Source organism: Bubalus kerabau, chromosome 19, assembly GCF_029407905.1.
Source record: "Bubalus kerabau isolate K-KA32 ecotype Philippines breed swamp buffalo chromosome 19, PCC_UOA_SB_1v2, whole genome shotgun sequence".
NCBI classification, from domain to species: domain Eukaryota; kingdom Metazoa; phylum Chordata; class Mammalia; order Artiodactyla; family Bovidae; genus Bubalus; species Bubalus kerabau.
This window is the reverse complement of record NC_073642.1, coordinates 15,360,662-15,432,750: the sequence shown is the minus strand read 5'-3', so window position 1 is coordinate 15,432,750 and position 72,089 is coordinate 15,360,662. Positions and strand designations below refer to the sequence as shown.

Genomic DNA, 72,089 nt, shown 5'->3' with positions numbered 1-72,089 from the left:
GCAGCATGACACTCAGATCCACATGGACCAGTGGACCAGTGCCCATCAGGAGAAAAAAACAGCAGTGAAGGGAAAGTATAAACCACAACCATTATTGAAATTTCCATGGAAAAAGCAAAGCAAGGTCGAGTAAATATTTTAAGATGGGTTGGTTTGGGAATTTCCTGGTAGTCCAGTGGTCGGGAATCTGCTTTCCAACTTGGGGGACCCAGGTTTGATCCCCAGCTGGGGAACTAGGATCCCACATGCCACGGGACAACTAAACCCACTGGCCTCAACAAGAGAGGACAGCATGCTGCAACTAACATCTAATGTAGATAAGTAAATATAAAAGATTGGTTAGTTTGAATAATTCCAGTGAGCTCTGGGGCATAAGGGATGCTGCTGGTTATCTGGCTTTGGGTGATTTAGCACAGCAGAATATGGACTTATTTTGTGATAGTTAGTTGGGGATATGGACTCAAGATCAGTTGGTGTGAATACAACAGGTGTATTCAAGGGCAAGTCATGTACACGATCTCTAGAATTAACTAGCCCTAAGCAGCAGGAGGGGGCAGCTTCTTTCTAGCCAGCAAGCCCCTACTCCATCAAGATGTCAACACATCATAAAATGGTATGGATGTAAACACAACCATAAAAACACATGGTTAACACATTATCAAGTTATCTCACCATATCCTGGAGTTTACCCAAGTTCATGTCCATTGAACTGGTGATACCATCCAACCATCTCATCCTCTGTTGCCCTCTTCTCCTTCTGCCTTCAATCTTTTCCAACATCAGGGTCTCTTCCAGTGAGTCAGCTGTTCACTGGAATACTCCCTGACTAAGCCTATGTTATAAACCACTCACAGTGGCTGGAGCAGAAAAGAAGATACAGACATATCCCAGGAGCCCTCAGTCAGCTGGGCCTAAGGAATGAACTGGATGGGGGATGTCACACAGATATTCTTTCCTCTGTTCCTCTTTGCTTCTCTGCTTTGCTTCTCTTGCTTCCTCTACAGGCTGATGATCTGTCACTTCAGTGCACATGGCAGGTTAAAGGTGGACCACTGTAGCTGACTGGCCTGGTATGAACAAGGTACCCATCTCTAGTCTAATCAAGTGTTGCTAGGCAATGAGTCACATTATCCAAAATGGCTGCCAAATGCCCTCTGCTCTGGGAGAAGAAAGTTTAGGTGGGCAAGCTGAGCCAAGCAGATAAATATGATCACCATGGTTGAACAGTTCAAAAGATGCTGGTTAAAATGTGGGCTAAATGAAATTAAACAGGACACCTCAGGCCACAAAGTTAGTGTGCATTATATATTTTAAAAAGGGCAATATATTATGCAGTGTTAATCCAACATTCAACTCCAAACACCTTTTTCTCCCAAAGATTTATGAACTATCATGTAACCAGCATCCTGTAGAAGACAATTGCCAAAGGGCAGAGGTTATGGCATATTTTTTTAATCATTTTTATTTATTTTTGGCTGTACTGGCTTTTCTCTAGTTGCAGTGAGTGGGGGCTGCTCTCCACTGAAGTGCATGGGCTTCCCATTGCAGTGGCTTCTTCTGTTGCAAAGGACTGGCTCTAGGGCACATGGGCTTCAGTAGATGCAATTCCCAGGCTCTACAGCCCAGGCTCAATATTTATGGCACGCGGGCTTAGTTGCTCCATAGCATGTGGGATCCTTCTGGTCCAGGGATCAAACCTGTGTCTCCTGCATTAGCAGGTGGATTCTTTACCACTGAATCACTAGGGAAGTCCTATGGCATATTTTTTTTAATTTCCAAAGTGCCTTGACCATTTGGCAGAGGTTCAGAAAACTTTGCTCCTCTGGTTTTATTTGTATGTCTTCTATAATGGATATATGGAGGCACTGAAGATCGAAATTATTTCATGAGAAACAACCCAAGAAGAAAGGGGCTGAGTGGGGGCTACTCTCCACTGAAGTGCATGGGCTTTTCATTGCAGTGGCTTCTCCTGTTGCCAAGTACCGGCTCTAGAGCACACAGGCTTCAGTAGTTGCCTGTCCAGAAGACCCAGAAATCTTGGGTCTTAATATAGAATCAGAGCTGGAGCGAGATCATTCCTCTGATCCAATTGTCTCATGTTAGAAGGCCCAGAAAGCTCAATGACTGGCCTGACATCACACAGCAAGGTAGTAGCAAAGATGAAACCAGAACCAAAGTACCACGAGTAATTTGATAGGGTCTACAAGGGGGCTCCAGAGAAGGCAATGGCAACCCACTCCAGTACTCTTGCCTGGAAAATCCCATGGACGGAGGAGCCTGGTAGGCTGCAGTCCAAGTGGTCACTGAGAGTCAGACATGACCAAGTGACTTCCTACTTTCACTTTTCACTCTCATGCATTGGAGAAGGAAATGGCAACCCACTCCAGTGATCTTGCCTGGGACAGGGGAGCCTGGTGGGCTGCCGTCTATGGGGTCACACAGAGTCGGACACGACTGAAGCGACTTAGCAGCAGCAGCACAAGGGGGCTCACTGTTAAAATGGCTCATCATGTTGACCTTGCAATCAAAGAATAAAATCACAGTGACCCTTGAGACTGACCAAATTGCCCAGTGTTCTGTTTTCTCACTGGCGCCTACCTTCTCAAAGCTATGAGACCACCAGATTCCAGACCTCTGGCTACATGACCACAGGACTCAACTACAGGCCAAAAACTAACCATCTCTTCAGAGAATTTTTCATTGGCAGGGTATAAGAAAGACCCCATCAGAAAGGGAGAATGCTGGTTCTCCTTAAGGGCCAGTCACCCTCTTGTTTCCCTCTAATAAACTTCCTTTTTGCCTGACTGCCTGGCTCCCTCTTTTTCTCTGAATTCACCTTACATAATTAACAGTAGACCAACTTCAGATGTGTTCAAGGTAGAGGTTTAATTTTTCAAATATTTGCCAAGCCTGCATTGAGCTAATTGACACAGAAGTACTATAGAGGCACCTGGATTTTATGAAAAGAGGAGCAAGTGTTTTACAAGTTCAAGGACAAAAATCCATATTTACCAGTCCAAGCTCTCCTCACGAGACTCCAGGATGGCACTTCACATCCATTCTGACAGACACAGAGGCTGCCTATACTCAGAGTGAGATCCCAAGGGGAGCCTCTCAGAGTATTTAATCCTTAATTTAAAACCTAAGGATTATTCAGCCTGTTCAAGAGTTTAACTCTGTCATCAAAGGTTAAACCACTACAGGGTTCTGCATGCAACAAAGCAGGAAATTAGCTCAGGAGCCCTGGGTCCAAGTGGAAATAAAGATGGGCTGCAGGAAACTGACTCTACCTCTGTATAAATGACCCCACCTAGAGCTTTGCTGCAAGTGTTACTGAGAGAGTCCAAGCTCTCTCCACTTGCCACACAACAGGCCAATAAGTCTGGGAGATGCAAGGGATATGACTTTATTCAGAGAGCTGGCTGATGGAGAGAAGATGGCAGATTAATGTCTCAAAATAACCATCTTGTTGGGGCCTGGATATCAGATTCTTTTATGGGATCAGAGATGGGAGGAGTTGAGGAAACAAAGAAAAAGACCATTTAATTCTTATAAATATCTCCTAGAATGGCATGCCTCAGGCAGGGGAATGTGTTCATTTCTTTCCTCCTGCAATCTACAGGTGGACAGAGTTATGAACAAAGGCAATTTATTTTTTTTTACTTTACAATATTGTATTGGTTTTACCATACATCAACATGAATCCGCCACAGGTGTACACATGTTCCCCATCCTGAACCCCCCTCCCACCTCCCTCCCCGTACCATCCCTCTGGGTCATCCCAGTGCACCAGCCCTGAGCATCCAGTATCATGCATCAAACCTGGACTGGCGATTCGTTTCACATATGATATTATACATGTTTCAATGACATTCTCCCAAATCATCCCACCCTCACCCTCTCCCACAGAGTCCAAAAGACTGTTCTATACATCTGTGTCTTTTTTGCTGTCCCGCATACAGGGTTATCATTACCATCTTTCTAAATTCCATATATATGCATTAGTATACTGTATTGGTGTTTTTCTTTCTGGCTTACTTCACTCTGTATCATAGGCTCCAGTTTCATCTACCGCATTAGAATTGATTCAAATGTATTCTTTTTATGGCTGAGTAATACTCCATTGTGTATATGTACCACAGCTTTCTTATCCATTCGTCTGCACCGAGGAAACCAGAATTGAAAGAGACACGTGTACCCCAATGTTCATTGCAGCACTGTGTATAATATCCAGGGCATGGAAGCAACAAATGTACTTTAGTTTAACAGTCGGGCAGAGTGGGGTAGGGTTCCCCGAGTCAGGCCTTTATGTATGCTGTAATAACAAAAGTGGCCAAAAGCAAGGATTAAAGTCACAGAAACAGATCCAGTGCAGAGTCAAAATTAACCCTTCCTGGATACAAGAGGAAGGCAGGGGACACATACCTCCAACAGCCCCAGAGCAAGCACTGACACCCCTTGAAACCCGCTCTCCCCACACCCCAGTACTTACATTTACATCCAGTGCAGAAAAGAGTACAGCAAGAATACCCTGGTTTTGAGCCATCATGTGTCAAGTACCTTAGAGTAGGGGTCCCCAACCTCCAGATGTAATGCCTGATGATCTGAGGTGGACCTAGTATAATAGTGCACAATAAGTATAATGAGCTTAACTCACCCCCAAACCACACCCCCTCCACCCCGTTCATGGAAAAGCTGTCTTCCACAAAACTGCTCCCTGGCACCAAAGAGGTTGGGAACCGCTGCCTTAAGAGCATGAAGATTTTGCTTGGCCCAAAGCCTGTGACAGAAACCATTTTAGACTCACCCCTGAAGACTTCTATCATGAAATGGGAAAGGATCAGTTAATGGAACACGCCCTTCAAAATGATGAAACGGAGAATGCTTTATAACCAAGCCCCAGCCTTCCGGACAGTTAAGCAGTTTATATACACACACATCAGGGGATGGAAACGTTGCAGGCAATGGAAAGGGCTGGGAGAATTAAAGCCACAGCAGCAAGACCCCCATAGAAAACTCAGTTGATGTTTGTTCTCAAAAATCCATCTTCCTGAAAAAGTCCCTCCCTAAATCAGGATTAGTCCCCCTCTCCCCCCAGCCCTGCACTGTACCCAGCAGAGCCATCAGAGGCTGTTTTGCTAGGTGTTTGATTATGGCAAATGGTACAAGACAGAGTCAACACTCAGTGACTTTTTTGCCAATTGGCTGAAATAAAAACACATCAGGTACCCCTGGAATTGATGAAAGAGTTTAAAATTATCTAGGGCTTCCCTGGTGGTAGTAGGGGTAAAGAACTTGCCTACCGATACAAGACATATAAGAGATGCGAGTTCCATCTCTGGGTTGGGAAGACCAGAGTAGGAAATGGCAGCCCATTCCAGCATTCCTGCCTGGACAATCCTATGGACAGAGGAGCCTGATGGACTACGGTCCATGGGATCCCAATGAGTTGGACACAACTGAAGCGACTTAACGTGCATAATTAACCTAAGCAGATCCCCACTCTGCTCCAGCCACTCCTCTTGAAGGGAGAGGCAAGCCCATGGAGGTCTCCTCCCACTGTCCACACATTAGATGTGTTTCAGGTTATTCCTTCCTGGAGAATTTTGCCTGTTCATGTGTCTTTCCTCTTTACTTGATTTTCTCAGCATCGGTTGCAGCATCTCAACCCAAGAGCTGGATCAGCTGAGCGTACAAAAGCTTCATGATTCTCCATTCCCTCTGTCACTGTTTTGATTTAATTGGGGCTTCCCTGGTGACTCAAATGGTAAAGAATCTGCCTGCAATATGCAAAACCTGGGTTCAATCGATCCCCTGGAGGGTGGCATGGCAACCCACTTCAGTATTCTTGCCTGGAGAATCCCCATGGACAGAGGTGCCTGGCAGGCTATAGCCCATGGGGTCGCAAAGAGTCAGACACGACTGGGTGACTAAGCCCAGCACAGCTACAGAATGACCTTTCAGTTCAGTTCAGTTGCTCAGTCGTGTCCAACTCTTTGCAACCCCATGAATCGCAGCACACCAGGCCTCCCTGTCCATCACCAATTCCCGGAGTTCACTCAAACTCACGTCCATCGAGTCGGTGATGCCATCCAGCCATCTCATCCTCTGTCGTCCCCTCCTCCTCCTGCCCCCAATCCCTCCCAGCATCAGGGTCTTTTCCAATGAGTCAACTCTCCCCATGAGGTGGCCAAAGTACTGGAGTTTCAGCTTTAGCATCCTTCCTTCCAATGAACACCCAGGACTGATCTCCTTGCAGTCCAAGGGACTCTCAAGAGTCTTCTCCAACACCACAGTTCAAAAGCATCAATTCTTTGGCGCTCAGCTGTCTTCACAGTCCAACTTTTGTTTATACAATTTTATTTCCTAAGAAACAGTGATTCATTATGAAGCACTCAGAAAACAAAAGTAGAGAGAAAATTCTCCTCCAAATCCATCATAACGCTACCAAAATAAAATTATTGACTAACCCTTCTTTTCGTCTTTACACATTTATATGTATATAGACAACTAAGAGCTACCATTTATTGAGTACTTTGGTAAGGATTCAGACCTTTTCATTTAATTCTCACTGTAATTATAGGTAGTAAATACAACTTATCACCATATGAGACTATACTGTATATGCAATTTTGTGGGGTCTTTTTTGCTTTTAAAATTTAAAGTAAGTATTTTCCACTTTACTAAAACTTTTTATGGCTATCATTTTTAATGATTTCATATTTTTAGACATACTTTAAAATGCTTTTATTAAAGATTTGTTTTCAATTTGCTATTTTATAAATAACACTATGATGAACAGCTTTATGCCTGCTTTCTGTATTTAACACTATTTTTTTAGGATAGTTTCTCAGAGAGGGAACCACTAAGTCAAATGAGGAGTGTGTGTATGCTCAGTGGTGTCCAACTCTTTGTGACCTCATGGATTGTAGCCCACCAGGCTCCTCTGTCCATAGAGGTATCCAGGCAAGAATACTGGAGAGGGTTTCCATTCCCTCCTCCAGGAGATCTTCCCAATCCAGGGATGGAAACTGAAGCTCCTGAGTTGGTAGATAGGTTCTTTACCACTGAGCCACCTGGGAAGCCCAAATGAATATAAATATTTTTTAAAGTTTTATTCAGTTATTTGCAGAACTGTTCCCTGTGATTTAAAGCAATTTTATGTAATTCAAAGAATGTGATGATGTCATTATCAGAAGTTACTAAACTATATTATATTGTTAAAAGTGAAAGATCACTTGAAGAAATTTTAGAACATTTCACCCTAAAATTTTCATGCAAAACTAAAAATGCTACTTAATATACAGAGTAAAAGCTTTTTCAAAGTGTGCTAATGTAATACAAACTATTTGCAGGTAATTTTGGTATATCAAAGTATGTGTGTAGTCGATTCAGTTGTGTCCAACACTTTGCAACCATATGGACTGTAACCCACACCAGGCTCCTCTGTCCATGCGATTATCCAGGTAAGAATACTGGAGTGGGTTGCCATGCCCTCCTCCAGAGGATCTTCCTGTCCTAGGGATCAAATCTGTATCTTCTTACATCTCCTGCACTGGCAGGCAGGTTCTTTACCACTAGTGCCACCTGGGAAGCCCAAGTAAAAGCATAAAACATTTAAAATTTAGCCACAGTCATACCCAGAGATGGTCAGATTTAAGATGTCAGTGGCTTTCTCTCCATTCCTTAATAGAGAGATCAGATACATAGCTAATAGTGTGTAATCCATTTTTATACTTTTTTTTTTTTTTTTTTACTGAATATTGTACAGTGTAAACCTCCTAAAGGATCTTGATGCTTCTACTCAAGCGCTTCCCAGGCATGTTGAACATGCTCCACAGCTTTCAGGCAGCTCATTCCAGGCTACCTAGCAGTGTCCACAGCCCTGGTTAGGCACCGACATCGAGGGCCCGTCCCTCACTACTAACGCCCAGATCCCACCTAGAGGGAGCTTCTCTGGCCGCTGTCACTGCTGTGTCAGGCCGGATGGCTGAGCATTCGCTCTTGTATTAAACAAAATGCCCATCAGCTCTCTGCTGACCCAGGGAAGGCAACAGATTTCAAGAAAATGAAACTTTGACCAGGAACAGACTCCTTTTGGCTGAGCAGCGGGAACCGACTTTGATGACTAACTTGTCAAACCCATCAGATACGAGTGTGTGCGGCTGGAGGTATTTTTAGAGACCTGACGCAGTTCGGGGAGGGCGGTAGGGAGTCTAGTGTGGTACTTAGGTTCAGTGACAAGCAGCGTAACCTATTGAAAGCACCTCCTGACCTCAGCTTGGGGGGAGAAGTCCCTTCATTGACTGCTGGGCTCTCCCTCACCCCCCGGAGCTGGTGGTCACAGCTTGCAGAAAGCATGCTGCTCCTGCTTGTCCACAGCCTCTGCTCACAGGGCTGGGCTGTCGTCCCCATTTCAGAATGAGGAGATGCTGAGACTCGAGGAGATTCACCTCTGCCTGGTCTCTGCAGGAGCTACACCACACACCTATTTACCTCCGACTATGGTAAATACATCCCGTATCTGGTGTTTACCCTCACAACACCCTTCCCCTTGTATTTATGGATCAGAAAGAAAGCTGCAGAGCCACCGAACTGGCAGCCTCAATTACTGGGTGACTAAAGCTAGTCCTTGGCTGTCTTCGAAACAATGCAAGAGCAAGAAATGTGCGCCTGTGGCTGAGTCGTGTCGATGTATGGCAGAATCCATGACAATGTTGTGAAGCAATTGTCCTCCAATTAGAACAATTTTTTTTAAAAAAGCAATCCAGACGCTGACACCTTGTTCCTCATCACTGACTCCTGTGACCCCTCATCTTATGTAAGCCCCTGGACTCCTCATGGAGGAGGGCGCAGTTCTTGAGGCATGAGCCTTCTGTTTAATCCCTCTCCGCCGGCTGAGAAGCAAAGCCCCCTTTCTATTTCCTCTGAACTCTGTTTCCGTATTTTTTATTCGACTTTGGTGGGCAGAGAAAGCCAAGATTTTGGCAATAGGACCAAGACAAAAACAAGCTTTATCAACCGTAAAAGAACAGTGACTATCCAGCTGGGCACTCTAGAGTTTGCCACGGTCGATGCAGTTCTCATAAAGACCCAACCTAGTTAAGAATTCTAGAAATTATAGACCAGAAAGAGACCTTGGAAATACATGGGCAAGAAATTTCACATGGCTGCCCTTCGCAGCCTGAGGCCCAGCAACTGATACCATCCCCAGAAGTGGACTTAAAACAGTTAAGCATGTTGCCAAAATTTAAAGTTCAAGTGGTTTCACATAAAAGTCTGGGTTGCTGGCTTACCTTGAAAAGTGGGACAGCTTCCAGCAGCGAGCTTCACCTCTTGCTTCATGACTTGAGCCGCTCCCACTTAGGGGTGCATAGCCTCCAGCTTGCACCAGTTTCCACAGTAGATCTAGGTTCCCTAAGACCCCATTTGTAGACGAGTACACTGACCTCCAGAGACCCTTACAAGTTGCCCAACATCAGACAACTTGTTTTTTCCCTGCTCCATGCTCTTGGCCACAGGCAGGCATCAGCCACAACTATGTGCTCCTTAGTCTTCAGAGTGGCTTTTATGAGCTTCTAGGATGTCCCCCCCCCCCCTTCCTTTTAAAGCCCAGCTGATCTCTCTCTTCATTTCTAAATTAAAGTTCTCTTCTACCAATAACGTGAGGTGGGTGGGGGTGGGGAGGATGGGGCTCTTCAATAGAAAATCCCTGTTCAGTGACTCAATGCTGGGAAGCATTTGTAATCTCTCTTACCTTATTGTGCACATGTGCCTGAGTGTGTCCTGCATGCGTGCTCAGTCGTGTCAGACTCTGTGACCCCATGGGCTGCAGCCCGCCAGGCTCCTCTGTCCATGGGATTCTCCAGACAAGAATACTGGAGGGAGTAGCCATTTCCTTCTCCAGGAGATATTCCCAACCCAGGGATGGAACCCACATCTCCTGCATGGACAGGCGGGTTCTTGACCACTGAGCCACCTGGGAATCCCCTCTCTAATCTCAGATGCTCATAATAATCAGCTGCCCTGGCCTCACCCCAGACAAACTAAGTCAGCTACTCTGGACCCAGGTGTAGGTAGCTCTTCTGCTACTCAGATGATTCCAATGTGCCATCATGGTATCTGATTGCTCCCGGAGGTTGTGGAACCAGCCTCCCTGCTGAGTGCTTATGAGACCTCCTGGGTAATTTACATCAGTTTGAAGCATTCTGGAAACTTCTCTCATCTGGAAAATGGGGAGGATAGATTAGGTTTATGATTTCCAACTTGGGTGCTTTGCCCCTCAGCATCCACTGAGGAAGTGATGAGGTCATGGAGCTACTGTGGATATTGCAAAATGTCTAGTAGAGATGGCACACTTAGCTGTGTTAAGGCATATTTACACATGTTAATAAAGATGCTTCTGCTGGAATTACATTTACTTGGTGTGCTGATTCTACTTGCAAAATATGGGGTTTCAGGGCGAGGGGAAAATCTTGTCTGTGAATAAAACTGAGAGAAGGAAGGAATGAAACAAGGAAGGAGAGAGGGAGAAATTGGGGGAGAGAGGGAGAAATTGGGAGAGAAAGGGGGAGGGAGAACAGTCTGGCCCTCTATGATTTGATGATTAACCTGGAAAGAGAGGAGTAACTTCTGAGGCAGTGTATAGTCTTTGAATATCCCCCTTCCTTAAAAGAATTCTGCTGCTGCTGCTGCTGCTAAGTCGCTTCAGTCATGTCCAACTCTGTGCGACCCCATAGACAGCAGTCCACCAGGCTCTGCCGTCCCTGGGATTCTCCAGGCAAGAACACTGGAGTGAGTTGCCATTTCCTTCTCCATTGCATGAAAGTGAAAAGTGAAAGTGAAGTCACTCAGTCACGTCCGACTTGTAGACACCCAATGGACTGCAGCCCTCCATCCATGGGATTTCCCAGGCAAGAGTACTAGAGTGGGTTGCCATTGCCTTCTCTAACACAATTCTTTTTAAGTGCTACTTCCTTCCTAACCCCCTTCTTTGTGGAAGGCTGGGCTTCCCTGGAGGCTCAGACCATAAAGAATCTGCCTCCAGTGCAGGAGACCAGGGTTCGATCCCTATATCAGGAAGGTCCCCTGGAGAAGGAAACGGCTGCAGTATTCTTGCCTGGAGAATCCCATGGACAGAGGACTCTGGCAGGCTGCAGTCCATGAGTCACAAACAGTTGGACACAACCGAGCAACTAACACTTTTACACTTTCTAATACCTGGAAGCCAACACCCCTGAAAAGAATAAGTCCTTAATTCAGGGACCTCAACCCAGAAGGCCTGGTTTACCTTAATGAGCCCCAGCAGTTTGACAGCCAGAACCAGGCAAGGCAACAGGGATGATGACAATGTTGTCGGGTCACTTGTCAGTGGGCAGTGACAAAAAAATAAAACATTTTGCTACACAACAGATAAGTGCTCCCTGACAATCTGTCTGCTTTTATTTTTTTTGAAGTCTTCCTCCCACTTTATTCTCACCCAGCGGTTACATTATTCTAGCCAACATGACCATTTCCTCAATAAACATTTTCTTGGCCTAAAACTAGGAGGAATTTCATCAAGGAAGCAGGGACTGTGTTCGTTAGGCTGGTTTTTCTCTTTGCTGCGTCTCCTGGGGAAATGCCCGTGCTGAGTTTCACTCTCGCAAACGCAGGCAGTCTGGTGACCATTGCTAGGCAACATGTCATCATAAATATTTCATCAGTGAAACAGAGTCTGTCTCATCCTTCGTCTGGTTGGTACTTCAGCTCTCCTTTATAAAAACAATAGAAAAAAAAGATAGAAATCCATGACGCCTACATTCCCTGAAATCCATGATGAGAAACTGATGACAATGGAATCAAATAGAAAATTCTTCAAATCCAGGCAATGGCAATCATTAGAGAATATAATGGGGAAAAAATCCCAATAATGTCTTAGCTTGGGCTGCTATTAAAAAAAAAAAACTGCCATAGGCGGGGTGGCTTAAACAATAGACACTTATTTCTCAGTTTCAGAGGCTGGAAGTCCAAGATCAAAGTCCTGGCAGTCGGCTCAGGTGAGGGCCCCCTTCCTGCCCTTGAGATAATTGCCTTCAGTGCAGTATGCAAACCAGTCAGAATGCTCACCATCAAAAAAATCTACAAACAATAAATGCTGGAGAGGGTGTGGAGAAAAGGGAATCCTCCTACACTGTTGGTAAGAATGTAAGTTGGTACAGACACCATAGAGAGGAATATGGAGGTTCTTTTAAAAAACTAAAAATAGAGCTACTATATAATCCAGCAATCCCACTCTTGGGCTTGTATCTCGAGAAAACCATAATTCAAAAGATACATGCACCCCAATGTTCACTGAAGCACTATTTGCAATAGCCAAGACATGGAAGCAGCCGAAGTATCCATCAACAGATGAATGAATAAAGAAGATGTGGTATATACATATATATCAGTTCAGTTCAGTCGATCAGTTCAGTTCAGTTCAGTCGCTCAGTCGTGTCTGACTCTTTGCGACCCCATGAATTGCAGCACGCCAGGCCTCTCTGTCCATCACCAACTCCCGGAGTTCACTCAGACTCACGTCCATCGAGTCAGTGATGCCATCCAGCCATCTCATCCTCTGTCGTCCCCTTCTCCTCCTGCCCCCAATCCCTCCCAGCATCAGAGTCTTTTCCAATGAGTCAACTCTTCACGTGAAGTGGCCAAAGTACTGGAGTTTCAGCTTTAGCATCATTCCTTCCAAAGAAATCCCAGGGCTGATCTCCTTCAGAATGCACTGGCTGGATCTCCTTGCAGTCCAAGGGACTCTCAAGACTCTTCTCCAACACCACATTCAAAAGCATCAATTCTTCAGCGCTCAGCCTTATTCACAGTCCAACTCTCACATCCATACATGACCACAGAAAAAACCATAGCCTTGACTAGACGGACCTTTGTTGGCAAAGTAATGTCTCTGCTTTTGAATATGCTATCTAGGTTGGTCATAACTTACCTTCCAAGGAATAAGCGTCTTTTAATTTCATGGCTGCAGTCACCATCTTCAGTGATTTTCGAGCCCAAAAAATAAAGTCTGACACTGTTTCCACTGTTTCCCCATCTATTTCCCATGAAGTGATGGAACCAGATGCCATGATCTTCCTTTTCTGAATGTTGAGCTTTAAGCCAACTTTTTCACTCTCCACTTTCACTTTCATCAAGAGGCTTTTGAGTTCCTCTTCACTTTCTGCCATAAGGGTGGTATCATCTGCATATCTGAGGTTATTGATATTTCTCCCAGTAATCTTGATTCCAGTTTGTGTTTCTTCCAGTCCAGCGTTTCTCATGATGTACTCTGCATATAAGTTAAATAAACAGGGTGACAATATACAGCCTTGACTTACTCCTTTTCCTATTTGGAACCAGTCTGTTGTTCCGTGTCCAGTTCTAACTGTTGCTTCCTGACCTGCATACAGATTTCTCAAGAGGCAGGTCAGGTGGTCTGGTATTCCCATCTCTTTCAGAATTTTCCACAGTTTGTTGTGGTCCACACAGTCAAAGGCTTTGGCATAGTCAATAAAGCAGAAATAGATGCTTTTCTGGAACTCTCTTGCTTTTTCCATGATCCAGTGGATGTTGGCAATTTGATCTCTGGTTCCTCTGCCTTTTCTAAAACCAGCTGGAACATCAGGAAGTTCACGGTTCATGTATTGCTGAAGCCTGGCTTGGAGAATTTTGAGCATTACTTTACTAGCATGTGAGATGAGTACAACTGTGCAGTAGTTTGAGCATTCTTTGGCATTTCTTTGTGACCCCATGGACTACAGCATGACAGGCTTCCCTGTCCATCATCAACACCTGGAGCTTGCTTAAACTAATGTCAATCGAGTTAGTGATATCATCCAGCCATCCCATCCTCTATTGTCCCCTTCTCCTCCTCCCTTCAATCTTTCCCAGCATCAGGGTCTTTTCCAATGAGTCGGCTCTTCACATCAGGTGGCCAAAGTACTGGAGTTTCAGCTTCAGCATCAGTCCTTCCAATGAATATTCAGGACTGATTTCCTTTAGGATTGACTGGTTCGATCTCCTTGGAGTCCCAGGGACTCTCAAGGGACTCTATATAAATATATATGTATATGTGTATATATATATATGTATACACACAATGGAATATGACTGACCCACTAAAAAGAATGAAATAATGCCATTTGCAGTAGCATGGATGGACTTAGAGATTGTCATACTAAGTGAAGTAGGTCAAAGATAAATATCCTATAATACTGGTCATATGCAGAATCTTAAAAAAATGATATAAATGAAGTTATTTACAAAACAGAAACTGACTCACAGACTTGGAGAATAAAATTATGGTTATCGGGGGAAGAGAGGAAGGTGGGCTAGATTGGGAGTTTGGGATGAACATGTACACACTGCTGTATTTAAAATAGACAACCAACAGGGGCCTACTGTAAAATAAATAAATGAAAAGATGACTGCCTCCTTGCTGCATCCTCACAAGGCAAGGAAAGGAAGCACTGATGTTTCTTCTTGTAAGGGCAATAATCCCATCTTGGCGGGCTCCACCCTAACGACTTCATCTAAATCTGACCTTCCCAAAGGCATTCTTTTATTTATTTATTTGCTGATAAAGTAAAAGATTTTATTGGGAAGGGATGCCTGGGTGGAGACCAGCAGGGTAAAGGACCATGGAAGAATGACTGTGCCACAGAGCTCGAGTCTCAGGTTTTATGGCGATGGGGTTAGTTTCCAGGCTGTCTCTGGCAATCATCTTGCTTGGTCCCTGTGTGGGGATTCAGGGTCCTTCCTGGTTTCATGTGCATCTCTCAGCCAAGACAGATTCCATCACGAGCCCTTACTTATTAATGCCATCACTTTGGGGGTTAGGGCTTCAAAATATGAATTGGAGGAGGGACAGAAACATTCAGCCTATAACAAATATAATCCAAAAAAAATTAAGTAGTGCTCAGCAAAACTTTTCAGTGATACATTGGCACATTTTTATGAAAATAAATAAATAAAGGATTCAACGGTGACTAAATACTACAGTTACAACTAATTCTTTTTCATGAAATACCAAAACAGAGACAAAAGTCTAGAACATAAACAAATTATCAAGAGCCATTTTCTTAGGGGATTTGAACTATGGGTGTAATAGAATTCTAAGGCATCCCCCCAAGATTCCCACCTTCTCACATATATGCCTATAATGCTTCAGTTGAGTGTGGGCAGGACTTATAAATATAATGGAATATATTTATAGGTATGTTATGCTACTACTGCTAAGTCACGTCAGTTGTGTCCAATTCTGTGTGACCCCATAGATGGCAGCCCACCAGACTCCCATCCCTGGGATTCTCCAGGCAAGAATACTAGAGTGGGTTGCCATTTCCTTCTCCAGTCTCACAAAACCTAGCCAGGCCTATGGCAAAAAGGGATTTTTCAGATATAATTAAGATTCCTAGTTGATTGAATCAATGGGAAGATTATCTTGGGTGGGCCTGACCTAATCAGGTGGAAACCGGCTATGAACTGCCCACTGGGACTAAGTGGCAGGGAACTAAGTGGCCTCCAGGAGCAGAGCATAATCCCCAGCTGACACTTAACAAGAAAACAGGGACTTCAGTTCTACTGGGAACTGAATTCAGCAACAACACTGAATGAGCCTGGAAGATGACCCCAAGCTTCAAAGGAGAGCCAGAGCATGGCCCACACCTGGATCATGGCCCCCTGAGACCCTGAGCCAAGATCCAGCTAAGCTGTGTCCAGACTAAATCTTCAGAAACTATGAGACAACAAATTTGTGTCATTTTAAGATGTTTGTGGCATTTTATATGTAGCAATAGGAAACAAGGGGATGATTCTCCTTTTCTGTATTTTTTGTTTGTTTGTTTTAATTATTATTATTATTATTTTACTTTACAATATTGTATTGGATTTGCCATACATCAACATGCATCCACCATGGGTGTACACGTGTATTTTTGTATAACAAACTGAGTACAAAGTTGAAGACTCTATTTGGAGCCCAGAATTTTTAAAGAAATAATTACATCATCATTGGCAGCCTGAGCAGATAAAGTTTCCCCCAATTTCCTGGCCCTGGGGACACTTTCACCAACTTCCTTCCTGACCCTCACTAAGAGAGTTTCATCATGACACTAACTCAGAATCTATTTTTTAGAAATATGTCTTATAAGTGGACCTTAATCTGCAAATAAACTGGAAATAATCTTCCTAAGGAAATAGAGAAGTTCATAGGAATGGATGTAAATAGATGTCCATCACTATCTTGCTTATAAAGATAAAATTCAGAACATGCATAAGGGCCTAGTAATAGGCGATTGATTAAACAAAGTACGTTTCATTCATTCAGGGAATACTATGCACTCATTTTAAAGATTATATAGCTCAGTGTTATAATGTCATGTTTATGATATATGTATGTATGTTAGTCTCTCAGTCATCTCTGACTCTTTTTTGACCCCATGAACTGTAGCCCACCAGATTCTCTGTACATGGGATTTTCCAGGTAAGAATACTGGAGTGGGTAGCCATCCCCTTCTCCAGGGGATCTTCCTGATCCAGGGATTGAACCCAGGTCTCCTGCATTGCAAGTGGACTCTTCACAGTCTGAGCCACCAGGGAAGCCCATTATAATATACTGTCACATGTGAAAAAAAAAATACAAGTTACAAAACTTTATGTTTAACAGAATCTTAATTTGTTAAAAAATAGGATGGTTATATTGATACTCATATGGATCTAGAGATGGAGATAGATTAAAACTGCAAGGATGTACATCATGGTGTTAACAGTAGTTACCTCTAGGCATTGTGATATGGTATTTTCTTTTCTGTTCATTTGGATTTTCTAATTTTTCTTCAACTTATTCAATAGACATAGAAGATACATGAGGCAGCTCATCGTAAGAAAGATTTACATTTCTATTTAAATAGTCAATAGCTTTGACTTCCCTTGAGTTTTGTTAATATTCCTAATGGTCATATCTATTGATGGATTCTTAGACTTGGTCTCTGTAAATAATACTCGGATAAATCTGTTTTCTTAGCATTAAGGGTGTGTTTTCCAAATGCAGATCTTGAGAGTTGGTACTCAATTATGTTTGTTGTGGTCGTTTCAAAACATACAAAAAGCACTGAGCATTCTCACATCCATGAAACTCATAGTAGAAGACACTCTTACTGAGAAAATAAACCCTTTGATCTTCTTCCAATCACCTTAAACTGAAGTTTAGGCAATAATCTCACTTTTCAGGGTCAGAGGTCTTATGTTCTCTGCCAAAGCCATCAGAACAAAAGCCATTTAAAGTCATGGGACAATCACCAAGTATGTTGACCATCAAAATTTCTTCCCAGTGAGGTTAAACCCTTGGTTGAAAGAGTACATCTCTGTACATAATCCAGGGAATAGAAAATCCTTTACTACTTGGAGGGTGGGTGTGACTGAGGGTTTTGCTACCAGCTGGATAGCGTAGACCAGTGGTTATAAATAGGACATGATTCTGGTCCCCAGGGGATAATTGGCAATGTCTGGAGATATTCTGATGATCACATCTGGAGCGGGGAATATGCTACCAGCATCTAGTGGATAAAAGCCAGGGATGCTGCTAAACGTTCTGCAACATACAGGACAACCACACAACAGAGAATTTTCTAGTCCAACATCCACGGTGTTAAGCTTGAGAAACCCTGGCTAAAGGGTCAGATACACGCAAAACAGGTGACGTGAAGGACCTGAAAGAGGTAGTAACAGAACTCTCTTACAAGCATAACACCCCCACACAGAGCAACAGCAAGAGTTATACCCAATTCCGGACAATATGAGATAACCAGGAGCAGATGCACCCTCCTGTCTTACACGACTTGATGACTTGAGACTGTCATACGGAGTGAAGTCAGTCAGGAAGAGAAAAACAAATACTGTGTATTAACACATATGTGTAGAATCTATGCAATGCAGAAACACAGAAAACAAATGTATGGACACCAAGAAGGGAAGGGGGAATGGGGTAAATTAGGAGATTGGGATTGGCATATATACACTGCTATTTTAAAAATAGATAACTAATGAGAACCTACTATACAGCAAAGGTGGGGTACAATCTGTTTGTAGGACATATATTAACCTTAAAAATGCATTCCAGTATACATTGTTTTGGTTGTTTAGTCGCTAAGTTGTGACTGACTCTTTTCAACCCTATGGACTTTAGCCTGCCAGGCTCCTCTGTCCATGGGATTTTCCAGGCAAGAATACTGGAGTGGATTTCCATTTCCTTCTCTAGGGGATCTTCCCAATCAAGGGGTTGAACCCATGTCTCCTACACTGGCAAGTGGATTCTTTACTAACACTGAGCCACCTGGGAAGACCTCCAATACACATTAAGTGCAGACAAATAATGTTTGATTCCACTTATGTGAGATACCTAGAACAGCCAAATTCATAGAATCAGAAAGTACATTCGTAGATGTCAGAAGTGGGAGGTGGGAGGGAGGGGGGTGGGGAATTAGTGTTGAATAAGAAAAGAGTTTCAGTTTAGGAAAGTGAAAAATTTGGGAAATTGATGATGGTGAGAGCTGCACAACTATGTGAATGTACTTAGTGCTACTGAAACGTACAGTTAAATACAGTTAAAATAATATATTTTATATTATATGACTTTCACCAAAATTTGAAAAAAAAATTTTAAAAAGAAATTAGACAAATATATCTAAGACAACATTTATCAGATATTAGACAACTTGTGGGGAGGCAGGATGAAGCTATACAAAAGGGGTCCTGCATCTTTGGCTGAGTACTAATTTATATGTGCTTGAGAGAAAATGTTTGGGACGTGTTTGACATCTACCAAAGATTGGGGGAAGAGCTACCAGAAAAGAGTGAATAGAACAATTTCCAGGGCTACACAGGGCTGGGTACAGTTTATGTTCCCACACGCCAGAGTGGTATAACCTCTTAATACATGTGATGGATAGACTCCTCAGAAGCACACTGGCTTAGTTGTGGGGTCAAATTAGCCCTAGACTAAAGGCCCCTGTGACCAGCCCTAAGAAAACTTAAATCTCAAAAGGATCAATCTGATTCCAAGTAATTTGCGGACCAAGACAAAAATTCAATAATCTATGAAAGAATATAGCAAAATCCAGGAACCACCAACATAAAAATACACAATATCCAGCATCAAGTTAAAAATCACGAGACAAGTTAGGCCCTCTCCAGTGGTCCAGTGGTTAATAATCTGCCTTTCAATGCAGGGGACGCAGGTTTGATCCCTGGGCTGGAAGATTCCACACCTAGAGCCTGTGCTTTGCAAAGAAAAGTAACTCCCACTCACCACGACTATAGAAAGCCCGTGGGCAGCAACGAAGACCAGCACGGCCAAAAATAAATAAATAATAAATAAGGTAAAAAAAAAAAAAAAAACAACTACCAGACAAGTAAAGAAACAGGAAAATAAGACCTGTAACCACAAGAAAGATCAATGAACAGAATCAGACCCAGAAATCACAGACATGATAGAAATATGAGACAAGGACATTTTGAAAGATTTTATAAGTATGTTCTATACATTCAAGAAGGGGGAGAAAAACATGACAAAGAAAGCATGAAATATTGCATATTTTATGAAAGAAAAGAAAGCACAAAATATTGCAAGGGATGATAAATTTCTTCACTCTGGTGCTTATGAGCATGTGTTTTGCTGGGCACTGTGACAAGAGAGATGGGTAAGACTCAGTCTCTGTTCTCCTGCAGCTCATGAATTAGTAGAAAAGATAGCCACAGAAATGATTAAATTTGATAGATTGAAGAATGCCTGGGGAGATTAGAGGAACACATAAAGGTTGTGGGTGGTGAGTACCTACCATAGAGCTGAGGGATAGTGCTGTGCTCCAGGATATCCCTCAGTAGAGCTGAGGGATAGTTCTCTATCATGTGTGCGTACGTGCTCAGTCACTTCACTGATGTCCGACTCTTTGTGACCCTATAGACTGTAGCCTGCATGCTCCTCTGTTCATGGGATTCTTCAGGCAAGGATACTGGGGTGGGTTGCCATGTTCTCCTTCAGGGGATCTTCCCTACCCATGGATTGAACCCAGATCTCCAGCTTCTCCTGAATTACAGGCAGATTCTTTACCTACTGAGCGACCTGGGAAGCCACTCTCTATCATAGGGACAAATAATAATAGCCAACTTCATGCAACAACAAAAAAAGCAATTATTGGATAACTATATGTAAAAACATATTGGAAGCTTAGGAACAAAATAGCAAAATAGAGACATAAAAACAGAAATAAACCCTCCTCTCTCAAAAAGTGAAAATGAAGTGAAACTGAAGTCGCTCAGTCATGTCCAACTCTTTGGGACCCCATGAAATATAGCCCACCAGGCTCCTCTGTCTATGGGATTTTCCAGGCAAGAGTACTGGAGTGGGTTGTCATTTCCTTCTCCAAGGAATCTTCCCGACACAGGGATCGAACCCTGGTCTCCCACATTGCAAGCAGACACTTTATTTACCATCTGAGCCACCAGAGAAGCCCCTCTCTCAAAGCTAGTGTTTATTGAATACTTAAAACTTTGTGTCATTTTGTCCTCATAACAACGCAAGATAGGTACTATTATCACCCACTTTGGGAGATCACAGTAATGTCTCTTGATCCTCTAGCCCTGTCTATATGCATTCCCTTTGACTTGTGACTTAGAAATTTTCTGCTGAACAGAGTACATTCCCCGGCCCCTTCACTTTGGTGACATGACTTCTTTTGGCCAGTGAAATATTAGCAGATGTGATGGGACCAAAAATTTGGAAAACACCAGTGCTCTTGGGTTTATTTTCTTGAATATGTGCCATTACATAAGAATATGCCTCTGAAGAATAAGAGGATAAGAGACAAGTAGAATAGCGTCAACCCAACTAACCTGCAAACCTTCAGTGAGAAACAGGGCCCTATCTAGATGAGCTAAACCCCAGCCCAACCCACCGATGTGTGACCTGATAAACGATCACTGCACTGTCCCGCTGATATTTTGGGCTTGTTGTTAGGCAGTAACACCTAACTGGTACACACTGTCAAAGGAAGGGGAGGAGGTCAGAGCAGCGCAAAGCTAGAGGGACATACCTAGTAAACAGTAGAACTCGGATTTGAGTTTACATCTGCCTGACTGGCACCCCACTCCAGTACTCTTGCCTGGAAAATCCCATGGACGGAGGAGGAGCCTGGTAGGCTGCAGTCCATGGGGTCGCTAAGAGTCGGACATGACTGAGCGACTTCACTTTCACTTTTCACTTTCATGCATTGGAGGAGGAAATGGCAACCCACTCCAGTGTTCTTGCCTGGAGAATCCCAGGGATGGGGGAGCCTGGTGGGCTGCCGCCTATGGGGTCGCACAGAGTTGGACACGACTGAAGCGACTTAGCAGCAACAGACCCATATACTGCTTCCTTGGAACCTCACTCCTGGGGATTTGCTCTAAGGCCATAGTTCATAAAAAAGTTACATGCACATAAATATACACTGAAGTTTTTCTTAGGACCAAAAAAAAAATGAAAATCACCTAATGTTCCCAAAATGAGAAAAGTGCCTAAACAATATACCATCTCAAAGGAATAGCTTGTGCTTATGAAATGGCTCAGAGGGTAAAGAATCCACCTGCCAGCGCAGGAAACACAGGAGATGCAGTTTTAACCCCTGATTGCAAAGATTCCCTGGAGGAGGAAATGGCAACCCACTCCAGTATTCTTGCCAGGAAAAACCCATGGACAGAGGAATCTGGCAGGCCACAAAGAGCTGGACACGCCTGAATGACCGACACATGCTTATAAAATGGCAATTAAGAATTTGCCACAGAGAGGGAAGTCTCTATTCTAATGGAAATCTTCAAAAATAAAATATATTTCATAGGTCCACTCAAAGTAAAAATGTGTGTAGATATGCATATATGTGGTTTTCATACATATGTGCAAATAGAAAAGGACAGAAAAGCAGCTTATTAAATGAAATCAACTTCACAGAACTGTGGGATTAGAAGTGATGTATTTTAGTCTTCTAATTTTCCATTAGAGTTGCTGTAATAAAAACAGTGATTAAGCTGACACATACACAGCTCTGGTGTCACACTTCATCCACTCAAAGGGCTTACCCAGCCACCCACCATCTCACCCACACCAAGCCTTTGGACCCTGCAGGACACCCGGGCCTCACAGGGATCTTTCTCTCTCATGCCGTTAGCTTCGAGAGCACCTTCCCGTGACAAGCCCCCACTCGGGGTGCATGGCTTGTGCTCATCTTAGCACAAGAAGGGGGAAAGCCCTCAGTCTCCAAAAAGTGAAAGTGAAGTCACTCAGTTGTGTCTGACTTTTTGCAACCCCATGGACTGTAGCCTACCAGGTTCCACAATCCATGGAATTTTCCAGACAAGAATACTGGAGTGGGTTGCCATTTCATTCTCCAGGGGATCTTCCCAACCCATGGATCAAACCTGGGTGTCCCGCATTGCAGGCAGATGCTTTACTGTCTGAGCCACCAGGGAAGACCTCAGTCTCCAAAGGTTTTGCATTTGTTAGCCAGGACAGATTTCTCCATCAATAAATTCTTTCACGTCAAAGCTGGAGACAATTCTTAGCCTGCTTGTCAACCCGGTTAGAGAATGAGGAGAGGGTCTGGATGCTATCAAGGGGCATGTGGCTCCTTCCTTCAGCCTTTCCAGGGTTCGTAGCTCACTGTAGGGAACGCTGAGCAGCGCTGCAGCTCCCTGCTGGCTGTGATGCATCTGTCATCCCCCTCGATCTCCATGTGATAGTGTCACGTCTTTTTCCAGGCTGCCTCAGAGAAGCTGAGCAATTTGCCCCAGGTGGACTTGGGCGGTGTGTGTGTGTGTGTGAGGTGCTCAGTCATGCCCAACTCTTGGAGATAGTATTGGATTCACCAGTAAACGAGTCAACACCAATGTTATCTTCCTCTCAGGCGATGAAAACCCAATTCTTCGGCCTTCCCTGATTGTCCAGTGGTTAAGAATCTTCCTGCCAATGCAGGGCACACAGGTCCAACCCCTAGTCTGGGAAGGTCCCGCAGGTCCCAGGGCAACCAAGCCCATGCACTGCAACAAGAGAAGCCACTGCAGCGAGGGGCCCACGCCCCACAGCTAGAGGGCAGCCCCCACTCAGGGCAACTAGAGAAAAGACACACAGCAACAGAGGTCCAGCGCAGCCAAACAAATACAAATAAGCAAAAAACGACAAAACAGTTTCTTAGTAACTCCAGCAGGGAGGTCTTCAAGTGCCTTGAAGGAAGACGAGGAAATACTGTTTTGAGGGCGTCTGAGAGGGACGTTCTACTTATGTCCAGGCCACTACTAGCTCTCCCGAGTCATGGGTGCAGAAGAGTCCCTGTCTCCCTTTTCCCACCCACTTTCCCTCTAATCTACCCTCCTCTCAGTAGCCAGAGTGGTTCCTACTTACAGATGGAGTGGTTCCTTACAGCATTCTCACAAGTCCTCAGTGCTCCCGCCCTGACACTTTGCAGTGGGATTTCAGAACACCTCAGCATGATGTGCTGGGACATCTTGGCTCTGCTATCTCTTGAGCATCATCTTCCCTGCCCTGCAATTGAAAGTGTATCCTTCATTCACCCAGGGCTACTTACCGACCACCCCCCACCCAGTACAGCCACACAGGATTTCAGACCTTTGCCCAGGTGTCCCCTCCCCTGAGTCCATCTGTATTATGGGCTGATTGTTTGTGTCTCCACAAAATCCATTTGTTGAAGTCTAATCTCTCAATGTGATGGTATTTGGAGGTGGGTCCTTCGGGAGGTAACTAGGATTAGATGAGTTCATGAGAGTGTGGCCCCCATAATGGGATTAGTGCCCTTAAAATGCATTGCAACATATAGTAGGTGCAGACAAATACAGTCTGATTCCGCTTATACAAGATACCTAGAATGGTCAAGTTTACAGAGTCAGAAAGTACACGGATAGATGCCAGGGGCCAGGGGGTGGCAGAGGCGGGGAGGGTGACTGGGGAGTTAGTGTTTGACAACAGAGTTTCAGTTTAAGAAAGTGAAAAATTCGGGAGATGGATGATGATGAGAGCTGCACAACAATGTGAACATCCTTAGAGCCACTGAACTCTGCAGCTGAATATGGTTATGAGACTTTGACCGCAATACTTCCCAGCCTCCAGAACCAACAAATGTTCTTTCTGTTTAACCCACACCATCTATGATATTTTGCTACAGCAGCCTGAGCAGACTAACTCTGCTTCAGTAGGCTAAGGGAAGCTCCTTTTCTCTTTCTAATGGCACCTCTGGATTATTCACCCCTAGACAGGGAGAAAGGGCAATCCCTGAAATTACCCTGTAAACTCCATCCTGTGAAACAACCAGCATGGTCTTTCTCTGGTACCACAGTTATGCTGCATGTCTATTCCTCCTCCTACATTGTGACCTTCTGGAGGACAAGGACATTTTCACTGGATTCATCTTTGTGTTCTAGTAATAGAACATGCACAGCACAGAGTAGAAACTCAATGAATATATGTCAACTGGAACTCCACTTAAAACAGTCCCACTCAAAGAGGCTTTATCGACAGACGATCCTGGTGGCTCAGTGGTTAAGAATCTGCAATCCCATGCAGGGGTCGCAGGTTCAATCCCTAGTCTGGGAACTAAGATCCCATGCTGTGGAGCGTCTAAGCCCAACTAGAAAAGTCTGCAACAAAGAGCCTGTGCAGCCAATATATAGAAAGAGGCTTTATTGTTAAAATAAATTAAATTTATGTGACAGTAGATTCACTATTGTTTAAAATTTCCATATATTTACTTCAACTTATTTACTAATTTTCTAGTTATTTTATCAATTCTTGAAGAGGGATATTGAAATCTTTAATTCTTTGCAATTCTGTTAGTTTTTCCTTATGTATTTTGAAGTTCTCTTATTAGATGCATAAATATTTAGGAATCTTATGTTTTCTTGATGAATGGAGCCCTTTATTATTATAAAATAATCTTTATCTAGGGCAATAGCCTTTCCTCTAAAACCTATTTTATCTCTTATTAATATAGCTACGTTAGCACAGTTTTGAGTAATGTTAGCTTGTTATATATTCTTTCACTGCTTTACTCAACCTTTGTGTCCATATATTTAATGCGCTTACTTTAAGTAGAATAAAGTTAAGTCTTGCTTTATATTTATCTTTTAATGGGAGTGTTTATATTATTTACATCTAACATGATTGTTATATGGTCAGGAATAAATGTATGATCATTTAAAAATATAAAGAAAATTATTTAATAAAATAGCCCCTACTCAAAAGAGGAAGGGAGAAGGCAATGGCACCCCACTCCAGCACTCTTGCCTGGAAAATCCCATGGACGGAGGGGCCTGGTGGGCTGCAGTCCATGGGGTCACTAGGAGTCGGACACGACTGAGAGACTTCACTTTCACTTTTCCCTTTCATGCATTGAAGAAGGAAATGGCAACCCACTCCAGTGTTCTTGCCTGGAGAATCCCAGGGACGGGGGAGCCTGGTGGGCTGCCGTCTATGGGGTCGCACAGAGTCAGACACGACTGAAGCGACTTAGCAGCAGCAGCAAAAGAGGAAAAGGGGGACTAACCATTTACTGAGTGCCCGTTGAACACCAGGCTCTGGGTTAGGCTTCTTACCATGTTATTACATCCGATGTCTCATTTAATCCTCACACTAACCATGCAAGGTGGCTGTGATAACCCCCATTTGCAGATGGTGACAAGGACATTCAGAGAGCGTCCGTGGCTTGCCCACGGTCATGCAGTCACCAACAGTGGAGCCAGGGTTTACTCCCATCTCTGGCTCCAAAGCCCGCACTTAGGATCTCTGCCTGAACCCAATCCCTCCGGCTCAGAAAAGGTACACATGACCACACCCACTAGGTGAGCCGAGTCTCTCCAGACTTTCTTCAGCCAAGGAGCAGAGTCCCTACCACAGTCATCAGAAGTTCCACTCTGCCTCTGACCTGGGGTGGGAGGTGCAGTGATTCGTCTGCACTGGCTTTCCTGGCAGGCATGGGGCAGGCACCTTGCGAGGTTCCCATGATAGGAGGGTACTGAGCACAAGGCATGGGCCACAGGCTGGCATTCCAGGAACTAAGTGAGTTGCCAGCTTGGAAAGCATCCCTACCCCCGAGGGCACTGGTGGGAACCCCTTAGGGTTCTCAGCAGTTCCCAGATGCAAACCCAGGGCAGTAGGTATCCAAGTCGTCTAGGGCTTTCTACCATGCCTCCCTCAACTCTCCCAGCCTCTGTTCATTATCCAATGCCAAAGCCACTTCCACATCCACAGCAACATCCCATTTCCTGGGAGCAGAAGCTGTGTTAGTTTCCTAGGTTTGCTGCAAACTTGATGGCTTAAACACGAATGTATTCTCTCACAGTTCTGAAAAGCAAAGTCAAAAATCGAGGTGTTGGCAGGGCCACACTCTCTGGTACTCTGGGGAGGATTATTTCTCGCCTCTTTCAGCTTCTGGTAGAGCCAGGTGCTGCTTGGCTTGTGGCAGCATAATTCCAGTCTCTGCCTCCAAATTCACATGGTCTTTCACAGGGATCACTCTGTCTCTTGAATCCCCATCTCCTTTCTTTCATAAGGACACCAGTTGCTGCATTTAAAAAAAAAAAGAAAAGAAAAGTGAAAGTGTTAGCCGCTCAGTCGTGTCTAACTCTTTGGGACCCCATGAACTGTAACCCACCAGACTCCTATGTCCATGGAATTCTCCAGGCAAGAATACTGGAGTGAGCTACCATTCCTTTCTCAAGAGGATCTTCCCAACCCAGGGATAGAACCCAATTTCTCCTGCATTGCAGGTGGATTATTTACTGTCTAAGCCACAACAGAAGCCCACTGGATTTAGGACACACCCTAAATCCAGGGTAATCTCAACTCTAGATCCTTAAATTAACAATATGTGCCAAGACCATATTTCTAAACAAGGCTACATTCATAGTTACTGGGAAGAAATACCTGAACATACCTTTTTAGAGGTTATGCACCAGGTTGCTCAGTGGAAAAGAATCCACCTGCAATGCAGGAGACACGAGTTCGATCCTTGTGTTGGGAAGATTCCCCTGGAGGAGGAGATGGCAACCAACTGCAGTATTCTTGCCTGGGAATTCCCATGAACAGAGGAGACTGGAAGGCTATAGACCATGGGGTCCCAAAAGAATCAGACACAACTTAGTGACTAAACATGGAGAAGGCAATGGCACGCCACTCCAGTACTCTTGCCTGGAAAATCCCATGGACGGAGGAGCCTGGTAGGCTGCGGTCCATGGGGTCGTTAGCGTCGGACACGACTGAGCGACTTTGCTTTCACTTTTCACTTTCATGCATTGGAGAAGGAAATGGCAACCCACTCCAGTGTTCTTGCCTGGAGAATCCCAGGGATGGCGGAGCCTGGTGGGCTGCTGTCTATGGGGTTGCACAGAGTCGGATACGACTGAAGCGACTTAGCAGCAGCAGCAGTGACTAAACAATAAAAACAACTCAATCCACTACAATGCCCCTTTTCCAAAAAAGGAAACACAGAATCTAATTTTTTTTTGGTCAGGAACAAAAAGATAGAAAATTCATAAGGAAATAACTTTCTTCCAGCATCTTAAAATAATTTGGGGTCTTGTTAGTGGCTTACATCACACTGGTGGAATCTGTGCAGCCAATCGTTGACATATGACATGAAAATCTTTTGCCCCATGAGAGGAGAAATAGTACTGAAATTGACTCAGATGTGGTTACAAATATTTGTCAAAGAATCAAATACATTTTAAAATATGAATAAATGGATGGAGATTCCTGTTTCTCTTGGCTATTTCTTAATCACTTGGGTAGTAGATAGGTCTGGTGTCAGAGAGACTCAAGTTCAGACCTTGATTTTATCCCTCTTAGCTGTATGTCTTTCAGAGTTTCTTGACATCTCCAGGTATGTATTCTTATTCATAAAGTGGACACGATAACAACAAAGCATGCACTTCCGTTCTCCCAGAGATTTTCTGAAGATAAAATCGTGTATGTATAGGCACAATGCAAATATCTGTGGCTATTCTGAGAGGCTTGCAAAGCTTTGGCTGCCAAATTGAGTCTCTCAAGTTATGATGACCATGCATATAATGGAAGATCAGACGCAGAAAGAGTTTAAATCCCTGTGGTAGCCTTTCCCTAAAGCTGGTTAAAGTGTCATGTTGGGCAAGGATGATGAGAAAGAATTTGAAAGAATCAGCTAGTTACCTGCCATCTCGTCTTTCCTAATCCCATTTCAAGTCACTGTAAGTATCAGAGCAAACACTGGCTCTTCCCTTAAGAATTCCAGCTGCGTTGGAGGAGCCAAGATGGCGGAGGAGTAGGACGGGGAGAACACTTTCTCCCCCACAAATTCATCAAAAGAGCATTTAAAGGTCAAGTAAATTCCACAAAACAACTTCGGAATACCCGCAGAGGACATCAGGCACCCAGAAAAGCAACCCAACTCTTCGAAAGAAGGTAGGAAAAAACATAAAAGACAAAAAAAGAGACAAAAGAGGGAGGGACGGAGTTCTGTCCCGGGAAGGGAGTCTTAAAAAGAGAGAAGTTTCCAAACACCAGGAAACCTTCTCACTGCCAAATCTGTGCTGAGCTTTGGAAGCACAGAGGGCAACATAACAGGGAGAAAAAAATAAATAAACAATTAAAAATCGTAGATTGCAAGCCCTACGGTAACTCCCCCAGCGGAGAAGCAGCGCAGACACCTGCACACGCTATTAGCAAGCGGGGGCTGGGCAGGGAAGCGCGGCGCGGGCTGCGTCGCTTAGAGTAAGAATCTGGCCCGAATGTCCTGAGCGCTATCTGAGCGAAATAATTTGGGCTAGCAAACCAGACTGTGGGATATCTACCACGCAAAAAGCCAGCCCTAACCTAAGACACCGCCAGGCCCGCGCACGGAACAAAGGACTGAACAGAGATAGCCGGCTGCAGACCTTCCCCCTCCTACAGGCAGCCAGAGCTGGAAGGGGGCAATCGCAGCCCCAGAGAGACACTATCTATAAAACTGTAAGCAGGCTTCTTTGCTAACTAAAACTTCTTGGGGGTCTGGATGGTCAACAGCTGCCTGAGAAGGTGCGCCGGTTTTACACCCAGATAACCGAGTGGAGGGGAGGCAATAAGTCGCAGCATTGGCGCTCGCCAAACACCTCATCACCTGAGCTGCTCGGACCTGGGAAGAGCACAAAACGCAGGCCCAACCGAGTCTGCGCCTCTGAGGACTACCCGAGTGCCTGAACCTGAGTGGCTTGGACCTGGGAGGTCAGCCCAGGGCCGGCCTCTGATTGTTCCCGGCGGAACAACCTAGATCCCGAGCAGTGTGGGCAGGGAGGCTACACGCGCCGTGAGCGGGGGCAGACCCAGTGTGGCTGAAGCACTGCGAGCGCATGCCAGTGTTATCTGTTTGCAGCATCCCTCCCTCCCTCCCCACAGCGCGGCTTAACAAGTGAGCCTAAAAAAAAAAAAAAAAGTATCCTCCACCATCCCCCTTTGTGTCAGGGCGGAAACCAGATACTGAAGAGACAAGCAAACAGAAGAAGCTATAACAGAGGGAAACGCCTTGGAAGCTACAGGCCATAGATTAAAACCCTGTGGTTACTACGGACTACATAGGAAGGGGCCTATAGATCTTGAGAAATATAAGTCGGACCAAGGAACTAGCCAAAAATGAACTGAACCCACAATACTCACAACAAAACCAGAGAAAGACCTAGATATATTTTTACTATTTTTACGATCAATCTTTCTTTCTTTTTTAATTAAAAAAAAAATTTAAGTCCTCTATTGTCCTTTAATTTTCACTTTTATAACCTGTTACTTTGCAAAAAAAAAAAAAAAGACCCTATTTTTTTTTCTTCTTCAGCAAACTTCATATATATATAATTTTTTGACTGTGTTTTGTTTTTTTTTTCTTTTTCTTCTTTTCTTCAACATTGTTTTTTTGAAATTCCAAACTCTAGATTTTTAATTTTAGCCTTTTGGTATATGTTATCAATTTTGTACATATAGTTTTTTTATAATTTCTGTGACTTTTTTTTTCCTCTGTTTCTTTCTCTTCTTCTTTTATATAACATCATATATCTGCAATTCCAAACTCTACTCAAGATTTTTAATTTATGCTTTTTGGTATTTGATATCAATTTTGTACCTGTATTTTCTTTATAATTTTTGCGACATTGTTTTTGTTGGTTTGTTTGTTTTCTCTCTTTATTTTTCTTCTTCTTTTTTTTAACATTGTATTTTTGAAATTCCAAACTCTACTCTAGATTTTTAATTTTTGCTTTTTGGTATTAGTTATCAATTTTGTACCTGTAGTTTCTTTATAATTTTCACGACCTTGTTTGTTTTTCTTTGTTCGTTTTTTCTCTCTTTCTTATCCTTCTTCTTTTCTTTAACATCATATTTTTGAAATTCCAAACTCTACTCTAGATTTTTAATTTTAGCCTTTTGGTATATGTTATCAATTTTGTACCTATAGTTTTTTTTTTATAATTTCTGTGACTTTTTTTTTCTTTTTTTTTTCCCTCTGTTTCTTTCTCTTCTTCTTTTATATAGCATCGTATATCGGCAATTCCAAACTCTACTCAAGATTTTTAATTTATGCTTTTTGGTATTTGATATCAATTTTGTACCTGTATTTTCTTTATAATTTTTGCGACATTGTTTTTGTTGGTTTGTTTGTTTTCTCTCTTTATTTTTCTTCTTCTTTTTTTTTTTTAACGTTGTATTTTTGAAATTCCAAACTCTACTCTAGATTTTTAATTTTTGCTTTTTGGTATTAGTTATCAATTTTGTACCTGTAGTTTCTTTATAATTTTCGCAACCTTGTTTGTTTTACTTTGATGGTTTTTTCTCTCTTTCTTTTCCTTCTTCTTTTCATTAACATCATATTTTTGAAATTCCAAACTCTACTCTAGATTTTTAATTTTTGCTTTTTGGTATTAGTTATCAATTTTGTACCTGTAGTTTCTTTATAATTTTTGCAACCTTGTTTGTTTTACTTTGATGGTTTTTTCTCTCTTTCTTTTCCTTCTTCTTTTCATTAACATCGCAGTTTTGAAATTCCAAACTCTACTCTAGATTTTTAATTTTTGCTTTTATGTATTTGTTACCAATTTTGTACCTTTAAGAACCCAATCTTCAGGACCCATTTTTCACTAGAGAACGAGATTACTGGCTTGACTGCTCTCTCTCCCTTTGGACTCTCCATTTTCTCCACCAGGTCGCCTGTATCTCCTCCCTAACCCCTCTCTACTCTACCCAACTCCGTGAATTTCTGTGTGTTCCAGATGGTGGAGAACACTTAGGGAACTGATTACTGGCTGGATCTGTCTCCCTCCTTTTCATTTCCCCCTTTTATCCTTCTGGCCACCTCTGTCTCCTGCCTCCTTCTTCTCTTCCCTGTATAACTCCGTGAACATCTCTGAGCGGTCCAGTTGTGGAGTGCACATAAGGAAGTGATTACTGGCTAGCCCACTCTCTCCACTATTGATTCCACCTCATCTCATTTGGGTCACCTCTAACTCCCTCCTCCCTCTTCTCTTCTCCATGTAACGCTGTGAACCTCGCTGAGTGACCCTCACAGTAGAGAAACTTTTCATCTTTAACGTAGATGTTTTATCAATGGTGCTGTATAGAAGGAGAAGTTTTGAAACTACTGTAAAAATAAGACCGATAAATGGAAGTAGGAGGCTTAAGTCCAAAGCCTGACTCCAGGGAACTCCTGACTCCAAGAAATATTAATTGACAGGAGCTCATCAAACGCCTCCATACCGACACTGAAACCAAGCACCACACAAGGGCCAACAAGTTCCAGGGCAAGACATACCAAGCAAATTCTCCAGCAACAAAGGAACACAGCCCTGAGCTTCAAGATACAGGCTGCCCAAAGTCACCCCAAAACCATAGACATCTCATAACTCATTACTGGACATTTCATTACACTCCAGAGAGAAGAAATACAGCTCCATCCACCAGAACATCGACACAAGCTTCCCTAACCAGGAAACCTTGACAAGCCACCTGTACAAACCCACACACAGCGAGGAAACACCACAATAAAGAGAACTCCACAAACTGCCAGAATACAGAAAGGACACCCCAAACTCAGCAATTTAAACAAGATGAAGAGACAGAGGAATAGCCAGCAGATAAAGGAACAGGATAAATGCCCACCAAACCAAACAAAAGAGGAAGAGATAGGGAATCTACCTGATAAAGAATTCCGAATAATGATAGTGAAATTGATCCAAAATCTTGAAATTAAAATGGAATCACAGATAAATAGCCTGGAGGCAAGGATTGAGAAGATGCAAGAAAGGTTTAACAAGGACTTAGAAGAAATAAAAAAGAGTCAATATATAATGAATAATGCAATAAGTGAAATTAAAAACACTCTAGAGGCAACAAATAGTAGAATAACAGAGGCAGAAGATAGGATTAGTGAATTAGAAGATAGAATGGTAGAAATAAATGAATCAGAGAGGATAAAAGAAAAATGAATTAAAAGAAATGAGGACAATCTCAGAGACCTCCAGGACAATATTAAATGCTACAACATTCGAATTATAGGGGTCCCAGAAGAAGAAGACAAAAAGAAAGACCATGAGAAAATACTTGAGGAGGTAATAGTTGAAAACTTCCCTAAAATGGGGAAGGAAATAATCACCCAAGTCCAAGAAACCCAGAGAGTCCCAAACAGGATAAACCCAAGTCAAAACACCCCAAGACATATTAATCAAATTAACAAAGATCAAACACAAAGAACAAATATTAAAAGCAGCAAGGGAAAAACAACAAATAACACACAAGGGAATACCCATAAGGATAACAGCTGATCTTTCAATAGAAACTCTTCAAGCCAGGAGGGAATGGCAAGACGTACTTAAAATGATGAAAGAAAATAACCTACAGCCCAGGTTATTGTACCCAGCAAGGATCTCATTCAAGTATGAAGGAGAAATCAAAAGCTTTTCAGACAAGCAAAAGCTGAGAGAATTCTGCACCACCAAACCAGCTCTCCAACAAATACTAAAGGATATTCTCTAGACAGGAAACACAAAAATGGTGTATAAATTCGAACCCAAAACAATAAAGTAAATGGCAACAGGGTCATACTTATCAGTAATTACCTTAAACGTAAATGGGTTGAATGCCCCAACCAAAAGACAAAGACTGGCTGAATGGATACAAAAACAAGACCCCTACATATGTTGTCTACAAGAGACACATACGACTGAAAGTGAAGGGCTGGAAAAAGATTTTCCATGCAAATAGGGACCAAAAGAAAGCAGGAGTAGCAATACTCATATCAGATAAAATAGACTTTAAAACAAAGCCTGTGAAAAGAGACAAAGAAGGTCACTACATAATGATCAAAGGATCAATCCAAGAAGAAGATATAACAATTATAAATATATATGCACCCAACACGGGAGCACCGCAGTATGTAAGACAAATGCTAACAAGTATGAAAGGAGAAATTAACAATAACACAATAATAGTGGGAGACTTTAATACCCCACTCACACCTATGGATAGATCAACTAAATAGAAAATTAACAAGGAAACACAAACTTCAAATGATACAATAGACCAGTTAGACCTAATTGATATCTATAAGACATTTCATCCCAAAACAATGAATTTCACCTTTTTCTCAAGCGCACATGGAACCTTCTCCAGGATAGATCACATCCTGGGCCATAAAGCTAGCCTTGGTAAATTCAAAAAAATAGAAATCATTCCAAGCATCTTTTCTGACCACAATGCAGTAAGATTAGATCTCAATTACAGGAGAAAAACTATTAAAAAAATCCAACATATGGAGGCTGAACAACACGCTGCTGAATAACCAACAAATCACAGAAGAAATCAAAAAAGAAATCAAAATTTGCATAGAAACAAATGAAAATGAAAACACAACAACCCAAAACCTGTGGGACATGGTAAAAGCAGTCCTAAGGGGAAAGTTCATAGCAATACAGGCAAACCTCAAGAAACAAGAAAAAAGTCAAATAAATAACCTAACTCTACACCTAAAGCAACTAGAAAAGGAAGAAATGAAGAACCCCAGGGTTAGTAGAAGGAAAGAAATCTTAAAAATTAGAGCAGAAATAAATGCAAAAGAAACAAAAGAGATCATAGCAAAAATCAACAAAACCAAAAGCTGGTTTTTTGAAAGGATAAATAAAATTGACAAACCATTAGCCAGACTCATCAAGAAACAAAGGGAGAAAAATCAAATCAATAAAATTAGAAATGAAAATGGAGAGATCACAACAGACAACACAGAAATACAAAGGATCATAAGGGAGTACTATCAACAATTATATGCCAATAAAATGGACAACGTGGAAGAAATGGACAAATTCTTAGAAAAGTACAACTTTCCAAAACTCAATCAGGAAGAAATAGAAAATCTTAACAGACCCATCACAAGCACGGAAATTGAAACTGTAATCAAAAATCTTCCAGCAAACAAAAGCCCAGGTCCAGACGGCTTCACAGCTGAATTCTACCAAAAATTTAGAGAAGAGCTAACACCTATCCTACTCAAACTCTTCCCGAAAATTGCAGAGGATGGTAAACTTCCAAACTCATTCTATGAGGCCACCATCACCCTAATACCAAAACCTGACAAAGATCCCACAAAAAAAGAAAACTACAGGCCAATATCACTGATGAACATAGATGCAAAAATCCTTAACAAAATTCTAGCAATCAGAATCCAACAACACATTAAAAAGATCATACACCATGACCAAGTAGGCTTTATCCCAGGGATGCAAGGATTCTTCAATATCCACAAATCAATCAATGTAATATACCACATTAACAAATTGAAAAATAAAAACCATATGATTATCTCAATAGATGCAGAGAAAGCTTTTGACAAAATTCAACATCCATTTATGATAAAAACTCTCCAGAAAGCAGGAATAAAAGGAACATACCTCAACATAATCAAAGCTATATATGACAAACCCACAGCAAACATTATCCTCAATGGTGAAAAATTGAAAGCATTTCCTCTAAAGTCAGGAACAAGACAAGGGTGCCCATTTTCACCATTACTATTAGTTTTGGAAGTTTGGGCCACAGCAATCAGAGCAGAAAAAGAAATAAAAGGAATCCAAATTGGAAAAGAAGAAGTAAAGCTCTCACTATTTGCAGATGGCATGATCCTCTACATAGAAAACCCTAAAGACTCCACCAGAAAATTACTAGAACTAATCAATGACTATAGTAAAGTTGCAGGATATAAAATCAACACACAGAAATCCCTTGCATTCCTATACACTAGTAATGAGAAAACAGAAAGAGAAATTAAGGAAACAATTCCATTCACCATTGCAACAAAAAGAATAAAATACTTAGGAATATATCTACCTAAAGAAACTAAAGACCTATATATAGAAAACTATAAAACACTGGTGAAAGAAATCAAAGAGGACACTAACAGATGGAGAAATATACCATGTTCATGGATTGGAAGAATCAATATAGTGAAAATGAGTATACTACCCAAAGCAATCTATAGATTCAATGCAATCCCTATCAAGCTACCAACAGTATTTTTCACAGAGCTAGAACAAATAATTTCACAATTTGTATGGAAATACAAAAAACCTCAAATAGCCAAAGCGATCTTGAGAAAGAAGAATGGAACTGGAGGAATCAACCTACCTGATTTCAGGCTCTACTACAAAGCCACAGTTATCAAGACAGTATGGTACTGGCACAAAGACAGAAATATAGATCAATGGAACAAAATAGAAAGCCCAGAGATAAATCCACACACATATGGACACCTTATCTTTGACAAAGGAGGCAAGAATATACAATGGATTAAAGACAATCTCTTTAACAAGTGGTGCTGGGAAATCTGGTCAACCACTTGTAAAAGAATGAAACTAGAACACTTTCTAACACCATACACAAAAATAAACTCAAAATGGATTAAAGATCTAAACGTAAGACCAGAAACTATAAAACTCCTAGAGGAGAACATAGGCAAAACACTCTCTGACATACATCACAGCAGGATCCTCTGTGACCCACCTCCCAGAATATTGGAAATAAAAGCAAAAATAAACAAATGGGACCTAATTAACCTTAAAAGCTTCTGCACATCAAAGGAAACTATTAGCAAGGTGAAAAGACAGCCTTCAGAATGGGAGAAGATAATAGCAAATGAAGCAACTGACAAACAACTAATCTCGAGAATATACAAGCAACTCCTACAGTTCAACTCCAGAAAAATAAATGATCCAATCAAAAAATGGGCCAAAGAACTAGACATTTCTCCAAAGAAGACATACAGATGGCTAGCAAACACATGAAAAGATGCTCAACATCACTCATTATCAGAGAAATGCAAATCAAAACCACTATGAGGTACCATTTCACACCAGTCAGAATGGCTGCGATCCAAAAGTCTACAAGTAATAAATGCTGGAGAGGGTGTGGAGAAAAGGGAACCCTCTTACACTGTTGGTGGGAATGCAAACTAGTACAGCCACTATAGAGAACAGTGTGGAGATTCCTTAAAAAACTGGAAATAGAACTGCCTTATGATCCAGCAATCCCCCTGCTGGGCATACACACTGAGGAAACCAGAAGGGAAAGAGACACGTGTACCCCAATGTTCATCGCAGCACTGTTTATAATAGCCAGGACATGGAAGCAACCTAGATGTCCATCAGCAGATGAATGGATAAGAAAGCTGTGGTACATATACACAATGGAGTATTATTCAGCCATTAAAAAGAATACATTTGAATCAGTTCTAATGAGGTGGATGAAACTGGAGCCTATTATACAGAGTGAAGTAAGCCAGAAAGAAAAACACCAATACAGTATACTAACGCATATATATGGAATTTAGAAAGATGGTAACAATAACCCTGTGTACGAGACAGCAAAAGAGACACTGATGTATAGAACAGTCTTATGGACTCTGTGGGAGAGGGAGAGGGTGGGAAGATTTGGGAGAATGGCATTGAAACATGTAAAATATCATGTATGAAATGAGTTGCCAATCCAGGTTCGATGCACGATACTGGATGCTTGGGGCTAGTGCACTGGGACGACCCAGAGGGATGGTATGGGGAGGGAGGAGGGAGGAGGGTTCAGGATGGGGAACACATGTATACCTGGGGTGGATTCATTTTGATATTTGGCAAAACTAATACAATTATGTAAAGTTTAAAAATAAAATAAAATTTTTTAAAAAATCACACACAAAAAAGAATTCTAGCTGCACAAGCAAAGTGTGCTCAGAAATGCTTGATAACTCCCAGAAAACTTGTATGTACTTCCTATGAGATTATTCCCAATTTCATTATTCCCATTATAAATTATGTGTTTATTTTCTACAGGGGCTTCCCAGGTGGCATTAGTGGTAAAGAACACACTTGCCAATGCAGGAGACAACAGGTTTGATCGCTCAGTCAGGAAGATTCCCTGGAGAAGGGAATGGCTACCCACTTCAGCATTCTTGCCTGGGAAACCCCATGGACAGAGGAGCCTGGCGGGCTACAGTCCATGGGTTCACAAGAGCTGGACACAACTTAGCGACTGAACAACTACCACAACCACACTTAAAAGGTTATTCTTGAGTTTACTGTATAAACTATATGGTTATTTTCTACAGAGCATTCCTCCTTTCTTTTTATTATTATAGTTTTAGTATTCACTCAACAAACATTTGCTAATCACTCATACTGGGCCAAGCCTTAGGCTACTGATAATCCTATAAATCATGGAAGGCAGGACTTCTACTCCCATGAATATTATGATCTAGTAAAGGAAAAAGACCTAAATAACCAAGTATACATGAGATGTGCTATCTCAGGAGGAAGTAAATTTTCCATGGGTTGGGAGAGTAGCCCAGGCAGAGGGAAAAGTAGGAGCACAGAAGTACAGGGATAAGAAAGTGAAGGCTTGATGAGAGTGGTCCATGTGCTGAGACTGTCCAGGTGTAGAATACGAGAGGTGAACAGAAGTATGCACGCATGCACGCTAAGTCCCTTCAGTCGTGTCCAGCTCTTTGCGATCCTATGGTCTGTAGCCTGCCAGGCTCCTTTGTCCATTAGATTCTCTAGGCAGAAACATGAGGTGGGGCTGAGAAGACTAGCTGGGCTCCAACCTAGAGAGCTTTTATGTCAAAAGGAAGGGTTTAGATTTTATCCCTTGGCCAAAGGGAGCCTGGAGGATTGTAAGCAGCACTATGACTATATCAGACATGCCCTAGCCCTACGAGGTACACTTTTGGAGAATTCTTCCCATAGGAAATACATCAGAGCAATTATCTCAGCCAGGGAAGTCTGTTTTCCCTCGTGGGTCAAGAGAATAGTATGTCAGCAAACTGCTTGGCATGTCTATAATCCCTGTAGGAATGTCCTAACACAAGTTAGAATAAAAATATTCCCCTGACTTGGTGCCCCTTAAAATCTCCTGCCAGAAATAGCACCTTGGAGAGAAAATTCATCAAGGGAGTAAAGCAGGGCATCCAGGAGAGACAACCAGAATGTGCCACTAGACCTGGGGTGGGGGGAGGGGGCGGAGATGGGAAACAGTGATGAAAAAACAAGTGGAGAGACAGTCCAAAAATGGTTGGACTCTCCCTCAGTGCTGCAGGAACCAAGCAAAAATCAGTAACTCATTTTCTGATGAAGGCATAACTCGTAAAATTATCAGAAAGTCAAGAAATAAGCATAGTCCAGAACAATACAGGAACTTCTGCCAGTAAACAGAGATGGCATTAGCAACCAACAACCAGGTAAATTAAAACGAGGTGGCTTGCATTTTCTATTTGTGTCTGTGCCTCGGGTGGCTCAAGTACCCTCAGAGAGGACCCTCAGAGAGGACTCCGAGAGCAGAAATGATGAAAGAATACACTGGTAGACTTGGCAATCTAAAAGACAATGGGTGGTATGGGTGTTAGTCGCTCAGTTGTGTCTGAGTTTTTTTGACTCCGTGCACTGCAGACCACCAGGCTCCTCTGTCCAAGGGGATTCTCCAGGCAAGAATACTCGGGTGTGTAGCCATTTCCTTCTCCAGGGGATCTTCCTAACCCAGGGATCGAACCCAGGTCTCCTGAATGGCAGGCAGATTGTTTACCATCTGAGCCACTGGGGAAGCCCAAAAGGCAATACTCCTACACACCGAAAATCTACAAGTACAAAATGAAATGGCAAATCCAGAGAAGAATTTTTATGCACAAAGTTGTCTTTATTTTAAATTAATTAATTTATTTATTTATTTGACTGTGCAGGATCTTTAGTTGCAACATTCAAACTCTTTTAGTCGTGGTCTGTGGGATCTGGTTCCCTGACCAGTAATGGAACCCAGGCCTCCTACATTGGGAGCATGGAGTCTTGGCCACTGGATCACCTGGGAAGTCCCAAAGTTGTCTTTAATAATTTTATTTATCCTCATCAAAAATTGGTGACAACCTAATAATCCCACAATCAAGTTTTAAAAGGGACCCATAAATGTGGAAACCACTTACAGATGCATCTAGCTAAGCAATAAAACTTGACTGTGACATTTTAAACATATGCTATGATTTTATCTACATAGTAATAAAAATACTAATCATAAAAATAAATCTAGAAAAATTGTTTAAATGTTTGTTATTCCTTACTCCCTTGGGTAAATGACATCAACCAGAAATCATTCAAAATGTTTCCAGGCATGAGGGTTTAGTGTTAGCTGCTCATTTGTGTCTGACTCTTTGTGACTCCATGGATTGTAGTCCACCAGGCTTCTCCATCCATGGAGTTCTCCAGGCAAGAATATTGGAGTGGGTTTCCATGCCCTCCTCCAGGGCATCTTCCCAATCCAGGGATCAAATGCAGGTCTCTCACATTACAGGTGGGTTCTTTACCATCTGAGCCACCAGGGAAGCCCAAGAATATTGGAGGGAGTAGCCTATTCCTTCTCCAGGGGATCTTTCCAATCCAGGAATCAAACCGGGGTCTCCGGCATTACAGACGGATTCTTTACCAGATGAGCAACCAGCCACCAGTCTGGGAATCCACAAATGATACATAATCTGGTGGTGCTGTTTATCTCTCCTTTCTAGTACCTACCATGGCCCTCATATTCTGTTCCACGAAAGCAGGGGTGAGAAATTGAGTGTAGAGAAGGAAAGCAGCATGCATTCATGCAAAGGGCCCCCTTGAGTACCTATGTTTAAATGCTAGTTAAAATGTATTAGAAGCATAAACAAATCATATGTGTACCCAGGCTCCTGGTATAAGACAAATAAATGCTACATGAAAGCCAGTTTATTTCAAAGATGAAAGAAAGATAAAAGAACTCTATGCCCTCTTATGTGTCTTTCTGGGAGGAAAAAGTTGTCACTTTTGCAAATCATATGAACCCTTGCCTAACTGCTGTACCATCTGCTCCAACGGGCTTGTGGAATCTAAAAAGAGCATTTCCCTTTCTGGGTCAGTAGTGACATCACATGTGGAGGCAGACGGTGGCAGGGTGGGTGTAGATGAATGTGCAGAATGGCACCAGCCCCTGGGGACTCCCAATACATGTGGCACGCACAAACAGTCTAAGCACCCATGTGGAGCAGGGACAAGCTGCTTAGGACCACAGGCAAAGACTAAAGGATGGAAGAAGCATAGTTCCCCGTGGAGGCCGGGAGAAGTACAAATGGACACAGAGTTCTGTGACTTCCTGCCAAAGCGCTACTGTAAGAGCATACTGGTCCCCTGCTTCTGGAAAAGACCTCTCTGGATGCATCAATCTATTTACAAGCAGATTGCTTCTTCCTATTCTGGTGCTGACATGGGCAGGGGGTGTGGTTGTTGTTGTGGGTGTGGGCTCAGGCGTATCTGACTCTTTGCAACCCCATGGACTGTAGCCCACAAGGCTCCTCTGTCCGTAGAATTTTCCAAGGCAAGAATACTGGAGTGGATTGCCATTTCCTTCTCCAGGGGGTCTTCCCATCCCAGGGATCAAACCCACGTCTCCTGTGTCCCCTGCATTGGTAGGCAGATTCTTTACCACTGAGCCACTTGAGGGGGTGAGGGGGACTCATAAAAGGAGAATTGCAGAACAGTCTTGCTCTATAAAGGCAGCTTGGATCTCTTGAATAAGCAGAAACCTGAACTGAAGTCCCAGCCTAGCCCCTGGCCAACTGCATGGCCTTGGGTAAGTCCCAACTCCTACACTGACCTTAGACATTAGGTAGAAAGTGGGGCTGATACATTTGGGGCTTCCTACTCCTCTGGCTTGCTTCTGGCATCAATGAGCAGAGAGTTTTGACAACCTGAAAACTTCCTCGGGGACCACCTAGAATCAGGAAGACAAGCACAAGCAGGATCTCTGCTGTATCACTCACAGAGAGGGAAGTCCTGAGCACCAAGGGTTTAGGGGACCACAGGATGACTGCAGCCCCAAGCCAACCATACCCAGATGGTCATGGTTTGTGATTATTGATCCTCCCAATAAATAAATAAAAAGTTCCCCTGGTGGCTCAGATGGTAAAGAATCTGCCTCCAATGGGGGAGACCCGGGTTTGATTCTTGAGTTGGGTGGATCCCCTGGAGAAGAGCATGGCTACCCACTCCAGTATTCTTGCCTGGAGAACTCCATGGACAGAGGAGCCTGGTGGCTTATAGTCCATGGGGTTATAAAGAGTCAGACACAACTTAGCAACTAACACACATGAAACACACACTCCTAAGGAAAGGTAACAGTAGCTGCTGATATCTGAGAATGAATTAGTCCACTGAACACTAGCCTGCAGGATGAGCAGCCCATCATTTCTGCTCAAATCAGCAACATCTTCCCACCTTGCCCGTCTCACTATAAAGATGATATTTGGATTTATAACTGCCTGACTTCTATGTCTATCCATCAGTTATTTCCGAACTTAGGTGATGAACAGGGATATCAATTAAGTCCTTAGGGGTAGTCTACCCATGTAGGAGTCTGTTGATGTATCTGTATTCCTCTCTGGTCCCCAGCACAGGGTCCCAGCCAACATCAGCTGAAACAAACCCCATCTTGACCAGTGCTTTTGGCTAACCCCCTTCTCAAGGACTTAGGAAATTCATATTCCTTCTCACACTCCACTGAAAATTCTTGGGCTCTCTCTGACCTTGACAGCCCCCTCCCAGGCCATGATGATACGAGGATGCTGTTTCCTGGACATCTCTCTACTCTCAGGTCCCTAAATTTCTCTGAGAATTGTGTTGTTTCAGCACACCATCTGTAATAGTTTCTGAAGGTTGCTGCAACAAATTGCTACAAATTGGGAGGCTTAGGGGCTTCTCAGGTGGCACTAGTGGTAAAGAACTCACTTGACAATGCAGGAGACCTAAGAGACGTGGGTTTGATCCATGGGTCAGGAAAATCCCCTGGAGGAGAGCAAGGCAACCCATTCTAGTATTCTTGCCTGGAGAATCCCATGGACAGAGGAGGCTGGTGGGCTACAGTCCGTTGCGTGGGGTTGCAATGAGTGGGACACAACTGAAGCGACTCAGCATGACACATGCAATGTGGTTTACAGCAACAGAAACTCCATTCTGGAAGCTAGAAGTCTGAAAGCAAGATCTCAGGAGGGCCATGATCTCTCTGAAGAAGCGAGAGGTGGGACTTTCTCACCTCTTGTAGTTTCTGAATGCCAGCAATCACTGACATTCTTTTGTCTTACAGATGTATCACTTAAATCTCTGCCTTTGCCTTCACATGGCCTTCACCGCTGTTTCTGTCCATGCCTCTGTGCCCAGATCTTTTCTTACAGGGACACCAGTCCCTGGATCTAGTATGACCTCATCTTAATTTGATTTCATCCATAAAGACCTTATTCATAGGTGCTGAGGGGTCAGGACTTCATATTTCTTGTTGTTATTTAGTTGCTAAGTCACATCCAACTCTTTGTGACCCCCTGGACTACAGCCAGCCAGGCTCATCTGTCCATGGAATTCTCCAGGCAAGAATACTGGAGTGGCTTGCCATTTCCTTCTCCAGGGGTTCATCCTGGCCCGGGGATAGAACCCACGTCTCCTGCATTGGCAGATGGAGTAATTATCGCTGCACCACATGGGAAGCCCTAATCATTACTTTAGGAGATTTAAAATCCTGATGGTCCATTTAGATTAGAAAACTAGGTCTTGGGAGAATGCATTCTGGACTGATAAGTTTGAGGGATCAGTAAGTTGGGGGATGGTGGAAGGAAGAGCAGGAGTTCTTACATGGAAGAGCAGACCTTGCAATTCAACCCAGGAGAGATACAGGGCATAAAAACATACCCCAGGGACTTTCCTGGGGGTGCAGTGGCTAAGATTCCACACTCCCAATGCAGGGAGCCCAGGCTTGATCCCTAGTCAAGGAATTAGATCCCACATGCCTCAACTGAGAGTTCACATGCCAAAACCAAGATTCGGTACAGCCAAATAAATAAATATTTTTTAAAAGCGCCATTCTGGAGGAGGCCTTGGGAGAGTTAGGACTGGGTCTATAGGGAAAGTAGAGAACATATTGCACAAGAAGTCAGAAGACCCTGGTTTGAGTCCCAAGTCTGCTGCTTACAAGTCACTTGACTGGTTGACTTCCTTCCCTAAGAAAACTGGGTCAACCTCAGTGCCGGCCTACATAGTGTGAGGCTTATTATTCAGTCACTCAGTCGTGCCTGGCTCTCTGTGACCCCATAGACTGCAGCGCACCAGGCTTCCATGTCCTTCACCATCTCCCAGAGCTTGCTCAAATTCATGTCTATTGAATCAGTGATGCCATCCAGCCATCTCATCCTCTGTCGCCCCCTTCTCCTCCAGCCCTCAATCTTTCCCAGCATCAAGGTCTTTTCCAATGAGTCTAACCATTGTGTGAGGCTAACCATTCAGAATTAACTTGGGGACCAGGGGAGGTAATTCTTCATTAAGTTGTTAATTTCCTGATTCAGATGAGGCTTACAGTAATGATCCCTTCACCAGTGGGAATGGAAGGCTAAATCCAGGGTAGAAATAGTCTGGTTCTTAGGTCATTTTATCACTGACCTCTTCTCCAGGCCTGGCCCATCAACTCGGAGAGGGGTTTGTCCCAAAGCCATTGCCACCATCAAACACTGGTGGCTTAGGAGTCTCTTTTGTGTAACCCCTGAGTTATTCATATTCTGATAACAAGGACCATCCACAGCTGAAGTGACAGTGTCTTTGCTGCCAAGTGATAGCAAATATTTTTTAGCTCCAGAGGTTCTGGGAGGTGGTTTAAGCTCTACCAGGCAATGAAGGGGCTTTCCAGGTGGCTCTAGTGGTAAAGAACCTGCCTGCCAGTGCAGGAGATATAAGAGCCATGGGTTTGATCCCTGGATCAGGAAGATCCCCTGGAGGAGGGCAAGGCAATCCACTGCAGTATTCTCGCCTGGAGAATCCCCATGGACAGAGGAGCCTGGCGGGCTACAGGCCGTAGGGTCACAAAGAGTTGAACACAACTGAAGCAACTTAGCACACATGCACCCAGGCAATGACAGGTTGCTGCCTGCAGGTAATCCCCTCGGCAGCAGAGCGGATGAAGTAGCATCTTTCAAAGAGAAAGAGAAAAGGATGCTCTCTTGGGATGCTCATTGCAAATACAGTTCTGGAGCAAAGGAACGAGTTAAGCTCACTGTTAACCTTTAGAAGCACAGGAAAAAAATAGATGGGAGAGAAGGCTGAGGTCTCTGGTTAGTGGTTTTTTAAAAATCTGTCAGATTTAATTAAATCATCACAAGTGCCTTTTAAAGGGCTCTGTGTATTTGTCCTGCATGGTCAGAGGAACATGATCCAAGAGGCAGCCGGGGCCTTGGCGGATCTCCAACTTCTGTCCTTTCCCAGGCAGGAAACACAAGTCAGCCCAGTAGCGCTCGTCATTGTGTGGACCCTGAAGGCCACCAAATGCAGGTCTGGCATTGGATCCGGAGGCTCAGCATGATGCACGGAACTTTGCCAGAAAATCTGATGCCCACATCTTTTGTCCCTGAACTGGCTAGACTTTCTCTACAGTGCAGCCTCTGCTGTGTATCTGCTGAGTCCCAAGTTCCAGTCTCCCCTCCCTTTTCACTCCCCATACCACCAGAGGCACAATGTGCAGGACTGAAATTCTGTTCTCCCATCTAAGAGATAGCTATTCAATGAGAAGCCTCCATTGGTAAAAATATTCAGTTCAGTTCAGTTCAGTCACTCAGTCATACCTGACTCTATGCGACCCCATGGACTGCAGCATGCCAGGCCTCCCTGTCCATCACCAATTCCCAGAACTTACTCAAACTCATATCCATTGAGTGGGTGATGCCATCCAACCATCTCATCCTCTGTTGTCCCCTTCTCCTGCCTTCAATTTTTCCCAGCATCAGGGTCTTTTCAAATGAATCAGTTCTTCGCATCAGGTGGCCAAAGGATTGGAGTTTCAGCTTAAGCATCAGTCCTTCCAATGAATATTCAGGACTGATTTCCTTTAGGATGGACTGGTTGGATCTCCTTGCTGTCCAAGGAACTCTCAAGAGTCTTCTCCAACACCACGGTTCAAAAGCATCAATTCTTTTTGGCATGCAGCTTTCTTTATAGTCCAGCTCTCACATCCATATATGACTACTGGAAAAACCATAGCTTTGACTAGACAGACCTTTGTTGGCAAAGTAATGTCTCTGCTTTTGAACATGCTGTCTAGGTTGGTCATAACTTTCCTGACAAGGAGCAAGCATCTTTTAATTTCATGGCTGCAGTCACCATCTGCAATGATTTTGGAGCCCCCCAAAATAAAGTCTGTAACTGTTTCCATTGTTTCTCCATCTATTTGCCATGAAGTGATGGGACTGGATGCCATGATCTTAGTTTTCTGAATGTTGAGTTTTCAGCCAACTTTTTCACTCTCCTCTTTCACTTTCATCAAGAGGCTCTTTAGTTCCTCTTCACTTTCTACTATAAGGGTGTTGTCATCTGCATATCTGAGGTGATTGATATTTCTACCAGCAATCTTGATTCCAGCTTGTGCTTCATCCAGCCCAGCATTTCTCATGATGTACTCTGCATATAAGTTAAATAAGCAAATAAGTTAAATAACTCTGCATATAAGTTAAATTAGTACATTAATATACAGCCTTGATGTACTTCTTTCCCGATTTGGAACTAGTCTATTGTTCCATGTCCAGTTCTGACCATTGCTTCTTGATTTGGCCAAAAAGTTTATTTGAGTTTTTCCGTAAGATAGTACCAAAAATCCAAACAAACTTTTTGGCCAGCCCAGTGATATAATACATACTATTGTATATGAATAATACAGGTAAAGGGGCTTCCCAGGTGGTGCTAGTGGTAAAGAACCTGCCTGCGAATGCAAGAGACATAAGAGATGAAGGTTCAATCCCTGGTTTGGGAAGATCCCATGGAGGAGGCCATGGCAACCCACTCCAATATTCTTGCCTGGAGAATCCCCTGGACAGAGGAGCCTCGTGGGCTACAGTCCATGGGGTCACTAACAGTGGGACACGACTAAAGTGACTTAGCAAGGACACACAATACAGGCAAAAATGATCATAGGGAGTGCTTCTTTAGGAGACAGAATCTGTCCTCCACACTTAACACATTTCCAAAATACAAGAAAAATTAAAAAAAAAAAAAAGACTAAGGCAGAACTGTGGGTGGTAATCAATCAGGTTGTTCCCCACAGAATCCTGGCTCTCAGTTGGTTTGCAACCTCAGCAGCTGCCCAAGTGTAAAGTGAAACTGGCCCCATCTACAGAGGGCAGGCAGAGAAGGAAGGAAGAGGCGGGTCACTCCAGATTGGAAGGTGGCAGGTGTAATAAGCAAAGGAAGTTCTGTACGATGATCATCTTCAATGTCACAAGACAGATTGGTAAGACGCCCACTTGCCAGAATTTTAAAATGTATATAGAGAACTTAACATGGCTCAGTCACATATTCCATCTAGATGGTGTCACCTTCCTGTCTCAAGGTTGCGTCCTTGGGCAGCTTCTGGGCTGGGAAGGCCAGCAGAACACACATTCCAAGGACAGGAGAGAGAGTGAGGTGCCTCCGATTGCCTGGGTCCAGCTCACAGCCTCTCATGTCCTCTTCCAACACTCCACACCTCGTGACTAGATCCTACCATCTCAGAAGCCACTTCCTTCTGCGATGTGCCCTGAGCAGTCAGCAAGGGTTTCTACTGTCAGGGAGGTGGCTTTCTTTTTTGGGGGGGAGGTGGCTGCCTGGCTGCTTTGGAGGCAAACGTCTCCAACTTGTTATTTTGTTCTCCCACCTTGTCTGTTAGTCCTGAAGCTAGCAGAGTAGTGGACAACTGTACATTCTTCTCTGACTTCAGCTGTTCCCCCAACTTTCTAACTTGAGCTTCAGCCTCTAGTCAAGAATGGACAGCCAGCTGACAGTAGCCATGTTTCCCTTGTTTGTCACCATGCACTACAGTTTCTCACACACTTACACACACACACACACACACACACACACACACACACGCAGTTTTCAGAGCATCCTGTATTCATGCAGCAGTCTAGAAGCATCTAACGAGGGATTTCCCCCACAGATACTTCTTCCCTCAGACCCATTTCTTTGGTCTCTTGGCTGGCTTACCAGTTGTTAGTTTACACCTTATGCAGTTGACTCCTATATATGGAAAGCAAGGAGAGACCGAAGAATGAGGCAGACCAATCAAGACTGATCAGTGGAAGGTTTCATAAGCAAGGGAGAGTATATACGGGCATGTCTTTGATGCTGCAAGAGAGTCAGATCTCCACACCCACCAGAATCTTTATTTTAATTTTATTTATTTATTTTTCGCTGTGCTGGGTCTTCCTTGCTGTGCAGGACTTCCTCGGGTTGTGCTGCGTGGGCTCCTCCGTGGTGGCTTCTCTTGCTGTGGGGCGCAGGCTGTGGAGTGTGTCGACTTCCATAGTTGTTGCACAGTAGTGCACTCTGTAGCTGCGGTTCCCCGGCTCTGGAGCACTGGCTCAGTAATTGTGGGGCAGGGGCTTAGCTCCTCTATGGTATGTGGGATCTTCCCAGGCCAGGAATCGAACCCGTGTCTCCTGCATTGGCAGGTAGATTCTTTACCACTGAACCACCAGGGAAGCCCAGAGTCTTAAAATTTATATAGAGGCTGTAACTAGGTTCAGTCACACACACCACCCAGATGGTCTCAGCTGCACCTCACTGTCTCAAGACTGTGTCCTTGAGAAGTTCCTGGTACAGGGAATCAAGTGGAATGCACATGCTAAAACCAAGGGAGGGAGTGAGAAGCCTACAGCTGCCCAGGTCCAGCTTTCGGGTCAATTGGAGGCCACACCGTCCTGAAAACCTTCAACTTCTCCCCTCCTGAGCACTTGGTTGGTCGGACATCCTGACTCCACTGTAGCTTGAGAGGGGCCGCATGACTCATTCTGGCCAATGAGTTTTGAGTGAAAGTGGTGCATGTCACTTGCAGACTAGAGCATCTACTTGCCAATGCAAGACCCTCCATTTCTCCCTTTCCCTCTGGCATAATGACTGGCATCTTTGGGGATCAGAGCCCTGTACCAAACCAACACGGATATGTAGCATTGTTTGTTTGTAATTTATGAGGCAGTAATATTTTGGTTGTTGGGTAGCAAGACCTCCTTTAGCCTATCTGATTAAACATATATTCATGGGTCAGTCAATCCTAAAGGAAATCAACTCAGAATATTCATTGGAAGGACTAATGCTGAAGCTCCAATATGTTGGCCACCTGATGTGAAGAGTCGACTTTTTGTAAAAGACCCTGATGCTGGGAAAGATTGAGGGCAAGAGGAGAAGGAGGCAACAAAGGATGAGATGGCTGGATGGCATCACTGACTCAATGGACATGAGTTTGAGCAAACTCAATGATAGTGAAGGACAGGGAAGCCTGGTTTGCTGCAGTTCATGAGGTCTCAAAGAGTCAGACATGACTGAGCAACTGAGCAACAGCATGGATTATTTCTGAAAAGATAAAAATTTTGAAAGAGAAGAAGAATCAGAAGTGGGAATGATTTTATACTTTCCTCTTGTGTGCTATTTATTTTGGTTAGCATGCCCATGTACGAATGCCTTTCCCCCTCCTCCACCTGAAGTTTAAACAAATGAATGAATAAAATACACTGAGCAGCACTATATGCTAAGTATCACCCTAGGCAATTGGGAGACAAAGTTTGAAGCTATTTTATATATTTTCCTAGCCAAGGTTCTGTAGGGCCAATGTTCCTGAGACTTCTCTGGTCATCTACATCCATCCCCATCTTACTCAAAACAGGCCCTCCCCACCCTTACAGTGTTTCTCTTCCACTCACAGCCAGGAAGGCGGAGAGAATGGAGCCAGAACCTTCCTGGCCGTGTCAGAGAGGTCTAAGTGCTTCTCTTCATCACTGACACCGATGGCTAGGGTGAAGTGAGTTCGGGAAAGGCTGTGATGATGCTTGAAGCCTCTCTGCTCACTGTATGGATAAGCAGTGCTGCAGCTGGGTCGCTGAAGTGGCCACTTCCCAGCCATATGGATGTGAGCCTGAAGCAGGCTGTGTCCTGGGAAAGCTTCTGTTATAAGTGAGCCCAGAAACAGCCCTGCTTGCCAGAGGCTGGGGCCAGTGTGCCAGTTAGGGTTCATCCTTCAACTACAGAAGCCCAACCACAGTGGTTTAACCAAATAGGTATTGTTTCCCTAATAAGAAGAAGCCCAGAGGAAGCTGTGCAAAGTGGTACAGCAGTTCACGATGGAATCACTGTCCCAGGCTTCAGCATCCGTATTGTGTGGCTTTTATTCCTCACACTTCCCACCTTTAAGGCATAAGATGATGGGTCCACCTCCCACCTCCCGTCGGCATTCCTGGCCAGAAGAAGAAAAGCAGCAGCAGCAAGCCACCTCGGGAAAGCACAAACTTTCTCAGAAATCCAACGTATACTGGCTGTAACCAGCCAAGCATAATAGTTAAGAGCCCTGATTCTCCAAACGAACTGGATTCAAACTCTGGCTCCACCATTAAATAGCTGTGTTCTTGGGCTGTTTACTTCACTGCTCTGGGTCTCAATTTTCTCATGAATAAAATAGAATAGACTGTCACAGTCTTCCCTGATGGCCCAGATGATCAAGAATCTGCCTGTAATGCAGAAGACACAGGTTCGATCCCTGGATTGAGAAGATCTCCCTGGATTGAGAAGATTGCCTGGAGAAGAGAATGGCTACCCACTCCAGTATTCTTGCCTAAAGAATCCCACGGACTGGCGAGCTACAGTCCTGAGGGTCGCAAAAAGACGACATGACTGAGCGACTAGCGCACACACAGAGACTCTTATGCAGACTGAAGTAAGTCAGAAAGACAAAAACAAATATGAACACAGATATATAGGAAATCTAGAAAAATGGTCCTGTTGAAACTATTTGCAGGGCAGGAGTACAGACGCAGACATAAAGAACGGAGCTGTGGATGGGGGTGTGGGGGAAGGGGAGAGTGGGACGAATTGGGAGACTAGCACTGACATATATACATGCCATGTGTCAAAGAGCCAGCTAGAGGGAAGCTGCTGCATAGCACAGGGAGCTCAGCTCGGGGCTGTGATGACCTAGAGGGTGGGACGTGGGGTGGGAAGGGATGACCTAGAGGGTGGGACGTGGGGGTGGGAAGGAGGCTCAAAGGGGAAGGGTTATACGTATACATATAGCTGATTCACTTTGCTGTACAGCAGAAACTAACACAATATTGCAAAGCAATTATACTTCCACAACAAAAAAAAGGAATAAAGTGCTCTCGGTCATGTCTGGACCATGATAAGGATAACATAAGCCACCCAAAGCCTTGGCTCTCACCTTGCCCTCCCACATTTTCATCAAGCAAAAACCAATCCTCGACGCTGAGGGAGGATCTGCAGAGACCGAGACCCTGTCTGACACTTCATCTGTGCTCATTCAGAGATGCTTGGCTGCTGGGCTATGCCTGATTTTATGCAGGGCCTGGATGGGGGGGTAAACCAGGAGATCACAGTCCAGGCGGCCTGGGGAAGGAAGTTCCAAGGCAGTGTTAATGAGGCCCCCACCACACTTCAGATCTGTGACAACACAGAATCAGTGTATATACACAGTGGGTGTATCTGGTAGTGATGGAGTGGTCCACTAAACTCACAGCAAGATCCCAGTTATCAGTGAGGGATACAGAAGGGGCGTGGGAGTGGGGCAGAATGCAGGTTCCCAGGAGAGGAGGTGAGGGAGGCTGGGCATGAGTTAGCGCCTGGCTTCAAAGACAGCTCCCATCCAGCTTAGGACCAAGGAGCAAGCACAAAGGTGTCAGGAGAGACCCCTGCACTCCAACACACGAGGGAGTACTCAGTGCACAACCAGTAAGCTGGAGCATCTGAATGGAAACATTCCAGACAAGGAGCCTGAGCCCTTGTGGTGCCTGGACGACTGATCCTTAAGTTTCTGGACCACAGGGAGATCTGAGTGTCCAAGGGGAGCCCAGGGAAGGGGTGAGGCAACCAAGCAACATAAGGGCATTTTGGCAGCAGCCACAACTTTCCAGTTCCTAAGAAAGCGTTTCAGCATTTTAACAGCCAGCTTATCTGCAAAGGCGTCTTCTAGAAAATGTCAGCCCTGTGCTCACCAGCTGAATTCCAGACACCGTCCGTCCCCACCACTGTGGGTGTACATTTTGAAGGGCCCCATTCCTGCTCAGAATGGCTTAGCAGAGAGCAGGCATTCATCTGCAAGTTCAGGGTCTCAGTGTCCATAGACTGAGGGGTAAGGCTAAGCCATTTCACCTTTGCTCTTTCTCTAAATTTCCAAGTCTGTAAAGGCTCTTGTTTCCCACTTTGAGGTATTTCTGGGGATCAGGTAGCCATGTAGGGGTGTCTGCTTGATGCCCAGCCCCAGCAGAGACTGAGTAGTGGGGCACAGGTGTGTTTCAGAGCACCCACCCTGCTGGAACAGGTAGCCCAGAAGTGACAGGGCTCATCCTCCACTGAATTGCTTCATTCCGCCAGGCAGCAGGGTTTTTCATAAAAACCCAAGCCTGTTTCTATCCTATCACCCTCATCTCCACCCCCACAAGCTGCTTTCTACCAACAACAATTTCAAAATTGATCTTTGAAATGACTCCTCACTTAAATCAGCTTCTGAGTTTTAAAGGGTAAGAAAATGTCTCTCACTCATTTAGACTAAACTAATGTGCCCATTAACCATGTTGGAGACACGCAAATCCCACTGCCTAGAAATTATCCATTAGCCTCATTTCAAGCTCTTCCACCCACAGCCTTCCTCCCACACTGCCTTGGAGTTCTAAACCTCAAACTTCATCTTGGCATTCCCCTCCTCCAAAGACTAAAGTTCCATGGGTCTCCACAGTCTTAAGGGTAAACTCCAAAATCCTCAGCCTGTGATCTAACTTTATATATATATTTGACTGCACTGAGCCTTATTTTCAGCACATGGAGGTCTTCAATATTTAGTTACAGCTTGGGGGACCTAGTTCCCTAACCAGGGATCAAACCTGGGCCCCCTGCATTGGGAGCTCTGAATCTTAGCCACAGGACCACCAGGGAAGTCCTGTGTGAGCTAACTTTAATCTTCTAATTCACCATGTCACCCTCCTTTCTGGCCTGGAAGCTCAAGGCTCCACCTCTACCGGACATATCACAGTTTTCTCCCACTTGCTCTTTCTTTTCTACCTGGAGAGACGTTATCCCATGTCCACCTGTTAAATCCTAGCAGTCCTTCAAGCGTGCGTTGTGTGTTAAGTCACTTTAGTCGTGTCCGACTCTTTGCAACCCCATGGACTGTAGCCCACCAGGCTCCCCTGTCCATGGGACTCTCCAGGCAAAAATACTGGGGTGGGTTGCCACGCCCTCCTCCAGGGGATCTTCCCGACCTAGGGATCAAACCCAAGTCTCTGGCATGTCCTGCGTTGGCAGGCAGATTCTTTACCACTAGCGCCACCTGGGAAGCCTCTGTGCTTCATGGGAGGCAGTTAACTCCAAACTTCTCTAAGCAGTTTTCCCAAACCTTCCTGGCTTAGAGGATTAGCCAGCCTGTGCTGTCTCCCCGCTCCTTGTTCTCACCTCTTACAGAAGTCCTGTCCCCATCTACTGTGCCCCAGCTCAGGCTTTCCAGTCCATTTCTGTCTGCTCTTTGTACTCCCTAAAGACAACAACTTGCTCTAGGGTGTTTTTCGTGCCTCTTCACAGGTTTATCTCTGAACCGTCTTCTCGCCCCTTATCTGTCCAGCAAACTCACACTCCTCCTAAGGCAGTGGGTCTCATCCTTGGCTGCAAATTAGAATCAAATGGGGAGCACTCAAATGGAGATGATACTCAGGCTTCACCCCTTCCCTCAGCAACTAAATTAGAACCTCTGGGGGTGGGATCCAGACACCAGCAATTTTTGAAGCTCCCCAGGTGATTCCAATAACCCCCAGACACGCAGATGACACCACCCTTATGGAAGAAAGCAAAGATCTAAAAAGCCTCTTAATGAAAGTGAAAGAGAGTGAAAAATTTGGCTTAAAACTCAACATTCAGAAAACTAAGATCATGGCATCCAGTCCCATCACTTCATGGCAAATAGATGGGGAAACAGTGGAAATAGTGACAGACTTTATTTTTGAGGGCTCCAAAATCACTGCAGATGGTGACTACAGACACAAAATTAAAAGATGCTTGCTCCTTGGAAGAAAAGTTATGACCAACCTAGACAGCATATTAAAAAGCAGAGACATGACTTTGCCAACAAAGGTCCATCTAGTCAAAGCTATGCTTTTTCCAGTAGTCATGTATGGCTATAAAGAAAGCTGAGTGCCAAAGAATTGATGCTTTTGAAGTGTGGTGTTGGAGAAGACTCTTGAGAGTCCCTTGGACAGCAAGGAGATCCAACCAGTCCATCCTAAAGGAAATCAGTCCTGAATATTCATTGGAAGGACTGATGCTGAAGCTGAAAGTCCAATCCTTTGGCCACGTGTTGCAAAGGACTGATTCATTGGATAAGACCCTGATGCTGGGAAAGATTGAGGGCAGGAGGAGAAGAGGATGGCAGAGGATGAGATGGTTGGATGGCATCACCAACTTGATGGACATGAGTCTGAGCAAGCTCCAGGAGTTGGTGATGGACAGGAAGGCCTGGGGTGCTGCAGGCCAGGGGGTCATAGAGAGTTGGACATGACTGAGTGACTGAACTGAACTGACTGAAGTGATTCCAACGTGCTACCAAGGTTGAGCACACCTGTCCCGGAATTGCCTCAAGCTCTCACCTGCTTCATCCAGGTTAATCATTATTTGTGTTCTGGGTGCTTAGCATAGTTGGAGAAGGCAATGGCACCCCACTCCAGTACTCTTGCCTGGAAAATCCCATGGATGGAGGAGCCTGGAAGGCTGCAGTCCATGGGGTCGCTGAGGGTTGGACACGACTGAACAACTTCACTTTCACTTTTCACTTTCATGCATTGGAGAAGGAAATGGCAACCCACTCCAGTGTTCTTGCCTAGAGAATCCCAGGGACAGGGGAGCCTGGTGGGCTGCCGTCTATGGGGTCGCACAGAGTCGGACACGACTGAAGCGACATAGCAGTAGAAGCAGCAGCTTAGCATAGTACTTGTAACTAAAGAAGTTTTCATTGAATGGCTAAATAAATAAATGGCTGGATAGAGGAAGGGAGGAAGAAAGGAAGGGAGGGAGGGAAGACAGGAAATGGTGTAGGGAAGTGGGGGGAAGGAGGGAAAGTGAAAGTACTGATGAATGGTGTAACTCAGAAAAAACCATATGCTGCCTTCCACTTCTAGACTTACTTCTGGAAGGAAAGTATTGATCCCATCCCTCTAGCAATGCAACTTCTGTTGATTTCTCTGGTCTCTCCATGCCCATACACAGGGGCACAGACAGACCAAAGAAAGAGGCAGACCACTCCAGGTTGGTAGGTGGCAGATTTAATAAGCAAGGTGTATGATTAGGCTATTCAAAACGACTGGGGGTTTTTTTTGTTTTTTTTTTTCTTTTTCTCTATATGTCCCCAGCTTTACCAGCCCCTGCTTCACTCACAGGACTATCCAATCTTCTTAATTATAGGGCTTAGTCCCTAGTAACTCACGAGTCACCTGATGACCATTCACCCTCCAAATGGGAGCCTCCTTCTCCCTCAAGCTGCTGCTCTGCCCTGTTGGCCACATGCGGTGGGGTATGACTCCAGGACGTGTTGTATAAGATCCCCTGTTCAATAACCCGTTGATGTCTCTGTTGCTGTCTCCAGGCCCTTTCTTTGGTCTTGAGACTGGGCAAGCACGAGGCTTGCAAGCCTGCAGGGCGTAGCCGAACACAACGTGCTTACTTATGAGGCTTGTCTTGGGTGCCCCAAGATGAATAGGTCTCTGCATTCGCCCCCCAGAATCTTAAGTTGACATAGAGGCCTTAATGGGGATCAGTCACTTATACTCTATAGCTGGTCTCAACACCACCCTACTCTCTCTAGGCGGTGTCCTTGAAACAGCTTCCACTGTGGGAATGGTGGGTGGGCAGAATGCATATTCCAAAGATAGGAAAGGGGCGAGGAGGCTCCCATTGCCTGGGTCCAGCTGTCAGGTCAACGGATGGTTGCATGCTCTCACTGACCGCCTCCACACACTTCCCTACAAAGCACAGTATTAGGCACTCAGTCAAGTCTGACTCTTTGTGACTCCATCGATTGTAGCCCGCCAGGCTCCTCTGTCCATAAGATTCTCCAGGAAAAAATAGTGGAGAGGCTAGCCATGCCCTTCTCCAGGGGATCTTCCCACCCCAGGGATCTGGGTCTCCCATGTTGTGGGCAGATTCTTTACCATCTGAGCCACCAGGGAAGCCCAGGAACTGAGCAAATATCTGTGATTTAAACTGAGTTGTAGCTTCACGCAGTTGTCAAGTTGTCCACTAGAGCAGTGGTTCTCTAATTTTGCCTACAAAACACTCGGTTTTTAATTAAATCAAAAAGAACCACTACTAAAAATGAGGGGATAAAAGGCAGTCTTCTCCTAATTTGCATAAGAGCTTGGAATTGACTCTCTTTTAAATTTGTCCTTCCAAAAGTTTTCTTAAAATTTGGTCTTCCTGCTACTGACTTTTTTTGCTAGCAAGCATTAATAAGTTAACATAATGATTAAACACAAGAGCGAACTAATAAAGGAAAATCTCTAAAATGCCATTAGAAATTAACATCTGGAGAATGTTTCTTCTGCTTAAATTAATTATCTGTTCCCCCTGCTCCGTCCCTCTCCTTCTCCCTCCTCCCTTCCTTCTTTCCTTCCTTTCTCCCATCCTTTCCTCATTCTTCCCTTCCCTCTTCCTTTTCCTCTTTCTTTCCACAAATATTTATTTATCACATGCTAGGTACCAGGCACTCTGCTAGGTTTAATAGCACAATATAGATGTAGTCTTTTCCCATGAGAATATTCCATGATTCTCACAAGGTACACCATGACTTCCAGAAATTCCACTTCCTTGGCAAGGTTAAGATACACAAATTTCACAGCCAGGGCTCCTTTTCAGGCCCTAGGGAAAGTCATGCCTGATTTCAAAGCCTAGATTGCACTGTGGTTCATTTAGCAAATTTCTGTCTTGCATATAAGAGACACCTCTAACTTCCCACTGTGGAAGTGGGAAAAAAAAAAAAAAAGCCTCTCCTCTGCTCATACTATGGTCAAGTAATTCTCTGAAGATTCATCATTCGAGTGGAGGAAGGAATAGAATTTTCCAGAGGCCTCTTAATTGCACTCTTACAGACTATGGTGTTTTAAACATTAATACTCTGTAATAAAAGAAACTAGAAGAAATTTGGATTAATCAAAGGCAGAAGCTGGAAGAGAAGACACATTATGGAGATTGATGACTCAGGTTAGATAATCACAGAGAGCTATGCATCCATTCAAGAAAGTAATTTTTAAACTCTGGCTTTAAAGCCCTAGGGTCCTATGGGATGCTTCAGGTCTGCAAAGATTCCATAAAAGTTTGATTCAGAGACTTTGTATAGTTAACTGTTCCTCAAAAAGTCTAACAAAAACTTGCATACTCAACGGTTATGTTTCCAAAATTTTATTCTTATTGTAGATGTACTTTAACATGTATGCTAACTCACCAACTTTATAATAAGTACCACAGTTGTGAAAAGACCAAACAGACTTGCTTGTGCTGTACACACACATACACACAATGTAGGATATGAGGAATGTGGTGAAAACCATTTTTTGTGTCCTTTACAGCCGCCCCCTGGGTTCCTCCTAGACAGAGAAACATCTTTGCTTTTGGGCTTGCAAGCCCCACCCTCCTCCAGGTTCAAGTTTCCTTGTTTTACTGATGGGTTCGCGTTCTCCCAAGAGCCCACTGGTCCTCCAGCCCACTCATTCCCTCAGAGCCACTCCTCCCAAACACATCTTCACTTTTTTCTGCCCAAGAGGCAGACTTGAATGGATGATATCAAAGGCCTCCCTGGCCCTTCGGCTCTCTGTTGAGTAGACCATTGGGGTGCTCTAGGGAGCTTAAGGAAGGGAGGTCAAAGGAATGTAGCAGTATCTGATTCCTTTCCTTGGGGTCATTTAGATCTAGCTGGGTCCCTCAGCAGCTGAAAGCCACTACTGAGTTCCTGGCAACTCTCTCCTCATAAGTCTTCTCCCTTTAAATCCTACTAACCTTTCCCTTCAGGCTTTCCAGGTGATGCTAGTGGTAAAGAACCTGCCTGCCAATGCAGGAGACAAAGAGACAGGGCTTCCATCCCCAGGTCGGGAAGATCCCCTGCAGGAGGGCACGGCAACCCTCTCCAGTATTCTTGCCTGGAGAATCCCATGGACAGAGGAGCTTGGTGGGCTACAGACCATGGGGGTCTCAAAGAGCTGGACTCGACTGCAGTGACTTAGCATGTACACACACATGCAAGAACGCAGGCAACCATTTCCTGCAGGTTGGGTTAAAATAATAGCTCTGGGTTCTGTACCACCTCTTGGCTTTCCTTGTATGCTCCCACACCTTTGTAAACAAACCTACCCTGAATTGGCTTCAGATGGGTGTGCCATCTGTTTCCTGCTGGGACTCTGACTGTACACCCCACTCCTGGTCCCTTTCCCACCATGGAAACCATCCATTTGCACTTATGTGCTTGTGTTTGTATGTGTTCTTACAAAACGGCTCTGTATTATATGCATGTGTTTGAACTTTCTCATAAACATTATTGAGTTCTATATTTCATTCTGCTTCTTACCTTTCTCGCTAATTACAATATTTTTCAGGTTCATCCGTGTTGCTATGGATATAATTAATCTATTGTCGCTACACTGCTGCTCCCTGCTCTGCTCTGTGCACCCTCCACGCTTACCTATCCAGTCTCCACATGATGGGGACCCAGGTGGTCTCCAGATTCCTGGCACCACAACCAATACTGCCGTCAAGTCTTGGATATGTCCCTTGGGGAGCTGTGTAACTATTTCTTTGGACTAGAGAGAGAAAGAAAAAACTGCTGAGTCATTCAATGTGCAGCTACTTAATTGGAGAAGACTCTTGAGAGTCCCTTGGACAGCAAGATCAAAACAGTCAATCCTAAAGAAAATCAACCCTGAATATTTTCATTGGAAGGACTGATGCTGAAGCTGAGGCGCCAATACTTCGGCCACATGACTCAAAGAGCTGACTCAATGGAAAAGACCCTGATGCTGGGAAAGGTTGAAGGCAGGAGGAGAAGGGGATGAGAGAGCACGAGATGGTTGGATGGTATCACCGACTCAATGAACACGAGTTTGAGCAAACTTCAGGAGATGGTGAAGGACGGAGAAGACTGGCGTGCTACAGTCTATGGGGTCGCAAAGAGTCGGACACAACTGAGCAACTGAACAACAATAAAGAGAGAAGCATCAGCTGCGTTCCACAGAACATCACACCATCTACCCTCCTGGCCATTGTGCCTAAGGGTTTGCATCCCTAAATCCCCACCAACACTTGGCGTTAACAGGCTTTCAAATTCTGTCAGTTTATTAGATAGAAAGTGGTATATTATTCAGTAATTTGTCTTTCTTTGATTATTAATAATTGTAAACACTTCCTCAGATGCACTTGGTTTCCTCTTTCATAAATTATATGTTCACAGGCTTTGACTATTTTTCTATTGGGGTTGCCATTTTTATTTATAAGAATTTCTTGTATATTATTTTAAAATACCCCCATTAGTTTCAGTTTGCTAACATTTCACGTAAGAATTTTTACATCTATATTCATAAAGGAAATGAGACTATAAATTTCTTTCCTTTTCTCCTATTTGTCCTTATCTTGAGTAACTTTAAAGTTATAGGAGCTAAGTGTTCCTTACAAGAAGCTGATGGTGTCTCATCGTTGACACAGTGGTCCAAGTCACCACAGTCCCTTACATGGATTACCAATGAGGAATAACTCAACACGAGAGAGAGAAGGATATTGGGTTTTAAATGGAGCAGGCCCCTCTCAAGAGCCCCCCACGGGGCATGATCATTATCTACTTTTGTATCTATCCTCCTCATCAGACTATACTTCTAGTACCTGGCACACAAGTGCATAAAATAAATGTTTAATTCATCGGTGAGTTGGAGATCATTCTGCTTCATACCTACATGATTTGGGCAAAGTCAGGAAACCTCCGTTTTCTCATCTCGATTACCAGGATAATAATGAAAAACTCAAGTATTGTATTTGTGATGAGGGTTAAATAGAACAGTGCATGTAGAGCAGCACCCAGTCCCTGGACCTGATGCATGATAGTATGCACGTATGGGTGGAGGTCAGCCCTGGGATCGTCTCCAGCTTATTTAAAGACATAATTGGTGGAAAGCAGGGCTGATGTTTCAGGCTGGAGATGATCCCAGGGATGGTGCACCTGCCTGTGCAGGAGCTGAGATGCCTCAGGGGAATGCTGTCCTTAACTTCCAAGGATCCCAGGGCTGATCAGCATGTGAACAGGGCTCTAATTAGAGAAGAGGCCCCAGAGGAAAGAGAGAGCCAGTCTCTCTTAGGTCCCTGGGCCTGCTCACCATACCTCTCACACCCATTTAATTCCACTCATTAGCGCATGAATGGGGCATTGATTACCAAGCCAAGCTATTGTGCAGCCTTTCAATAGAGTGGCTTCATGTGGGGATTTATTGGTAATTAAGCCTTGAATACATGTTTTGCAAATGGGGCTTCTCCTGATGAATAGGAAGGGCTTTGAGAGATGAGAAACCCTCAATGCTGGGGCCATCCAGGCCTGAAATGCATGCTTTCACTTCCACAGAATCGTATGTTTGTCCACTTCAAGGCTGCCCAGAACCCGTTGGCAAATGACAACTGGTTACTAATGCAGGTCTACCCTCTGGGTTCTGTTCTTTATTGGAAGAAATGTGTACAGTTTCTGGATTGTTTATCTTGGCTAGTACAAATCCAGAGGCTCCCTCCTGGCATCTCGCTGGAGAGAGAGTGCAATGGCAGGGCCTATGGAAGTTCCAACCTCACAGGAGGGTGCCGCTTCTCCAGGGCACCTGGGAGTTACAGTACATTTCTCACAGGCTTTGTCTGGCAGCAATTCTCACAGGGTGATTACTTAGCTACTCCTAGCCTCTAGCAGGGTTCTCAACCTTGATGCTATAGACATTTGGGGCAACAATTTATTGTGGGGAGTGAGCTGTCCTATGCATTGTAGAATATTTAACAGCATCCATGATCTTAAAGGAGGTGGAGGGGATGACAGAGGATGAGATGGTTGGATGGCATCACCAACTCAATGGACATGGGTCTGAGTAAACTCTGGGAGTTGGTGATGGACAGGGAGGTCTGGCATGCGGCAGTCCATGGGGTCGCAAAGAGTTGGACACAACTGAGCAACTGAACTGAACTGAACTGATGATCTTGAAACACAGTAGGACCCTGTAGAACTCCTGAGCACTTTGTCTGTAGAGAACACACTCCAGCCTTCACGACCTTTCCTGAGTTCCAAAGGGACTTTTCTGGTTGGTCTCAGTAAAGAATCTGCCTGCAAGGCAAGAGACCTGGGTTCAATCCCTGGGGAGGGAAGATTTCCCCAGAGAAGGGAATGGCAACCTACTCCAGTTTATTCTTGCCTGGAAAATCCCATGGACAGAGAACCATGGCAGGCTGCAGTCCATGTGGTCACAAAAAGTCGGACACAACTGAGTGACTATCTCTTTCACTTTCAGGGTTCCAAAAGGCAGATTTGAGCCGTTGCTAATCAGGAGAGGGAAGGGATGCAGAGACAAGGGAGAAGCAGTCAAGAAACAGCACTGCAGCCTTGGGGCAGGGTCCTGGTTCTGCTGGAGAGAAACACACAGCAGACTTGCCTGACAGTGAAGTTGTGCTGAATCTCAAGAGAGCCTTTGGTACTGCTGGCAACCTGGCTCAAGTCCATGCATTTAGCCACTCCAGTAGAACTGAGTTACAGAAACTTAAAAGGACATCTTGAAAAGCCTATGGTGAACAATTTAGACAGGCCTAACCCAAGAAAATAGTTTTCTGCAGAACACGTTTCTGTTTTCTAACCTTTTCTTTGAAAGTGGAAGTTGCTCTTGGCTATTGAAACTAAATCTCAGATGCGTTTCCACAAGGAACTGGAATGCAGAATGACTTTGCAAACTGGTCATGTGGAATGTCCCCCTTCTTCAGTCCCCTCGTACTTCAAAACAAACCATTAGGTTTCTATAGAAAGTCACTATAGTGCCACATGAAACTTCCGTACTGGTTAAATCCTCCATTTGTAGGAGGTTAGACACCCAATAAATTACTCATTATAAAATTAGTCGCAGATGCAGGGTTGATGGCTGACATCCGACGTTAGCTTCCTATTGCTGCTGTAACAAGTTACCATAGACTTCAGTTCAGTTTAGTTCAGTCTCTCAGTTGTGTCCGACTCTTTGCGACCCCATGAATCGCAGCACTCCAGGCCTCCCTGTCCATCACCATCTCCCGGAGTTCACTCAAACTCATGTCCATCGAGTTGGTGATGCCATCCTGCCATCTCATCCTCTGCCGTCCCCTTCTGCTCCTGCCCCCAATCCCTCCCAGCATCAGGGTCTTTTCCAATGAGTCAACTCTTCTCATGAGGTAGCCAAAGTATTGGAGTTTCAGCTTTAGCATCAGTCCTTCCAATGAATACCCAGCACTGATCTCCTTTAGGATGGACTAGTTGGACCTCCTTGCAGTCCAAGGGACTCTCAAGAGTCTTCTCCAACACCACAGTTCAAAAGCATCAATTCTTCGGTGCTCAGCTTTCTTCACAGTCCAACTCTCACATCCATACATGACCACTGGAAAAACCATAGTCTTGACTAGATGGACCTTTGTTGGCAAAGTAATGTCTCCACTTTTTAATATGAGTTCTAGGTTGGTCATAACTTACCTTCCAAGGAGTAAGCATCTTTTAATTTCATCGTAGTGACTTTAAATTAACACAAATTTATTCTCTTACATTCTGGAGGTCAGAAGTCTGAAATTAGTCTTCTCCCACTAAAATCCAGTTATCTGAAGGGCTGGGTGCTTGAGGAGGCTGCAAGAGGGACATCTCTTTCCTTGCCCTTTTCAGCCTCTAGTTGTCACCTGGACTCCTTGGCTTGTGGCCCCTTCCTGCATCTCCAAAGCATAGTGCTCCAGTTACTGCTTCCCTCATCACACCACCTGCTCTTCTGACCCTGGCTCTTTCTGCATCCCACTTATAAGAACCATACTGATTGTATCAGGTTTACATCAATAACCCAGGAGAATCTCCCCATCTCAGGATTTTTAACTTGATCACAACGACAAAGTCCCTTTTGCCAACTAAGGTATTATTCACAGATTTCAGAGTTTAGAACATGCACATATCTGAGGGACCATTATTCAACCCACCAACATCTTTTCAGAGGGCATCTAAACCCTAGAATAAAATTTCTCCAACAATTGCCCTGGCTGCTTCTTCAGGTCCTGTCACGTTTAAAAATACCATGTAACCATGTCTCAGCCATCAATCCGAGGTCTGTCAGATAGCCCTTTGTATCTTGTATGAGTTACATTCTTTACTGGTAAGACCTGGTATCTGAGATTTGACTTTTTTTCCCCCCATTAATTTTTTAAAGTAATTTTATTTATTTTTGATGTTGTTGACTTTCTTTATTTATTTTTGTGGGTCTTTGTTGCTGTGCGGGCTATTTTTTTTTCCCCCATTAATTTTTTAAAGTAATTTTATTTATTTATTTATTTATTTTTGACTGTGTGGGTCTTGGTTGCCGTGCGGGCTTTTCTCTAGTTGCGGCAAGTCGGGGCTCCTCTCTCGTTGCAGTGTGTGGGCAGCTCCGTGTGGTGGCTTCTCTTGTTGTGGAGCACGGCCTCTAGGCCCACGGGCTCCAGTAGCTGCAGCCCCCAGGCTCTAGAACACAGGCTTAACAGTTGTGGCACACGAGCTTAGTTGCCCCACAGCATGTGGGATCGTCCCACATCAGGGATAGAACCCATGTCTCCTGCACGCACAGGCAGTCTCTTTGCCCATGAGCCACCAGGGAAGCCCTCCCCTTCACTTTTGAGACTGAAGACTGTAAACGTCGTTTTGTTAGCAGGGTAAATCGGGGCTTCCCAGGCGACACTAGTGGTAAAGAATCCTCCCACCAGTGCACGAGATGGAAGAGTCATGGATTCAATCCCTGGGTTGGGAAGACCCCCTGGAGAAGGAAATGGCACCCCACTCCAGTGTTCTTGCCTGGAGAATCCCGTGGACTGAGGAGCCTGTCGGGCTACAGTCTACAGGGTCACAAAGAGTTGGACATGACTGAGCACAGCACAGCAGTAGGATAAATTAGAGAACATTTGTTCTAAGCACAGGGCTTAAATCAGGCCTTGACTTTCTGGATACTCACTCTTATTGCCTCTTCTGCCAACCAGCTCTGGCCACTGTAGCAATGATGAGAACCTAAGACCAGCACGCCATACAACTGCACATTAGACATGCCAGTTCAGCTCACCGTGCTTATTTCTCTACCAGGGCCTGCAACAGATAAATCCCATGAACCAGACAATATTGAACATGTCAAGACTGACAATTCTCTGAGGCTGAGACACCCTAAACTGCAGGAGACCGTAGCTATTACTGTGCCTTCCCTTTAGGCTACAGCGAAGCAATTAACCTTTGGAGAAGAGTGAGTCAACTTATACCTGTTGAATACAGGAATGGTGAATTTTTTCATTCATTCACTTTATCAATCAATCATTCCTTACTAATTACAAGCTGATTATACCCACCCAGTGCTGGTGCTGAAGAGATAAGAGACATTATAGTATGAATGTATGGTCTCATGAGGCTTGCTACTATTTATTTAGAACTTGCTATGGACCAGTCACACAGAGGAAACATTTTGGAATGCAATTCCAAATTATATTGGAATTGCAGTCCTCTAATACCTCAGAGAATCTACACCAATCTTAGAGCTTGATTGCTGGCTCAGATGGCAAAGAATCTGCCTGCAATGCAGGAAACCCGGATTCGATTCCTAGGTCAGGAGCATCCCTTGGAGAAGGGAATGGCTAACCCCACTCCAGTATTCTTGCCTGGAGAATCCCATGGACAGAGGAGCCTGGCAGGCTACTGTCCATGGGGTTGCAAAGAGTCAAACATGACTGAGCAACTAACACTTTATGATTAAGGAGGAACTGGTGGGTGGAGTGAATGGGGAGGAGACCCAAGTCAAGAACAAGCTAAGTGAAATGTGGGTTCTGGAACTAAGCCGGGGCTTTGGGATATGTGGGTCATTTCACACCCTCCAGGGTTAGGCATGTGCTGATTCAAATCACTGGCTGAAAGGATTAAAGGAACCAGACTGAATTTATCTGGAGAGCAGCCTCACACTCAGGGTATTTTCTACAACTGTTTCAGTGGCGCCCTGGACCCAGCTGTCCAGGGACAGGCCGTCATCTGGAGATGGCCATTATCACAGGTCAAAACTCACATCTCAGAAAATGTGGTGCTGTCTCTGGGAAGCTGGAGGCAATGTACATTTTGTTCTCATCACAGAGACAAGAAAATTCCCTTTCAGTAAAGGTGCTACCAGGAGCTGGTATGCAAGCAGCCCAGAGCAGACCCTTGTTGATGGTGGAGACAGGAGTAGAGACAGGGCCAGCTATTTTGAGCAGCAAAGTGTAGTTATTTCCATGGATGACCACTGATAATGATAAATCTGACAAAAGCAAAGTGCCTCATGATGTTTGGCCAAATTACACTTCTGATGTGATCGAATTCTAATGTCCGCATCTAAAAGTCTAGAAAACTGACTGGAAAATGTACGCCCCACCCTTCGTTACACTCTGTCTTGGAGATCTTTGGGCTGCAGGGCAGACATGGTGCTCTTTACTCACTGACAGCTTCCCTATGAATTGTGTCCTGCTTTGATTGAGTCCACTTCTTTTGAGGGAAGGAACCAAGCCAGACCCACCTGCAGCCCCAGTCATGGGATGGAGCATTTAGGGGCTCAACTTGGGGGAACTAAAGAATTTACCTGAAATGGCCAAAAGCAAAAAGATTAGAGTACGTGTAAGATACAGATGATGGAAACAATGAGTGATGGGGATAAGAGGAAGCCTGTCTTGTTCATTCAGTCAGCATTTCATAAACATATTTTGAGCGCTTATGCCGGACCAGACTCTGCAACTAGTGATGAGGATTCAGTGATGAACAAATCACAGGTCCTGCCTGCAAGCTCTTCTGCCTGATGGGCATCGTGGTTTAGCAGGAAAAGCCCAGGTCACTGTAGCGATAGCTGGTGGCTGCCTGTCCAGCATCTGTTCCCATCACATCCCTTCCAAGCCATACTCCACTTTATTCTGGAGGCCTGGGGTTTGCATGGGTATGATGGTATTTTCCGGAGAAGGCAATGACACCCCACTCCAGTACTGTTGCCCAGATAATCCCATGGATGGAGGAGCCTGGTAGGCTGCAGTCCATGGGGTCGCTAAGAGTCAGACACGACTGAGTGACTTCACTTTCACTTTCCACTTTCCACTTTCATGCATTGGAGAAGGAAATGGCAACCCACTCCAGTGTTCTTGCCTGGAGAATCCCATAGACGGAGAAGCCTGGTAGGCTGCAGTCCATGGGGTCGCACAGAGTCGGACACGACTGAAGTGACTTGGCAGCAGGCAAATGGTATTTTCCAGCTCTGGAGATGGGCCCTCCTAGTTTAGGCTAGTCACTGTATCCAGAACTGCAGTCAGGAAACAGGGCCCCTGCCCTGGCCCCACACTTCAGGGTGCTCAGCTTTGACCCCATTTCAAGCATGCATTTTGGGCTTCCCAAGTGGTGCTAGTGGTAAAAAGCCCACCTGCTGATACAGGAGACATGAGTTAGATCCTTAGGTTGAGAAGATCTCCTAGAGGAGGGCAAGGCAACCCACTCCAGGATTCTTGTCTGGAGAATCCCAAGGACTGAGGAGCAGTCCACCAGGTTGCAAAGAGTCAGACACAACTGAAGCAACTTAGCACACACACATCCACACAGCATGCATTTTACTATGCTGCGAGAGTCTGCAGGACTGAGGGGACAGACCCACAAGGATCTTGCGTGTTACTCCCTCAGTTGTGTCCAACTCTTTGCAACCCCATGGAGTAGTAGCCCGCCAGCCTCCTCTGTCCGTGGGATTCTCCGGGTAAGAATCCTGGAGTGGGGAGCCATTCCCTTCTCCAGCGGATCTTCCCGACCCAGGGATCAAATGCAGTTCTCCCACACTGGGGGCAGAGTCTTTACCATCTGAGCTACCAGGGAAGTACAGAGCAGACCCTTGGTAACTGAGCTCTACTTTCGGGCCTGCGTGGGCCTCTTGCTCAGCTCCCAGAAGCAGATCATGCTGCCAGTGGGCACAGGCCAAGGCCAGATGTGGAGCTTGAACAAGAGAGCAGAGGTATCCACATGCATGTACATGAAGCCTTCACAGTGTGGATAGAGCATGGGGTGGATGAGCAAAGGGGTGGGCTATTGCCTAGAAGCCTGTTTGTATACTTGTCTGGAAGCCATAAATGTCCACATAAGCCTAAGTTATCCCATCTTCCATCAACCCTGCAAATGGTTCAGGCGTGGGCAAGGAACCCAAGTTAATTCCACCAAGAGAACTTGGGAAAATTTATGGGGTGTCACACAAGGAACCTTCTAGGACTACTCTTGCCTAAGACCAGCCCTACCTCTTAAGGTTTGGGGTTTTGTAAGTTTGGGGTTTTGATTTTTGTAAAATCAATTCCCTTTATCATTTAAGCTACTTTAAATGGGAGTTTCTGTTTCTTACAACCAAACACATCCTAATAGGTTATCAACCCCACTTCAATCAGCTACCAGCTAAGGTATAATGAGCCCACATGTAATTTCTATCTCCACAAGACTCAACATCCTCAAATGTACAGGAGGATGATGCCTCAAATGTTGCCGGGTGGCTAGGACGAAGGAATGAAACCATGAGTGGAAAACATTGCCTGACGTGGCATGAAGTAGGTGCTTAGTAGATGCCATTTCCCATCTGACCAGTGTAGACTAGAGTCAGGGTCCCCAGTCTTGGGAATCTAATGCCTAATGACCTAAGGTGGAGCTGATGCCATAATAATAGAAATAAAGTACACAATAAATATAATGCTCTTGAATCATCCCCCAAACCATCTCCCTCCCCCAACCAGCCCTAGTCTGTGGAAAAATTGTCTTCCAGAAAACCAGTCCCTGGCGCCAAAAAGGCTGGGGACCGCTGGACTACAGGACTCAGATGAAGCTGCTAGAGGAATACAGGACAGTCACTCCTTCCTGCCACAGCTTTTTACTAGGCCCCTCCCAGGCATCAGGCTCCACATTAGGGGTTAACATCCAAAGATGATGAGTCAGAGGCTCTGCCCTTAAAGGACATACAGGCTCACAGACTGCAAGGGAAGGAGACGCGTCCTCAGTCACATCAGCCTGGATGTTTCTGAGCCCATACATCATTCGTGGGAACTTCTTAGGGCCTGGCACAGAGGAGATGCTCCCCAGTGTTTGTTAAATGATTAGGATGTGAAAAGACTACGCCTTAAAGAACAGGTTGGATATGCACAAACAAAGAGAAATTTCAATCACATTTTATGTTAGAAATTGCTTTTGGTTGCTATTAACAGAGATTTTCTCTCTCCTATGAGAGATTCCAGGGCTGCCATGGTGGCTTCAAAGAACCCTTGCTTTTTCTATCTTTCTCCTTGGCTACGTGTAGCCTTCCTGTCAAGATTTCCCCTAAAGGTCCTAGAAGGCTGCTACAGCTCCAGCCGTTCTATCCATATTCCAGGTAGCAGTCGGGAGAAAGAGAAAAAAGTGAAAAGACAAAAAGGGGTTTACCCCAATGACCTTCCTTCTCAGAAGTCCCTCCCTCTAAACTTCCACTTAAAATCGTCAGCTCAAGTTTAATTCTGTGACCACTCCTAGGTGCAAAGGAAATGGTGTCAGCTAGGCACAACAATAGCTTCATAACACAGATCTATTGGCAATAAAGACAAGGAGGATGGAGGTTAGGGAGAAACCCAGCTGCTGCTATCACCCATGAGCACCATAAGAGCAGAGACGAAGATGATTAAATACAGATGCAAACTCTTTTATATAAAATAAACAAGGTCCTACTGTACAGCACAGGGAACTCTGTATTCAACATCCTGTGATAAACCGTAATTAGAAAGAATATATATATGCAACTGAATCACTTTGCTACACAGCAGAAATTAACATAACATAGTAAATCAACCATGTGTGTGTGTGCTCAGTCACTCGGTCATGTCTGCCTCCTTCTGACCCCACGGACTGTAGCCTGCCAGACTCCACCGTCAATGGGATTTTCCAGGCAAGAATACTGGAGAGGGTTGCCATGCCCTCCTCCAGGGGATCTTCCCAACTCAGGGATTGAACCCATGTCTCTTGCATCTCCTGCATTGGCAGAAGGATTCTTTACTACTGTACCACCTAGGAAGCCTGAAAAAATTATTAAACAGCACATGACCAGGAGCAAGGAGAGGGTAGATTTGGTTTGAGTGGAAGGTAACGAAGAGATAGTAAGTCAGGATTTCAAACTTTCAGTTCAGTCGCTCAGTTGTGTTCAACTCTTTGTGACCCCATGGACTGCAGCGCGCCAGGCTTCCCTGTCCATCACCAACTGCCGGAGCTCAAACTTTAGAGTCAGAAATACCTAGAGAGCTGTTCCAACACAAATGACTGGACCGCATCTCCAGGGTTTCTCATTCAGGAGATCTTGAGCGAATCCCTAAAACTTTTTGCATTTCTAACAAGTTGGCAGAGAATATTGATGCTTCTGGTCTAGGGACCACATTTTGAGAACCACTTTTGGATGAAGTTAGTATTTCATCCTCTGAGCAACATGGACTCCCTTGAAGCTTTTGAGTTAAGAAGAAAAACAATGAACAAACTAATTTATTTTTTTTTAACAAACTAATTTATGAAGGCTTATCTGTCAGAGGTCTGTAGGATAGGCTGGAGAGGGTAGAGATGGAGGCCGAGGCTGCAGCAATAAGAAGGCAAGAAGGAAACCAGCATTGGCACTGTGTTCAGCTAGGCTTTGCTGTATCATTTATGGCAATTCCATGAAGACGCTGACCTCCAAACCCAAATTTTATCAGCTGTGGGAAAACCAATCCAGCTAGCTGCCGTGTGCCCAAGACAACTCTGGTATTGAAGGTGTATTAATATTGATGATTGTTTTTTTTTTTTAAAAAAAAAAAAGCGAAGATGATATGAAGATATTTGTCCCTGTCTCCCAGTCCCACCCAAATGCAGCCCAAAGAAGTTTATACTGAAAGATGAGAAGCAGCTGGGTGGGACTCACAAATTATCAAGTCATGATTAGAAGAAATAAAATGGCAGAGAGAAACTAGATCAATGCGAGGCAGGAGGTACATTCCACACACCCCCCACCCCAGCCCCCACCCTCCAAGTAAGCAGCTGCTGGAGGTTTTTTTGGACAGAAACTCCAAAATATCAGTCAAGAGAGGAGGCTGGGTCTTGCCCAGATAGGAGATGAGAGATGACAAATTTCTCTAAGTCAAGGTGATCTTCCTGACTGGAAAGCTCCTTGGAGGTCAAAAGGGGAATGATGTCAACCTACCCATAGGCCTCTTCCCTGGAATCCATCTTGCCCGCGAGATGGGTGTTCACACACGGGAGGCTCCTGTGTGCTAAGTTGCTTCAGTCGTGTCTGACGCTTTGCAACCCTATGGACTGTAGCCCGCCAGGCTCCTCTGTCTATGAGATTCTCCCGGCAAGAATACAGGAGTGGGTTGCCATGCCCTCATCCAGAGGATCTTCCCAACCCAGGGATCAAACCCAAATCTCGAATGTCTCCTGCATTGGCAGTCAGGTTCTTTACCACTAGCGCCACCTGGGAAGCCCAAGAGGCTCAGAACTAGGCAAAGCAAGATGATTGGCCAGAGGAAACCAGGAAGAAATGTCCCATATAAGTGATTTAAACCACTTCTCTCTGAGTCGGCCCGTGTGTCTGTCCACATGTACTATACTCTTTGCTCCTAATAAACACTTTATTTGTTTCACTACTTTCTGTCTTTGTGGGAAGTCTTTTCTGCAAAGCTGAAGGGTCAGGGCTTCGTCACTGCCCACTAGTCTAGCAGCTAAGATTCAGCTCTCTCAGAGCTGAGACCCAACTTCAGTCTCTAGCCAGGAACCGAAGCCACTGCTCGTCGAAGCCACCCAAAATCAAACGGATCCTTGTTCCTCGCAGACTCGAGTCTCCACCTGTTTCTACGTGTCTTGCCTTCACCTGAGTCTGGGGCTTGCTCTTTGGACTGAAATATACAGGGAGGTGGGGTAGCAACTGAGGATTTAAAGCAGCTCGAGTGTTGTTGCGCAGTCACCAAGTCATCTCCGACTCTTCGTGACCCCATGGACTGCAGCACCCCAGGCTTCCCCATCCTTCACTATCTCCCAGAGTTTGCTCAGACTCATGTTCATTGAGTCAGTGATGCCATCCAACTATCATCCAACTCAAGGGTAGCCCTAGACTTAGCTGTGAAGTGGGGTGGTGGCCAGTCTCTGGGAAAAGGCATGCTCAACACAGCTTGACAACCAGAAGGCGGCTAGATTTCAGTCCCCGTTTGTCCACTTGGCCAACACCCTTGTGCCAGACACAACCTGTGGAGCAGTAAGAGGTGGCCAGACTGTGAGACGGACCACCCTCAGGAGCTCCAGGTTTCTCCTCTATCAGAAGGGACGTTAGGGAACGGCTGCAGAGTTTGGGGGCAGAGGAAGGGAAGTAAACCACACAAAGTACCTGCACGTGGCTGGTGACCAGCAACGGTTTCCTTCCAGATTTCCTTTCGAATCAGTGAGGGTAGCTGGATGGGTTAAGCCTCCTGGGCTGTGAAGGAATCATCTGTTCCTGCAAATCTTGGCACAGCTGCCCCTGCTTGGCATTTGCAGCAACGTGCCTGCTGCCTCTTGGCCAGCAGCTCATGGTCTGGCACGAGGAGAAAGCGATGCGGGGCGCACAGGACTGGGACCAGCTGAGCTTCCCTGGTCAGCACATTAGCTTCTGAATACTGCCCGCTTCAGGGGTCATCCAGCCCTGACTGCGAGGCTGAGATCCCAGGGCCTTTCCTTCCTTTTTCATTAATTTCCTAAGCTCCAACACTGCCAAGATAATGCCCCCGCCTGGTGCAGGGACACTGGATAGCCAGGTCCCGCATGCTTGGTGCAGGTGCTGGAGAGGCCAGGAAGGCAGGGCCGTGGGCATCGTTTCAGCAAGCCCTGTTGATGTGAAGGGCTTTCACCACTGATGACTCTCTTTCTAAAGGGGCCGGCCAAGAGGCTGAAGCACCAAATCCCAATTAAATCACAAAAGAAGTGGGAGCAGGTGGAGGAAAGTGGGGCGGGAGGCTGCCTCACCCTAAGTCTCCAAGGACCACCTCCCCTACTTGCCCAAGGCTGAGTGAGGCGTCCTAGGTGGGGACTTTTCTCCTCTTTGACTAGGAATAATTGTAACAGATGCTGAGCACCAATCACAGGCTGGGCATGGGCAATCCAGGTGGGAGTGAGACTTAGTGAGCAAGCTGGCATTTGAGTCGGGGAGAGAGACCAG

The 72,089-nt window shown here is 44.5% G+C and overlaps 2 long non-coding RNA genes across 3 annotated transcripts; one reads left to right on the top strand and one right to left on the bottom strand.

The window, feature by feature from the left end:
* The first annotated feature begins 56,251 nt into the window (after nucleotides 1-56,251).
* On the top strand, nucleotides 56,252-59,568 carry LOC129634089 (uncharacterized). The gene is made up of 2 exons (XR_008705410.1): nucleotides 56,252-57,931; nucleotides 58,257-59,568. It is a non-coding gene; the product is annotated as an uncharacterized LOC129634089 (long non-coding RNA).
* A 1,169-nt stretch (nucleotides 59,569-60,737) lies between these two features.
* On the bottom strand, nucleotides 60,738-71,758 carry LOC129634090 (uncharacterized). Of its 2 annotated transcripts, none has more exons than XR_008705411.1 (3): nucleotides 70,104-71,758; nucleotides 63,864-63,991; nucleotides 60,738-60,997 (listed from the first exon to the last, which is right to left on the bottom strand). It is a non-coding gene; the product is annotated as an uncharacterized LOC129634090 (long non-coding RNA). The 2 variants fall into 2 exon arrangements; XR_008705412.1 differs by having other exon boundaries at nucleotides 71,283-71,758.
* Between the last annotated feature and the right edge of the window lie 331 nt (nucleotides 71,759-72,089).